The sequence below is a fragment of the Schistocerca gregaria genome, chromosome 8, assembly GCF_023897955.1.
Source record: "Schistocerca gregaria isolate iqSchGreg1 chromosome 8, iqSchGreg1.2, whole genome shotgun sequence".
NCBI classification, from domain to species: Eukaryota; Metazoa; Arthropoda; class Insecta; order Orthoptera; family Acrididae; genus Schistocerca; species Schistocerca gregaria.
The window spans coordinates 289,622,367-289,694,455 of record NC_064927.1 but is presented as its reverse complement, the minus strand read 5'-3'; the positions used below and the strand labels follow the sequence as shown (position 1 = coordinate 289,694,455).

Below are 72,089 nucleotides of genomic sequence, written 5' to 3'. Positions count from 1 at the left end.
TAGTTTTGGTCACTAACTGCCCCCCCCCCCCCCATTTCCCCCTCCTCCCACCCCACGCCACCCACTTCCCCGGAATTTTTGAGGAAGCAGCATACGCAGTCGTTTCGAAACTCCTGACGGGATCCATAAATAATTGAAAACTGAACATTTTCACCAACTTTTATCGGGTCTGCAAAACCTTATTTTACGATAAGTGGTGGAAAGAAAGTGTTACGACTTCCACTTTGTATACTATCCTCGATGTGAGCACCTTTCAACAAAAGAGGCGCTGGATGAGTGACTAAGACAAAGCGTGTGTGTGTATGGGGGGGGGGGGGGGGGAGGGGGAGGCTGCGTATTTCCGGTTGCTATGTGCACTCCGAATTTTTTTCTCATGTTTGCCCTTATTCCGTGTATAAAGTCATGGGTCTAGGAGAGTCAATGAGATAAAAAATAACAATGACGTTAGTAAATAAAAGATATGAAGAACTGAAATGTGTATACTGGTCGTTTTAAAATGTCTCTTCTAAACGCTCTGTTACAGATTGTCATATTCTGTTGAACAAGGCTTCTTAATTGTAATTCGCTTCTGCAAGTCCGGCAGCTATTGCTCATCTGTTCAGACACAATAACGACCCATAGCAACGTTCCTTACCAGCTTTCAGTACTGGTTTTTCAGAGCATGTTGTTGTATTCGTGTGACGCATCGAAACTGATTAGTGGAAGAAATGCATTTTTGAACACAAAACACGTCTGTCTTCCGCTGAATATAGGGAACTAACGGTGTTGCTGCTCGAAGAGTTCGTTGATTAAATGTTCTTGTTGCTGCGACTATATCTGCTTCGAGTATTTGCGTCATAACTTGGTGAGTAAAAGAGCTATTTTAAGATGACCAGAATTAAAATTTTAATTCGTCACCAACTCTAGTTGTCTTCAATCTACTTGCGTATTTTGTTATTATTCCTGATTGATTTCTTTAGCTTTACCCTCCTAATCCCAACAAGTTTAATACGGAGAAAAACACGTAGTAAAAGATCTTCAGAATCAATGTAGCAGTAGAACACAGATTTCTCTCAGTTGACTTAGTAACTGCCTTTTTACTTGAAGAGTGCTTACCTCATGGGTACATAAGTAGCACCCGTAAAAGTTTATTTTGTCGATTTCTCAAAAAAAATGTGCCTTTGAGACGATTTTACGTCATGAACCAGAGGGGTGGTTTTATCAAAAGCATTGGTGTAAAAATTCTTAGTCCTTCTTTGGTGTGGTAAACAATCTACCTGCGAAGTAAGGCTCGAGTCAGCTGACGATGTTTGAAGCCTTCCCCTTGTAAGTGCCAGTGCTTGACAGACCTTTTTTGTTGTAGAACTATATGCAAATAAGTAGTTGCCAGACTGCATTAAAGCAGTTGTATGTTAAATCAATCTAGTATGCAGGGCGACTTGGACGAGAAATTCTGCGTCATGCTCATAACATCATTCTACTGCGGTTGTTTAAGCATCTGTTAAAACAGTGGAAGTGGTGAGCAGTAACAGTTAACGTATGCCGTACACCCCAACGTCTGACCAGAAAGGCCCAAGTGCACGTCTTTCAACAGCGTAATACTAATCCCAATGGATTCTGCAGTCTGCGGTTGCATGACTGGTCGAGTAGGTGTTTGCTTAGTCCAACAGCATCGACTAGACACCGACCAGTGCAGTGCCGCGAGACAGCATCAAGAAGGCGCTGAGACACACGACTGTGGAAAGAGAGGGCGGCGCTATGCCTCTAGGAAGACACATTGCAGCGCCTCCATCAACGCTGATTAAACCAGCAGCCCATCGGTGGTCGACCCAGTTCGGTCGCAGACTTCAAGAGCATTTGAACTGAGTAATAGGAAGAAGTTTCTTGGTCTGCTTTCTGGGAGTAGTAATGTAGAGTACAGTACTTGTGTGTAGGAGGCACAGGAAGAAAAATGAGTTAAGTTTATTTCCTTTTTAGAAATAAAGTGTTGTATTAACCTTAAAGTTTAATGTACAGCTCATTTTGGATTCCTGCTACCAGCCGTCGCCGCATCTCTCCTTCCTTGTCTGTGCCGGTGCTAACTCCCACAGTAGCCGACACGACATCTGATGACGAGGATTCCAGAACCAGCGCTGCCTTCGCTCTTCGCCGCTGTGTCAGCCGATGTCTCTAACATTTCTCTTTCCTTTCAGAGGAGCTTCGCTACTTTTTGTGTTAGTTTAGGTGCGGCGCTCCTCTCATTGAAATGGCCTCTAACTCGCCTCCTACGCCACCTCCACTTATGCCTTCGGCTGCAGCTGGATTTGATCTAATACAGTTCATTCAACTTCAGAACCTACAAATGTGGCAGCTGATGACGGAATTTTGGGTTGAGGTTATCAGCCTGAGCGTTTGCAGGCTGGTGTTTATTTAATTTTTTAAGCTTTGGTTGCTAGATTGCCTTTATTATTAGTCTTATTTAAGGTTTATGATTTCTCTAATACTTTATATTTTCCTTTATTAGTTGATTTTGGTTCTTATTATTTTATGTTTTATGTATTTATAATTTTGGCTTTTTTAGTTAAGATACCAATATTTTTGGTCCATTAATTCGCAAGCCGCTGCTACATCAACTCCGCCACAATAGCCAGCCACGACGACAGTACCACCTCCATGTGTTCCACCGTTGAGCTTTCGATGAACAAATACTACACTCAGATCGACGCTTATTGTGCTATGCATCAAGTGTAAGGTATTGTGAAACTTTCTTATTTCTTGTCAACAGCCAGCACGGGAGTTAACCGCCTTGTCAGAAGTTACTCCTGACTAGTAGGCCTGAGTTGCTACTTTTTGAAGATTTAGCTTCTGCTCTCACTAAGTATTGTGAAAATCAACTATATGCTGCTGCAGCTCTTTACAGCTTCTTTCTACTGCGGAAATAGCCAGAACTGACATACCGTCAGAGTGTCACTGAACTTCAGGGTTTGATGCGACAGTGTCTTTTACATTGTAGTTGTGGACGGTACTATAGTGACGCAATGATTACAGTATTGGTATAGGTTAAAAATAGTCTTGGTTGCAATTTTAGTTTTTTTTTCCCAAGGACGCGTTTCGCCTCATTTAGGCATCTTCACGTTATCTACATAGAAAACAGAAACAAATACATCTATTTAAGAATCGCGATCGCTTTGTGCAGACTTGGATAACCTAAAAGCATGTATAAACAGATCAACTATTGAAAGAGCAAATACCTTATTTTGTTATTTCTTAGGAGAATCCTTTAGTCAGTGTAGCTAAAGGGCACCGTCGAATATATCAGGCCAACATCACCTTCGTTAAACTCAGAAAAAACTGTTGTTGTTGTTGTCTTCAGTCCTGAGACTGGTTTGATGCAGCTCTCCATGCTACTCTATCCTGTGCAAGCTGCTTCATCTCCCAGTACCTACTGCAACCTACATCCTTCTGAATCTGCTTAGTGTATTCATCTCTTGGTCTCCCTCTACGATTTTTACCCTCCACGCTGCCCTCCAATGCTAAATTTGTAATCCCTTGATGCCTCAAAACATGTCCTACCAACCGATCCCTTCTTCTAGTCAAGTTGTGCAACAAACTTCTCTTCTCCCCAATCCTATTCAGTACCTCCTCATTAGTTACATGATCTACCCATCTAATCTTCAGCATTCTTCTGTAGCACCACATTTCGAAAGCTTCTATTCTCTTCTTGTCCAAACTAGTTATTGTCCATGTTTCACTTCCATACATGGCTACACTCCAAACAAATACTTTCATAAACGACTTCCTGATACATAAATCTATATTCGATGTTAACAAATTTCTCTTCTTGAGAAACGCTTTCCTTGCCATTGCCAGTCTACATTTTATATCCTCTCTACTTCGACCATCATCAATTATTTTACTTCCTAAATAGCAAAACTCCTTTACTACTTTAAGTGTCTCATTTCCTAATCTAATTCCCACAGCATCACCCGATTTAATTTGACTACATTCCATTATCCTCGTTTTGATTTTGTTGATGTTCATCTTATATCCTCCTTTCAAGACACTGTCCATTCCGTTCAACTGCTCTTCCAAGTCCTTTGCCGTCTCTGACAGAATTACAATGCCATCGGCGAACCTCAAAGTTTTTATTTCTTCTCCATGAATTTTAATACCTACTCCAAATTTTTCTTTTGTTTCCTTTACTGCTTGTTCAATATACAGATTGAATAACATCGGGGAGAGGCTACAACCCTGTCTCACTCCTTTCCCAACCACTGCTTCCCTTTCATGCCCCTCGACTCTTATGACTGCCATCTGGTTTCTGTACAAATTGTAAATAGCCTTTCGCTCCCTGTATTTTACCCCCGCCACCTTCAGAATTTGAAAGAGAGTATTCCAGTCAACATTGTCAAAAGCTTTCTCTAAGTCTACAAATGCTGGAAACGTAGGTTTGCCTTTTCTTAATCTTTCTTCTAAGATAAGTCGTAAGGTCAGTATTGCCTCACGTGTTCCAACATTTCGACGGAATCCAAACTGATCTTCCCCGAGGTCCGCATCTACCAGTTTTTCCATTCGTCTGTAAAGAATTCGCGTTAGTATTTTGCAGCTGTGACTTATTAAACTGATAGTTCGGTAATTTCCATATCTGTCAGCACCTGCTTTCTTTGGGATTGGAATTATTATATTCTTCTTGAAGTCTGAGGGTATTTCACCTGTCTCATACATCTTGCTCACCAGGTGGTAGAGTTTTGTCATGACTGGCTCTCCTAAGGCCGTCAGTAGTTGTAATGGAACGTTGTCTACTCCGGGGGCCTTGTTTCGACTCAGGTCTTTCAGTGCTCTGTCAAACTCTTCACGCAGTATCTTACCTCCCATTTCGTCTTCATCTACATCCTCTTCCATTTCCATAATATTGTCCTCAAGTACATCGCCCTTGTATAAACCTTCTATATACTCCTTCCACCTTTCTGCCTTCCCTTCTTTGCTTAGAACTGGATTGCCATCTGAGCTCTTGATATTCATACACGTGGTTCTCTTCTCTCCAAAGGTCTCTTTAATTTTCCTGTAGGCTGTATCTATCTTACCCCTAGTGAGATAAGCTTCTACATGCTTACATTTGTCCTCTAGCCATCCCTGCTTAGCCATTTTGCACTTCCTGTCGATCTCATTTTTGAGATGTTTGTATTTCTTTTTGCCTGCTTCATTTACTGCATTTTTATATTTTCTCCTTTCATCAATTAAATTCAATATTTCTTCTGTTACCCAAGGATTTCTAGCAACCCTCGTCTTTTTACCTACTTTATCCTCTGCTGCCTTCACTACTTCATCCCTCAGAGCTATCCATTCTTCTTCAACTGTGTTTCTTTCCACCATTGCTGCCAATTGTTCCCTTATGCTCTCCTTGAAACTCTGTGCAAGAAAAAACTAGAAATATAAAATAGTAAAATCATTACCTTTTCTAGATGGACGCGAGAGGCACCAAGATCTGCATAACGCGTTCCCGTTTACAGGAGCGAGTAACAGACTAAGATGGGGGCTCAGGTAGTAAGCATAATGCACCACAGCGTCGTGTGCCAGTACTGGAGTCTAATACAGAATCACCTCAATAGGTGGCGCTGCGACGCAGCAGTGATAAGAATGAGAGATCGTAAACTGGATATACATACCCACTAAAACTGTATAAATGTAATGCACATAAAACAGTGATAAGATGGAATTACTAGGGCTAACACCTGTGCAGTAACTTATCCTAAAATTACGTACAATGTGCCAGACTGTAGGATTGGTAAACAAATTCTCAAATATTCTCATCCTAATTTGAAATTATTGAACAGCAGTGTATCTCAACGTGACAAAGAAGTAGGGCCTTGCGACGGATCAACGCACGCGAACAGGCCGCTGCGCCGTGGCCAGAGTAAACAAGTGCCAACGCATGTGTTTGCTGTGAAATCATCTCACCGCTGCTTTTCCATGCATAAAAGAAAACATTGCGCTTCGCAGAGAGCGACTTTTTTTGCTTTCGGTAAGCCAGGTCAGGCATAGTCTGTGTGCTTCCGACACATAAAGAATTCTATCCACGTTTGATCTCGTCAGCGCGGAGCACATTCTCTCCCAGTGAAGGCAGTTTCTTCCAAACCGGCTACCGGTACTAGTGATGACCCAATTTAGGATTTGCCTTCACCCCGCCCAAGTGCTTTTCAACGACACTCAAACAAACTGCTCGTGAAATTAGTCATTGTCGGACACTGGGTGCGACTTCAGTTAGTCTATGGCGCTTCCGTTACATTGCTTAATCGTGCTACTCGCCACAGTTTAGAAAAACTTGCACGCAGTTTACTGCGTATAGCGATCAGGACATCCCAGGACGTAGTTTGCCTGCAACATTCCAGTCTCACACCAAAACAGTGCGTTTGCGAGACAGAGAAAATATCTTTGAATAGATTCGTTTGATTTGTTTGGTCTTCGTTTTCAGGACGAATTACTTTCTGTTTGCGTTTTGAGCTGATTGCGGAGTTTCCTGATTTATTTTATGAATAACTAAGCACAGCAAGTACCAAGTGGCGCACTTGACAATGAAGGCTAATGCGCAACCTAAGTTGTTTCGGGCGCGTCCCGTCCCTCATGCACTTAACAGACAAAGTAGCAAGTGAACTTAACGAATAGAAACACAGTGGTGTTATTGCTCCTATCCAGGCTAGTCAATGAACTTCTCGCTTAGTAATCTTACATAGCTTTCAGGAAGACTTCGTCTTAGTGTTAACGTTAAATCCACTGTGAGTCCACAAACAGTAATCGATATTGCCGGCCGGTGTGGCCGAGCGGTTCTAGGCGCGTTAGTCTGGAATCACGCTACTCCTACGGTCGCAGATTCGAATCCTGCTTTGGGCATGGATGTGTGTGATGTCCTTAGGTTACTTAGGTTTAAGTAGTTCTAAGTTCTCGGGGACTGATGACATCAGATGTTAAGTCCCATAGTGCTCAGAGCCATTTGAACCAGTAATTGATGTTCCTCTGTTGCCTCGCCCTGAGAAATTAATGGACAGGCTTGGTGCAGGCTCCTATTAAAAAAAAAAATGACTTATGCTATGCGTATTCGTAAATTTCGTTCCATTGAGAATCTCACAAAGTGTTTCTGGTCAACACTCGTTTAAGGTAGTTCAAATTTTTGCTTTTTCCCTTTGGCAGCGCTTCCGCGCCTGCCATATTCCAAAGCTAATTAGAACAGCTTACTGCAAAATTTCCATTCAGTTCAAATTACTTCGGCTATATTGTGGTGTCCCGACGTACACAGGAGGAACATATCAGTAATTTTAATACGCCTTTTTAAGTATTTTTAGCTCCAGGTTTGAAGTGTCGCCTGGGAAATATGTGCCATTTTCCGTCTGGAATTCAGTACTTAAGCCATGTTTTCAATAGCCAAGGTGTTCATCCCCTTTAGTCACGTTTGCTGGCCATCCGGAACCTCCCCGCTCCGCGGAACTTGACGGAATTACAATCGGTTCTCGGGAAGTTGACATGTTGTATCCGGTTTACACCCAACGCAGCCCAGATAGCGGCCTCGTTTCGTCTTTTGCACTGGGAGAATGTGCCCTTTTTTTCTCCAAAAAGTGTCAGGAAGGATTTCAGATACTTCAAAATGCCTTGTTGATTTAAAGATGCCTCGTTCATTTCGATCCCGCTAAGACTTCGTAATGAATTCCTGCACGAAAACGGTGCGCCACGCTGAGGGGGTGGGAGGAAGAGATTAGTGTTTAACTTCCCACCAACAACGAGGCCATTAGAGACGGAGCGCAAGCTCGGGTGAAGGAAGGATGGGGAAGGAAATCGGCCGTGCCCTTTCAAAGGAACCATCCCGGCATTTGCCTGAAGCGATTTAGGGAAATCACGGAAAACCTAAATCAGGATGTCCGGAGACGGGATTGGACCGTCGTCCTCCCGAATGCGAGTCCAGTGTGTAGGGGTAGGAGGGGGAGGAGGAATGTACAGTCCTGAAGCATCGACTGCACACCGACCAGCGCAGAGCCGCGAAATGGCGTCAAAGAGGCGCTGACCGCGGGTCAGTGGAAAGAGCGGGCAGCGCCACATCTCCAGGAGGACAGAACTGAACGCCTCCTGTCAACGCTGATAAAACCAGCCGCCCGCTGCTGGTCGGCCTGTTTCGCTGACAGACATCGAGAACATCAGTACCAGGAAGACGTTACACTGCCTGCGGTCTGAGAGTTGTAATACAGAGTGGAGTACGTGCCCAGGAATTTATTTTTACAATTAAAGTATTGTATTAACCTTAAATTTTAATGTACACATCATTTTGGATTCTTGTTACTGGCCCTCGGAACCTCTCTCCTCCTTATTTGTGCTGACTCCCACACTAGCCGACACAACAGCGTTCTCTTGCAGGGATGATGAAGAATGGTATATGTAACAATTTCAGGTAAGGGACCCTTGTCCAAAGACGACCGAGTCTGAAGTTACAAGTGAATATCTCTGTGACACCTCCTCTACTAGAAGCTATTTGCTTTCTATATTTTGAGACATGGTAGTATGGACCAAACATGAAAAAAAAAGTCCAGTAAACATGGGTTCTATTGTGTACGCCTTCAGAGCTATGAGCACTAGTTCATCTTTAACACTGTGTAACATGGTTCTTATAATGAACAACTGTTCATAATTCTTAGGATATGCGCTTTAGAGCCCACGTTTACTGTTCCCAAAATACAGAAAGCAAAGAGCTTGCAGTAGAAGAGGTCTGATGTCAAATATCAGAACGATTTTCACTTACTACTTTAGACTCGTTAGTGTCCGGACCAGGGGTCCCCTTACCTCTGACATACATTTACCCTTCTTTATCATCCTTGAAAGTTTCTTCATTATCACGGAATCACCCTGTAGAACAGAATTTCACCTAGACATCTAAATATCATTCTAAACCATTTGTATCCACAGCTGGTGCTGTCACTGGATCAAGACAAGCATAGACGATGTACCGTGTTACCTAGCAACAATTTGCGATGATGGAGTGCTATGAAATACATACGCGTTCATCAGCAATCTACGCCGCTATGAGTTTCTCTGCTCTACTTTATATTGTGAACAAGCTCGTGACTTTCACACACCCGGCTGTTTCAAGAGGGCATACCTCAACGCCTTCTTGCCTGCAAAACGTTTCACCAGTATTCTTTACATGTGATGATTTAACAGACGGCAGGACGTGAATACAGAATAAAGTCAGTTTTCGTGATACTGCTTCCCAGCTGCGAGGCCGTCACGACCTGCCCTTTGTCAAACTCGTCAGCTTTCACCATTCTTCTCACGCGAACATGAATAAATCTTTAGTCTGTATCCCAGGCACCCGCTGCACGCGCTTTGAGGTGCTGGTGAGGCGATTTCACAGTAACAGCCTGTACAGGTAATTTATCTACCTTCAGAATTACAATTCGAAACACATGCACAGCCTGATGAGAATACAATCGTGAACAAGTTTGAGTACAAAAAAAGAAGAATAATAAATCTAAAAATTAGAAGTACGCAAGAACGGAGATGAAAACTGCAGTGAGACAAGAGTATGGCCTCCCTTCACTTCTCTTCAACTTGATTGTCAACTGGGAGAACATCAAGGCGGCTTCAGGAAGACGAGAGCCTGCGCTGAACGGATCCTCAACCATAAAACTGTACTGGCATACTCCAAGACCAGAAACCGCAAGATGGTCGTCACATCTGTTTATTTTTAGAAGGTTTTCAACTCCGTTGATACAGAAACGGTTACCAAAATACTCCACAAACTAGGACTAGACAATAAAACCCTAGGAATCATTCTAGAAACCTTGACCAACACCCAATCCAAGGTCAAATTTAGAGGTGATATCTCAGAAAGCGAGATAAAAACTGGAGGGAGGCAAGGGTATGGACTCTTCCCACTTCTCTTCAACTGTGTCCTCGAAAATATTGTGAGAGAATGGCGCAAGGAACTGACCAATTTGAGAGTTCAGAGTGGTGTCTACCTGGGCCGTAAAAACGGACTGATTGTAGATTGCCTGGCTTTTACAGGAGACATGGCACCGATTGCTGATTCTCTTGAAACGGCTACAATGCAGGTAAACTGCCTGGAGAAAAGCAGAGTTCTTCACCAACATCAAAGAAGGTAACAGAGAGATGTTACTAGACCATGGAAACATCAAAAGGACTGAGGAGTTTAAGTATCTCGGTTAATGGATGGAACCCAACATATCAGAAGTAACGTCATTACCCATGAGAGTCAACAATTTGGAACTAGCCTGTCGACTGACTGTGCACACCTATAACAAAAAAATGCCTGTCACGCAACCTGAAACTTAAGCACTATACATCAGTCATACGACCAGAAGCCCTGTATGCCATGGAATGTCCTTCCGTGAACCGGAGAGATGTGATGGAGAAATAGGAAGTCAGAGGGACGACAATTCTCCAGGAAGATCCCAGGCCCAGTAGAAGAAGCATGGAAATTCAGAATGTGGCATAACTCGGAGCTCTAAGAATATATCGAGATGCTCTCTGACTGTGCAAGAAAAAGAAGGGTAGCTTTCTAAAGCCATGATGCAAGATTGCCTCCAAACAGGTTGACCAACCGATTATTCACCGTCTGGCAAAACAAGAAGGTTCACACCACTTGGCTGACGGAAAATGAAAAGGACATTAAAGACTTGGAAATAGCTGATGTCGGGTACAGACAGCTTGTAAGACATACCCTGAAGGAAGTCCGAAGATTTCAGGAAAAGTCCCGAAGGGATGGCACCCCTTGGACAGAAGAAAGAAAGGAGTTACATCGGTAGAGGATGAGACAGTATTGGGCAAAGATCAAAGCCCAACAGTTGAACAAGGGTGGGCCAAAGTAGGCTCATTCGAAAGAAGAAGAAGAAATATGTCGCTACATTATGAATTATTTCCGTTATCTACAGTTGCAGGTTCGAATCCAGCCTCGGGCATGGATGTGTGTAATGTCCTTAGGTTAGTTAGGTTTAAGTAGTTCTAAGTTCTACGGCACTGATGACCTCAGATGTTAAGTCCCATAGTGCTCAGAGCCATTTGCGTTATTTCGACTACGTCAAGTGCCTAATGGGTGGTTTAGGGAGTCGTGATTTGAAACACAGCAGCTGATAGACACCTGTAGGCCGACTTAAATATATGCGCAGTTCGTCGCGCTGAATATGAAGTATATCATTCTTCAAAACAGTGTGAATGTACTTGGGGAGTAGGAAACAAGGTCAGCAGTTCATACATAACCTTTTTATTTTATGTAGGTGTCGTTATAACATTGACTTTTATGTCGTTTTATAACTCTTTGCTGTGATTACATGGCTTCCCATTAAACAAATCTGAAGCAAAATATACTGTTAAAGTGTTAGTCACACCACAGCGGAGAAAGAGCATACATAAACCATTACGTCATCCTCTTAGGCACAAAGTCGAATGAAAATTTCAATGTTAACAAAATGATTGGTCTGATCACAGCCTAAAGAAATGTTCCATGAAACGACAGTTGAGGTGTTCCCACAGGTGTATCAATACTGACAGTTGTCAACGTCTCCACATTTGAGCAGAATTGTACCATTACAATTCTAAATGTAATTTATTCTCCTTTAACATTTTGTCATTGTGAAATTGTAATGAATATCAAAACGCAGCGTGAAATTTTTTCGCTCTGCAGTGGAGTGTGCGATAATATGAAACTCTCTGGCAGATTAAAACTTTACCCGCGGAAGGCAAAGGTTCCGAATTAGAGTCTCTGTAGAAAATTGACGTTATTAGTTTATGTGCGTCAGTTGGACGATCTATCTTCAGAACAGGAACGTGGCTAGAAGAAGATCTCTTACTGGTGTTCAAGTTAGGCGAAGGGTGATTAACAGAAATCCGAGTGACTATTTTTACTTAGGCACTGTTTTTATAGTTTACGCTCTGTCAAAATACAAAAACGACGTATTCTACTTCTTATGAATTACGGTACATTTACCGTAAGTGTTACGTGGCCAAAACTGAAGAGCTATAATTTTTGCAGTCACTGACGTAACTTGGTTTGTGATGTATATATATATTTTAAGCATAGTTACATGGCATTCATGAACGCAGTAAGTACTTGTGCAATTTCCAAAATGTTACCGTCCCTCTCAAGCGAAGTATACATCGTAATGACGCTTCAGAACTGACTGAAACCCAGATGGACAGGGACATGAATCTAAACAGCTGTCCTAAGACGTGAAGGCCCTTTCCGGCTGAACTACGCACGCACTCTTCATGATTTGCCCCAGAAACTTAAATGTCTGTTATTCTTTCCAGTTTACTAGTTCCCAAATTATATGTTCGGAATAACTCCCTTGAGGTTTTCATTGGTAAGTGAACATCGATGGAGAGATACTAACGGGAGTGCAATCATGCGTTCCAAACTAGTAATCTTTCATCTGTCATCTCTCTCCGTTATGAGCAAGACTTGAGACTGCCAAACATAACAGGTTGTAGTTATTGCTCAAATTTTGCTATAGTTTCCTCAACTCTTAAAGCTTATAATTTTCTATTGTCCGTAAGTATTTAGGCTGTCGAAAGACTTTTAATATTTGATACTTAATTTTTACCTTAAAGATAACTTAAGATTTCTAAAGGAACGATACATTACAAAGTGAAATCATAGACCTATTAATAAAACAATGTAGTGTCATGAGATAAAATGTGCACGTTTAGAAAGCTGTGATTTCACAATGAAGTATCTTATCTGCATCTACCTGGTATCATACTAGAGGGGTTGAACTTTTCGTGCCTCTTTCGTTTAGTTTCCAAGTAGGCGGGACAGGTCAACTAGGTGAGTGAAGGACAAAGTTTCTGGCGCCAGTCAGAACAGAAGCGACTGAGGTGACAACACTTCGGCAACTAAAGCCTCCATTTTTGGCGCTAATTACATGATTTTGGAATATCGTTATGACTCCATACGCGGCGCCAATTGCGTAGCGATGGATTTAGTGAAGGCCATGTCTGACGCTGTCGCTGATGATTTATTAATAAAATAGCAATTGATTGCGGGATTTGCAGTTAATGTAATAAATGAAGGGATTGTGTGTACCAGCTGAAAGAATGTAGATACATCAATTTCATTTGTATGAAGGGTTCTGTTTAGTACAGTGACTCGTTAATTTCTTGCCCTTTAGAAAAAGCAGTTACGTTCCTATTAATATCTTCTTGTCACCGTTACTGGAATAACAAATCACTAATATACTCATTTATTAATGAAAATCTTTCAGACTTAATTTATTGTTAATTAAAAACCGTCTATGAAGGGAGTGCATCAGTGCGTGCTGTTTACTAGGTGGTACACAAAAAAATGGTTCAAATGGCTCTGAGCACTATGGGACTTAACATCTCAAGTCATCAGTCCCCTAGGACTTAGAACTACTTAAACCTAACTAACCTAAGGACATCACACACATCAATGCTCGAGGCAGGATTCGAAACTACGACCTTAGCAGACGCGCGGTTCCAGACTGTAGCGCCTAGAACCGCTCGCCACTCCGGCCGGCAGGTGGTACACAATAGAGAGTTGATGTGAGACCAGCAACTACGGACTACCGTCTTTAGGATTCTCGATGTGCCGCTGCAGCCAGAGCTGGATGATAGCAGAATGTTACCAGCTGTGATTCTCACAGGCAGTTGCCGCTTATATTCACAAGAAAAGTCTTGCACCACCACCTACAGGCACTCGAGTGCCTATAAGCGGAACTTCTCTCAAGAAGTCTAGCACTGAATTGTTCCATCGGCAGCGACCCCTCCCCTACGGAGTGGTCTCACGTTGTTGAATGTGCCGTCCCCCTCCATGCTGTAACCTCCCTTTTGCGTTTTCGTGTTATGCATCAATGGGAAGAGGAGTGGCTGGCAGTTTCTGACAATAAGCTGCGTCTGGTAAAGGCCACTACGCGACCATGGCGTACGTCCTATCAGTCATACAGGCGGGATGACGTTCTCCTCACTCGCCTCCGCATCGGGCACAGTCCCTTAACGCATGATTTTTTACTCGGGCGGGAGGACCCCCCAATCTGCAGTGCTTGTGGCGTCCAGATTACTGTCCGCCACATTTTACTTGACTGTCTTTTATTCTCTGACCAGAGGGCGGTGGTTTCTTTGCCACCCGATTTGCCCTCTATTTTGCATGACGACGCAGCGACTGTGCTTAAGGTCTTACGGTTTTGTGTCCTGTCCAATCTGTTGCCTCTGATTTTAGGGAGAGGGTTTTAATGTGCTGCTGGGTGACTGGCTCACCCAGGTTTTAGGTAAGAGGTCCGCCAGTCACGATTACCTCCTTGTTTCCCTTCGGTTTCTGTTCCCTTTTCCTTGTGTTTCCTTTCCTTTTTTAGTGTGTTTCTTCTCCTCTTGTTTTGCCTCTGTATGTGAGCATTTGGAACTGCGTCAGGCCTGTGTCTTTTAGCCGTTCTCCTTGTTTGGTGTCCGTCTTCGTCCCTTCACCGCATGTATTCCTGTTTCTATGCGTTTGGGCGCTGATGACCACGCTGTTTAGCGCCCGTAAACCTCAAACACACACACCTAGGGAGTGGTGAGTTTGGATCTTTATCCGGCCAATCATTTCGCAACTGTTCTGTAACGACCTCTTTCTCAAAGATATGGAGATTATTTTTGCTGGTCGAGCAATTTTTACTGGATGCCACATTGAATGCTGATACATATACATGACATGCTTTTTCAACAGTCACCATGTCTCTTCCTTTTCGAACGGCAACACACAAGTCTATAAAGCATTCGTCAAACGGCCAGGATCATTTCATTGCGGTTGGGTGCGATTTGGCATTTGGTGAACATACCATTAGAATATCACAGTGAATCTGTATACAATTTAGACGGTTTTGCCCACAAGAATCTTATCACCCCAAAATTGTATCAGCATGGACACACGACTTTTACTCTCTTGTTCCGCAATGGTCTTATGAATATGACGTCATGTGTAACTTACCTTTTGGAACTCCCCAACTAAATAGGCACAAAGACTCGCTGAAGTAACCTCTGAAACCGTTCCTTCGTTGCAGCAAATTATGCCCCTTCTTATAATTTCAAGCTCCATATGGAGGGGACATATCCATTTTTTAACTCTATCGTCGAGCAGCGGGTTTTTTTTCTGCAGATTAATAGCGTCCCTGTCTCTCTACTTATGATTACTATACATAAATGCAGCAGGGCGTAGTGAACCTCCTAAGGAGTGTTCCCAGGCCCCTGGCTCCATACCACAGATGGCTGCTCGTGTCTCGGGAATGCAGACTCGCATCCGACTGTATTTACAAGGTGTCGTACAAAATTCGATAACAGTATATAACTGGAAAGGAGAAGTTTCTAGCTTGCTAGATCGCTTCGTCCTCATCTTGAATTTATTTCTATACGGTCGACGTTACGACATCTCTGCAGGGATCTTCTTCAGGATCTTCCGGCGATCACGTTTAGTTTCAGTGACAACTGCCACGAATGCCTGCAGAGTTACATGCCTGATAAATAAGTTAAGGATGTTGGTACTGTGTTTACTGCTGTTTTTTTTTTCACAAAAAGCATCACAATGGAAGTAGAGAAGGACGGTTCCGTGCCGTTCTTGGACGCGCTTGTTCGCTGTAAACCCAATGGGTCTGTAGGTCATACCGTTTACCGCAAGCCCACCTACAAGAATCGGTATCTGCACGCCAATAGCTTCGATCACCCAGCACAGAAACAGTCAGTTCTGAGGACCTTCGTAGGTCCAGCTGAAACCGTCTCAGTCGCTAAAATGTTCCGAGAGAATTGAGCCACTTACTCAAAGTTTTTAAGGAAAACGGTTACAACAACAAACAGATCTCACAAGCAGCGTCATCCACGCCTAAAAGGGAGAAGACCTCTGAAGAAGACAGCAAGCACGTTGCATTCTTACCGTTTTGTGGTTCGACAACAGGGAAGATGAGTCGGCTCCTGAAGAGGCATATAATAAACACAATCTTCAGGCCTCCGGCAAAGATCCGCTAACTAATGAAATCTGTGAAAGACGATGTGGGCCTCAGAACGCCAGGAATTTACGAGATACTGTGTGGATGTGGGCAGTACTATGTCGGCCAGACTGTTTGCACTATTGAACAGCGCCCCATAGAACATGAAAGGTGTTACCGTCTGCACTACCCCGAGAAGTCAGCTGTAGCTGAACATGCTCTGGAAAACGGACACCGAATTGCATTCGATGAGACGTCTATTATTAAACGGACTAATGGCTTCTGGGATAGCGTGATAAACGAGGCCATAGCGAATAGAATTTCTGACAACACCTTCAATAGAGACGATGGACTGCAGCTGAGTACAAAGTGGGATCCAGTGTTGAGGGAGCTGAAGTGGGCCCGGCGGTCGCGCGGGCAAAACATTACCATATATGGTGCGGGACCGAGCACCAGTGGCGTCACGAACGATGTCACGAGCGACGGTGCGGCTATATAAGCATGGCAGGTTCCCTACGTCTACCCTCGGATGTGGTATGTCGTATTTGTGCCAACTTTTTAGTGCAGTGTTCAAGTGAATGTTCAGTGTTGTTCGTCTTTCCAAAGTGTTGCGAACAGAAATCATGCTGTCGCTGGGTGTGAATTTGATATCTCTTGCGAACAGTAACCAGACAGTCGCCGTGTTTTTTAATTGTCTGTCTATTATTTTACCTGTCTGCTTCGCATATGTTTTATTAGCATTATCAACCATTTGTTCTGTGTCTTAAGTTCCACGATTTTCCGCCATGTTACCATTTAAGTCTCCGATTTTATCGCCTGTTTTTATTAGTTATTATCTTCATCTTTTTAAAACAAATTCTGTGGGCTGAAGAGCGGCATACTAAGCTGCTGACAGTCCGTCCCCTTCAGGCGGAATCGAAACTTAATAAAGGAAAAAAAAAAAAAAAACACGACAGTCATCCACTTGACAATGGCAGAGGAGAGCTCTAACGAAAGCTCGTGGTCAGTAAACCACTTGACGCCGCTTGAAACCCGAGAATGTTTTATGTGGTGATACTACATTTTCTGTAATGTGTACTGCGCTTTCATTAATGGAGGAGATGTCGGCACACTGTAGAATTCTGATATTTTTCAGGCAGATCCTAGCGAGCTTTTTTTACATTTCTTTCTCGGAGAATAGTGTGTGTGTGTGTGTGTGTTTGATGACATTTTTCTGAGATAAGCTAGATTTCAAGGATTCTTTTATGAATGTTTACAGTAGATCTTCGAGATGAATAAATCTACTTCCTATATGTGTGTAAGATCCTTAATCTTTTGAGTTGTTGTAATGAAAGAGGACAAGCATCAGTACCCATTTTAAGAAAGACACACTGTTCTTCTACCATGCTAAGTATCTCAAACAACAACATTGCTAAAGCAAGATGCTTAAGTTCAAAAAATTATCAGCAGTTGGTGTATCAGCGTAAATTCAGTGTTTTAGTACTAATTTTAGACCTGTATACAGAAATGCATGTTCGCAAACAGGGAGATAAATCAAAGATATTATTTTTCTTATGTGGTCGATGCAACACTAAATTTAGAATTTATCAATTCTTTTCGTTTTTTGTAACAACATTCAAATATTTATTATCTTAATAAATTAGTCAATGTAACATCCATAACAAAAATAGAATATACATATCCAATACTGATTAATAAAGCGTAACGAAAAATGTCTACAAGAGAAGACGGTAAACAATTTTTAGATGATAGAGTATGGCAAACCAGAGGAAAACGTTTTCATTTAATTATAGGATTATTGATGTACAGCATTATACGATGTTGCGGTTATGGACTGCTAGATGAAGGCAGTGTCTGAAGTGCTGTCAATTCAGTTTGCGGTATCAACTGATACTTCTCACCATTAATCGACACTACATCCGAAAATATCCTGTCATTTGAGTTTAATTTATGTATGAAAGCGAAGTGAAACTGTATCACATACGTATTTTCATGGATGAATTTTAAGTAATATCTTCTTCGAAAAACACTTCTACATTTGTTGAAAGAGGAAAGAGTAAAAACTCCAGTCCAACGTTCGTTTTCTGAAGAAATGTCGATAAGTGCAAAGAGTGCTCTGTGAAAAATTAAATTAAATAATTTTCAAGTATGATAGATATGAGAGGGTACCTCCCCACGTGGGTATTATGCTGACTAGCACGAACTAATAAACAGTCAAATGGAGACTGATAACCATGAATCACTAGAATTTTTCTGTAACTGCTGTTGTTTTATTTTTCTAGGTCTTATCCACGTTCATTTTTCCAATCTGACAAGTGAGATGATGAACCTTTATTTAGTCATTTTCAAAATTTTTATCTATTTCACACTGCCCATTTCAGAGCCATTGGTATAATGTGCATATTCTTCGGTACTTTCACACGGCTGCCCTCTTTGTTGGTGAGACTCTTGATTTAGTCTTTAGTGTATCCAGTAAATTGTCGAGCTAAAATTTCTGTGACCTCAAACAGAAAGGGGACTAGCGTAAAAAGAATCAGAAGTAACAAAAAAAACAGTTTACTGCTTCATTACCCCTTCATTTTCAGTTATAAATTCATCGCTCAAGTTTAAATCTCGAACGATAAGTACTTCGCTAATGATGAGTAAGATATTAATTGACAACTGCAAAATCGTATGGTTTTAGACTTTTCTGCACGGCGCGAATCAATCATTGATTCGTTTCGACAAGGTACCATATGCTGGATGTTGAAGACAGAGGGAGCGAGTGCTTTACGGATATGAAAAACAGAGAAATAATTTTGTAAGGTTGTTGTTCCGGTACGCAAGGAACCTCTAGCAATCAGTTAAGCTTGTCATTCTAATACTGAGATCGCATGTTTGCTCTCTGTACGGTATGCTGCTTTTCTGACAGCTGTCGAAGTCCTCGAGTGACATCAGAACATAAGAGATGTCGAAGAAGTTCGCATTGCCGGGCTGCAGGTTTATTTAGAAGAAGGAAGTGTGTGGACGAATTCGCTGCGTTGCTGTGTCCACTTTGCTGTCACGGCGCCTTGTTTGGTTGCAGCAGGTGTTGCCGTCAGAATTGCCGCCTATGGAGCCTGGCGTACGCATCTCCCGGCTGGTCCTTGCCGAGCGGCCTGCTGATGACGTGGAAGCCGTGCTTGTCGGCGCGATAGGTGACGACGTAGACGGCGCCCGTCTTGGGCGACACCCTGGTGTACGAGCCGGACACGTCGGGCGACCCGTCCGCGGTCAGCTCCCCCTCCTCGGTCCGCTCCGAGCCGTCGCTGTTCTTGAAGCTGCGACATACAAAGAAATTACTGTTGTCACTTTTTAGCTCTGGAGGGCGCTATTCAGTGGCGGCTCATAGGTATACGGTTTGGCTGTTCACAAGTGTTTAAATTCAGAGTACGAAATTAATAGCATCCGCTGTATAACAGTTACGGTTATTGATACATATACACAACTTCAGCCGCTGTCAGTAACAATAATAATAATTATAATAAATTGAATAGCTTGCCTGGAAAAATGAAGAGTTGTTTTTGTGGAATTTTGTTGTTCTATACATAATTACGTACCGTTTATGACAAGAACGAAATAATGTTTAAGATACATGTAAAAGTTTTTTAAATTACCGCTACCAGTCACGAACTTCGTTAACTATTGTATTATTTATTTACTTTGCTGCGTTTTTAGAGGGAATGTCTCATCTTCAGGCTAAATGGCATCACAAAAACAATTCCACACAAGTTTATAGTGATGTTACATAGTCTTTTCATAAATGCTGTGGTTATCCTGTGGAAGAAGAGGAGACATAAGAGGCGACGTCACTTTGGAATGTGGACTGATGTTTGCTTGAAAACGTAGGATAACCACAGCATTTATTAAAAGGCTATGTAACATCAGTATAATCTTATCGTGAAATTGTTTTTGTAATGCCATTTAGCCTGAATATGAGGTATTCCCTCAAAACATGTAGCAAAATAAATAAATAATACAATAGTTAACAAAGTTCGTGACTGGTAGCGGTAATTTAAAAAAACCTTTACATATTCTTGAGACAGTCACAATCGAAAAATAGTCAAAATCACTTCAAATGTTTAAGTTTTTGCTGTTCTCCGTTTCGCTTTTTTGTGTAAGTGGGAGTTTTCGTGCATTTTTTTTTTTTGGACAAGTGTTCAACATCCATAATTCATGTATTAGTTAAGAAATTAACATCTGGGTTGAAAATCAGACATTGTTACAATGCCCCTACACAGCAGCTTACGCTTATTACACACTTCTTTGTTAAATGTTCGATTGTAGTCATGCATATTTGATTTCGTCACTTTCTCGGATGACGAATATGGCTGTGAAGCCCTAGTTTCTTTATGGCTAACTTTTCATGGTAATTTTTCTTTTTCTGTTAGCGCTTAATACAGGTTCAACAGGGTAAATGTTGACACTCCCCAGGAAAGCCCTGTTCCTGCACAGTAGACAACCAACTCCAAACACAAATTGAATAATCATGAAAACCAGTTAGCAGTTTAGTAGTAATATCTACCAACAAGGCCACTCGACGAGGATACAAATGAGGCGCTGAGAGTCATAGGGCCGAAAAGCGCACCGTCTTCGATCCCCCATATTTGAGTGAATATCAAACCAGTGAGTCACCTTTTCGTGAATGTTCAGACATACAGTACAGACATAGGTTACATCCTTGTCCTGCACCCTTTTTAATACCAACATTTCGTTCTTGGTCGTCCACTCTTATTATTCCCTCTTGGTTGTTGTACATATTGTATATGAACCATCTCTCCTTATATCTTACCCCAACTTTTTCAGAATTTCGAACATCTTGTACCATTTTACACTGTCGAAGGCTTTTTCCAGGTCGACAAATCCTATGAACGTTTTTTACTTTTCTTTAGTCTTGCTTCCATTACTAACCGCAACGTCAGAATTGCTCCTCTCGTGGCTTTACCTATCCTAAAGCTGAACTGATCGTCATTTAGCACATCCTCAATTTTATTTTCAATTCCTCTGTATATTATTCTTGTAAGCAACCTGAATGGGTGAATTGTTAATCTGACTGTGCTATAATTCTCGCACATGGCGGCCCTTGCCGTCTTCGGAATTGTGTGGATAATGCTTTTCCGAAAGTCAGATGGTGTGTCGGCAGATTCATACATTCTACACACCAACGTGAATAGACGTTATGTTGCCACATCCCCCAATGATTTCAGAAATTCTGATGGAACGTTATCTATCCATTCTGCCTTATTTGACCTTAAGTCCTCCAATGTTCTTTTAAATTCTGATTCTAATACTGGATCCCTATCTCTTCTAAATCGACTCTTGTTCCTTCTTCTAACACATCAGACAAATCTTCCCCCTCAAAGGCTTTCAATGTATTCCTTCCACCTACCCACCCCCTCCTCTGCATTTAAGAGTGGAATTCCCGTAGCACACTTAATGTTACCACCCTTCCTTTTAATGTCACCGAAGGTTGTTTTGACTTTCCTTTATGTTGCGTCAGTCCTTCCGACAGTCATATCTTTTTCGTTGTCTTCACATATTTCATGCAGTCATTTCGTCTTTACTTCCATTCACTTCCTATTTATTTCAGTCTTCAGCGACTTGTATTTCCGTATTCCTGAGTTTCCCAGAATATTTTTGTGTTTCCTCCTTTCATCAATCAACTGAAGTATGTCTTCTGTTACCCATGGTTTCTTCACAGTTACCTTCTTTATCCCTATGGTTGCCTTCCTAACTTCTGTGATTGGTCTTTTCAGAGACGTCCATTCCTCTTCAACTATACTGTCTACTGAGTTATTCCTTATGGCTTTATTTATATCCTCAGAGAACTTCAAGCGTATTTCGTCATTCCTTAGTTCTTCCGTATCCCACTTATTTGCATATTGATTCTTCCTGACTATTGTTTTAAGCTTAAGTCTACTCTTCATCATTACTGTATTGTGATCTGAGGCTATATCTGCTCCTGGGTACGCCTTACAATCCAATATCTGATTTCGGAATCTCTGTCTGACCATGATGTAGTCTAACTGAAATCTTCCGGTATCTCCGGGCCTTTTCCAAGTATACCTCCTCCTCTTGTGATTCTTGAACAGGGTATTCGCTATTACTAGCTGAAATTTGTTACAGAACTCCGTTTCCCCTCTCTCATTCTTTGTTCCAAGTCTATATTCTCCTGCAACCTTTCCCTCAACTCCTTCCCCTACAACTGCATTCCAGTCCTCCACGACTATTAGATTTTCATCCCCCTTTACATACTGCATTACCCTTTCAATATCCTCATACACATCCTCTACCTCTTCATCTTCAGCTTGCGACGTCGGCATGTATACCTGAACAATCGTTGTCGGTGCTGGTTTGCTGTCAATTCTAATAAGAACAACCCTGTCACTGGACTGTTCATAGTAACAAACTCTCTGTTCTACCTTCCTATTCATAAAGTATCCTAATCCTGTTATACCATTTTCTGCTGTTGTTGATATTACCCTGCCGTTGACAGCGATATCTCGATTTCGCCTGTTTCCATCACTGTCGGCGGGGTATGTCTACTGAGCTAGAGGGCAGTTACAGCACCTTCTCGCGCACGCGTTGTGGGTCTTCTGCGGCCTATATAGGGGCCGCCGCTTGCGCTGGGAAGTCAGTTTCGGCGAGATCGTGCACCAGCATTCTCACCTGAAGACAGCGGGCAGTTGGAGCGCGGAAATATTGTGTCATGAAGACGTTATGATCCGGCTGCATACCCGAGAAGAATATTATCAATTATTACGCCGGGAAAGCCTTCGTAGTCACAGGTTTCATATAGATTACTTGATGGTAAGACAGTGATTTAGCAACCAGATTTTAAATTGTAAGACATTTCCATGGGCAGATGTGGACTCTGATCACAATCTATTGGTTGTGAACTGTAGACTAAAACTGAAGAAACTGCAAAAAGGTGGGAATTTAAGGAGTTGGGACATGGATAAACTGAAAGAACCAGAGGTTGTACAGAGTTTCAGGAAGAGCATAACGGAACAATTGACAGGAATGGGGGAAAGAAATACAGTAGAAGAAGAATGGGTAGCATTGAGGGATGAAATAGTGAAGGCAGCAGAGGTTCAAGTAGGTAAAAAAGACAAGGGCTAGTACAACTCCTTGGGTTACAGAAGAGATACTGAATTTAATTGATGAAAGGATAAAATATAAAAATGCAGTAAATGAAGCAGGCAAAAAGGAATACAAACTTCTCAAAAACAAGATCGACATGAAGTGCAAAATGGCTAAGCAGGGATGGCTAGAAGACAAATGTAAGGATGTAGAGGGTTATCTCACTCGGGGTAAGATAGATACTTCCTACAGGAAAATTAAAGACACCTTTGGAGAACAGATAACCACTTGTATGAATATCAAGAGCTCAGATGGAAACCCAGTTCTAAGCAAAGAAGGGAAAGCAGAAAGGTGGAGGGAGTATATAGAGGACCTACATAAGGACAATGTACTTGAGGACAATATTATGGAAATGGAAGAGGATGTCGATGAACGTGAAATGGGAGATACGATACTGCGTGAAGAGTTTGACAAAGCACTGAAAGACATGAGACGAAACAAGGCCCCAGGAGTAGACAACATTCCATTAGAACTACTTACGGCCTTGGGAGAGCCAGTCCTGACAAGACTCTACCATCTGGTGAGCAAGATGTATGAGACAGGCGAAATACCCTCAGACTTCAAGAAGAATATAATAATTCCAATCCCAAAGAAAGCAGGTGTTGACAGATGTGAAAATTACCAAACTATCAGTTTAATAAGTCACAACTGCAAAATATTAATGCGAGTTCTTTACAGACGAATGGAAAAACTAGTAGAAGCCGACCTCGGGGAAGATCAGTTTGGATTCCGTAGAAATGTTGGAACACGTGAGGCAATACTGACCCTACGACTTATCTTAGACGCTAGATTAAGGAAGGGCAAACCTACGTTTCTAGCATTTGTAGACTTAGAGAAAGCTTTTGACAATGTTGACTGGAATACTCTCTTTCAAATTCTGAAGGTGGCAGGGGTAAAATACAGGGAGCGAAAGGCTAATTACAATTTGTACAGAAACCAGATGGCAGTTATAAGAGTCGAGGGTCACGAAAGGGAAGCAGTGGTTTGGAAGGGTGTGAGACAGGCTTGTAGCCTATCCTCGATGTTATTCAATCTGTATATTGAGCAAGCAGTGAAGGAAACATAAGAAAAATTCCGAGTAGGTATTAAAATCCATGGTGAAGAAATAAAAACTTTGAGGTTCGCCAGTGACATTGTAATTCTGTCAGAGACAGCAAAGGACTTGGAAGAGCAGTTGAACGGAATGGACAGTGTCATGAAAGGAGGATATAAGATGACCATCAACAAAAGCAAAACGAGTATAATGGAATGTAGTCGAATTAAGTCGGGTGATGCTGAGGGAATTAGATTAGGAAGTGAGACACTTAAAGTAGTAAAGGAGTTTTTCTATTTGGGGAGCAAAATAACTGATGATGGTCGAAGTAGAGAGGATATAGAATGTAGACTGGCAATAGCAAGAAAAGCGTTTCTAAAGAAGAGTAATTTGTTAACATCAAGTATTGATTTAAGTGTCAGGAAGTCGTTTATGAAAGTATTTGTATGGAGCACAGCCCTGTATAGAAGTGCAACATGAACGATAACTAGTTTGGACAAGAAGAGAACAGAAGCTTTCGAAATGTGGTGCTACAGAAGAATGCTGAAGATTGGATGGGTAGATCATATAACTAATGAGGAAGTATTGAATAGGATTGGGGAGAAGAGATGTTTGTGGCACAACTTAACTAGAAGAAGGGATCGATTGTTAGGATGTATTCTGAGGCATCAAGGGATCACCAATTTAGTATTGGAGGGCAGTGTGGAGGGTAAAAATCGTAGAGGGAGACCAAGACATGAATACACTAAGCAGATCCAGAAGGATGTAGGTTGCAGTAGGTACTGGGAGATGAAGAAGCTTGCACAGGATAGAGTAGCATGGAGAGCTGCATCAAACCATTCTCAGGACTGAAGACCACAACAACAACAATAAAAGTACTGGAACATTTTGGGAACAGTATTTTAATGCATTAATTGTGGTGTCTCAGTTTTGGCATTTCTCCATGTGAAATTTACTTGGGTGGACTTATCTGCTATTTTCCCTGCAATCATATAGATTTATAAAAATTGATGTATATATGTGTATGTGTATTTCCCACATCTCTTCCTAAAACATGGGGTCTACATCAACCAAGTTTAGGGCGTCTTCTTAAGGTATCTGGGAAGAAACTGTGGGTGTAGGAAGCATAGGGATGGGGATGGGGATGGGGCAAACTAATGTTGCTAACACCTGACATTTAGGCTGCACCTCATGACAGGTATGTTGTGTGGGCAGTATTGGAATAAAGTTTACAGGTAACCTTATGAAAGGCAACAGCTTAGCAGAGGGTGGAAAATTATATAGATAGAGAGAAGAGAGAGGAGGTAATGAACAAAGAAACAGTGGAGGAGGACATCGGCAACTAGGAGGAGATGGATGGAGACAGGAGGAGGAGGTCAGACAGAGAGGAGGGAAGATTAGATGGACAGATAAAAGTGGGGGGATGAGATGGACAGATAGAGGGGGAGAGAGAAGAAGAAGGACACGAAGGGAACTGACAGAAAGAGGGGTAAAGGAAGATGGCCACGAAGAGGGAGAGGATAAAATGGTGAGAGGGGAGAGGAGGAGCTCGACAGAGAGAGAGAGAGGCAGGAGGAGATGGAAAAAGAGGTGGGATGAGAAGGACTGAGGCAGGGGAGACGAGGAGAAGGCAGAGAAGACAGAGGAGGAGATGAACAGAGAGGGAGTGGGTGCGAGATTCTCCCAAGACAGAGTTATGGCAGGTGGACTGAGAGAGCGGGAGGAGGCGAAAGAGGGAGGGGGTGAAGGATGAGATGGAAACAGATAGGAGTGAGAAGAGGTGGACAGAGAGAGGGGGGCAGGAAGAGGTAATAGATGGGCAAAAAGAGGAAAGTGGAGGAGAAGATGCACGAAAACTTCAATGAGGCGCCAAACAATCTGAAGTGGGCATGCATATTCAAATACAGAGATACCTTATGTTAACAGGCAGATTCAGCGCTGCGGTCGGCAACGACAATATAAGAGAACATGTGTCTGGTGCAGTTGTTAGATCGCTTACTGCTGCAGCAATGGCAGGTTATCAAAATTTAGCCGCTTGGAGTGGCCACGTAGTTTGAAGCGTCAAGTCACGGATGCGTGGTCCGTATCGGCGGAGATTCGTGTCCTCCCTCGGGAATGGATATGTATGTTGTTCTTAGCATAAGTTAGTTTAAATAGTGTGTACGTACACGGACCGATGACCTCAGCAATTTGGTCTCTTAGGAAGTCACACACATTTGAACATTTATCAAGATTTAAGTGAATTTGAACGTGGTGTTACAGTCGGCTCACGAGCGATGGGAGTGCGTACCTTACCAGGTTACCTTAATAGCTATCATCACTTGCTCAGTCGAAGAGATATTTTTCACATTAGCGAAGATGAACCAATGGTCATAGCTCCTCAGGTATGCAATTTAGAGCCCACGTTTATTGGACATTTTTTTTCTCGTTTTTGTCCACACTACAAGCACTGAAAGTTACCAGTCCTAACATCGTCACGGAATCACCCCGTGTATGCGTACATTTACAGACGCCCGCGCCTGTAACTTTGACGCTCTGTAGTCTCGTTGGATGTCGTTTCCGGACATGGTTTCCTATTCAAAATACGATGTACTTACTCCCCTCCTTGAAGTCTGTAACGGGAATTTCCGGCCACCCTGTGTATACGAGGGTTGGAACTTACGTAGTGGCAACTATTTATTCAAAACCGATACAGAAGAGTTACATGTTTGCACCTGTTACTGTCCTTCAAATTAGTCACCAGCATTGTGTAGAACCCGTTGCCAGCGATGTGGGAGGCGTAGTATTCTGTTAGCAGAGCCTGTTCTGTGGATGCTGCGAATGGAGCGGTCTACAGCTTGTTGAATCTCTGGAACAGTTCTGAAGAGAAACCCACGAAGTAGATCCTTCATCTTCAGAATAAAATCAAAGTCACAACGACGTAAGTCCGGGGAGTAAGGTGAATGGTACAGTACTTCCCTGCGCATCGACCGAACAGAGCAACCAAAACTTGCGCTGTATGCGCCCGCGCATTGTCGTGCAAAATGATGGGTGGGTTGCATAGAAAGTCTCGCCGCTTCTTTCGCAAAACTGGTCACAGGTGATGCTCCAAAAACGAACAGTAATACTGTGCGTTGAAGGTGGCATTCGCTTCAGAACTGTTCCAGAGATTCGACAAGCAGTAGACCGCTCCATTCGCACCATCAACAGAACTGGCTCTGCTAACGGTATACTACGACTTCCACGTCGCTGGCATTGGGTTCTACACAACGCTGCTGACTACTCTGAAGGAGAGAAACAGGAGCAAACATGTAACTCTTTTGTATCAGTTGTGAATGAATAGTTGCCACTAGTTAAGTTCCAAACCTCACATACAAAAATAGAAGCACTCTAAAGGCATAGTTGGGCTTCGATTTACACACAGCATGTATGTAAGTTAAGTATTTAGAGATGCAATTCTTTGTGGACAGGAAGAAAGGCCACCAGAATGTGTCAGTGTTGTCCATATTTAGAATTGTTACAAGGCCTGCTAGGATATGTAAGGAGTATGGAGAGCGCCAGACGCTGAGTGATCACTATGTTGGATGTGAAGATGCCATCTATTGGAGCTAGACAGCGTTACTAGCATCTGTCAGAGTTTGACAGGGATCAAATAGTGGGTCTCTGTATGGTAGGTGGTCGAATCGCACATTATGCGGATTTGTGAGGCATTCTGATGTGACAGTGGTGCCATGTGTATGGAAATGTGAGGTCAGTGGATACCTGTTTCATCGTCCCAGTCGCTCACGTCTTACTACCTCGTGGGATAATCGCCAAATTGTACGTCAACGCCTCGACACCTATGCCTGTCATCCCACAATAAGTAATGGACTCCCTGACATATTATGTGTCATGCCACACCGCTGGTCGGAGACTAGCAGCAGCTGGTCAAGGTAATTACAGTCACATCTGCTGTCGTTAGTACCGTAACAGCGCCGGCTGCCCTTTTAGAAGATACCGTAGCTAGAAATTATGGTCTGCTACTGAGTGGAGTAGCACGTTTTACAGCGATTAACCATAGTTCTATACAATCCCAGATATGCATCGTCAGTAAGTAGCTGTCGACCTAGCGAGAGGTCCCATATTTTCAGTATTTTGAAGAGGCACAGTAGTGATATTCCTTGCGTCAAGTCGTAGGCATCCATCGGGTATAGCCTCAGGTGATGGCAGGTTGTTACTGAAGTAAGTCTGAAGGCAAAATGGTCTGTCACGGTCCACCTGCGTTAAGAAGTGTTACCTCTCGGGCGACTGTATCATGATGTTTTTTTTTCCAACAGTATAATTCTCGTGTACACACGGTATGTGTCTCTGTGAACTATATAGGTGATGTTGCGATAGTCCCATGGCCAGCAAGATCCCCAGTTCTGTCACTGTTAGATTGGATTGGATTGTTTGTGGGAAGAGACCAAACAGCGAGGTCATCGGTCTCATCGGAGTAGGGAAGGAAGTCGGCCGTGCCCTTTCAGAAGAACCATCCCAGCATTTGCCTTGAGCGATTTAGGGAAATCACGGAAAATCTAAATCAGGATGGCCGGACGCGGGATCACCGTTAGAATGTGTGAGGGACCAAGTCCACTCTGTCCCAGTACCACATTCAGAGTATCAAGGACTAATTACAAAAACTGTCGGACAGCTTGATTCAGAAGGCGATATATCTACTTTATGACACCCTCCTCAACTGGGTCACTGCATATATCCACCAGAGAGATTGAAATGTCATAGTGATAAGTCGGTTCATAAAGTTGTTGTTGTTGTTGTGGTCTTCAGTCCTGAGACTGGTTTGATGCAGCTCTCCATGCTACTCTATCCTGTGCAAGCTTCTTCATCTCCCAGTACATACTGCAACCTACATCCATCGGAATCTGCTTAGTGTAGTCATCTCTTGGTCTCCCTCTATGATTTTTACCCTCCACGCTGCCCTCCAATATTAAATTGGTGATCCCTTGATGCCTCAGAACACGTCCTACCAACCGATTCCTTCTTCTGGTCAAGTTGTGCCACAAACTTCTCTTCTCCCCAATCCGATTCAATACTTCCTCATTAGTTATGTGATCTACCCATCTAATCTTCGGCATTCTCCTGTACCACAACATTTCGAAAGCTTCTATTCTCTTCTTGTCCAAACTATTTATCGTCCATGATTCACTTCCATACATGGCTACACTCCATACAAATACTTTCAGAAATGACTTCTTGACACTTAAATCTATACTCGATGTTAACAAACTTCTCTTCCTCACAAAGGTTTTTCCTTGCCATTGCCAGTCTACATTTTATATCCTCTCTACTTCGACCATCATCAGTTATTTTGCTCCCCAAATAGAAAAACTCCTTTACTACTTTAAGTGTCTCACTTCCTAATCTAATTCCCTCAGCATCACCCGACTTAATTCGACTACATTCCATTATACTCGTTTTGCTTTTGTTGATGTTCATCTTATACCCTCCTTTCAAGACATTGTCGATTCCGATCAACTGCTCTTCCAAGTCCTTTGCTGCCTCTGACAGAATTACAGTGGCATCGGCAAACCTTAATGTTTTTATTTCTTCTCGACGTATTTTAATGCCTACTCCGAACTTTTCTTTTGCTTCCTTTACTGCCTGCTCAATATACAGATTGCACAGCATCGGGGATAGGCTACAACCCTGTCTCACTCCCTTCCCAACCACTTCTTCCCCTTCATGTCCCTCGACTCATAACTGCCTTCTGGTTTCTGTACAAATTGTAAATAGCCTTTCGCTCCCTGTATTTTACCACTGCCACCTTCAGAATTTGAAAGAGAGTATTCCAATCAACATTGTCAAAAGCTTTCTCTAAGTCTACAAATGCTAGAAACGTAGGGTTGCCCTTCTTTAATCTAGCTTCTAAGATAAGTCGTAGGGTCAGTATTGCCTCACGTGTTCCAACATTTCTACGGTATTCAAACTGATCTTCCCCGAGGTCGGCTTCTACTAGTTTTTCCATTTGTCTGTAAAGAACTCGCGTTAGTATTTTGCAGCTGTGACTTATTAAAGTGATAGTTCGGTAATTTTCACATCTGTCAACACCTGCTTTCTTTGGGATTGGAATTATTATATTCTTCTTGAAGTCTGAGGGTATTTCGCCTGTCTCATACATCTTGCTCACCAGATGGTAGAGTCTTGTCAGGACTGGCTCTCCCTAGGCCGTCAGTAGTTCCAATGGAATGTTGTCTACTCCAGGAGCCTTGTTTCGACTCAGGTCTTTCAGTGCTCTGTCAAACTCTTCACGCAGTATCGTATCTCCCATTTCATGTTCATCGACATCCTCTTCCGTTTCCATAATATTGTTCTCAAGTACATCGCCCTTGTATAGACCTTCTATATACTCCTTCCACCTTTCTGCTTTCCCTTCTTTGGTTAGAACTGGGTTTCCATCTGAGCTCTTAATATTCATACAAGTGGTCCTCTTTTCTCCAAAGGTGTCTTTAATTTTCCTGTAGGCAGTATCTATCTTACCCCTAGTGAGATAACCCTCTACATCCTTACATTTGTCCTCTAGCCATCCCTGCTTAGCCTTTTTGCACTTCCTGTCGATGTCATTGTTGGGACGTTTGTATTCCTCTTTGCCTGCTCCCTTACTGCACTTTTATATTTTCTCCTTTCATCAATTAAATTCAATATTTATTCTGTTACCCAAGGATTTCTACTAGCCCTCGTCTTTTTACCTACTTGATCCTCTGCTGCCTTCACTACTTCATCCCTCAAAGCTACCCATTCTTCTTCGATTGTATTTCTTTCCCCCATTCCTGTCAATTGCTCCCGTATGCTCTCCTTGAAACTCCGTACAACCTCTGGTTCTTTTAGTTTATCCAGGTCCCATCTCCTTAAATTCCCACCTTTTTGCAGTTTCTTCAGTTTTAATCTACAGTTCATAACCAATAGATTGTGGTCAGAGTCCACACCTGCCCCTGTAAATGTCTTACAATTTAAAACCTGGTTCCTAAATCTCTGTCTTACCATTATATAATCTATTTGAAACCTGTCATTATCTCCCGGCTTCTTCCATGTATACAGCCATCTTTTATGATTCTTGAACCAGTTGTTAGCTATGATTAACTTGTGCTCTGTGCAAAATTCTACCAGGCGGCTTCCTCTTTCATTTCTTTGCCCCAGCCCATATTCACCTACTACGTTTCCCTCTCTCCCTTTTCCTACTACCGAATTCCAGTCACCTATGACTATTAAATTTTCGTCACCCTTCACTATCTGAATAATCTCTTGTATTTGATCATACATTTCTTCAATTTCTTCGTCATCTGCAGAGCTAGTTGGCATATAAACTTGTATTACTGTAGTAGGTGTGGGCTTCGTGTCTATCTTGGTCACAATAATGCGTTCACTATGTTGTTTGTAGTAGCTTACCCGCATTCCTATTTTCCTACTCATTATTAAACCTACTCCTGCATTACCCCTATTTGAATTTGTGTTTATAACCCTGTGGTCACCTGATCAGAAGTCTTGTTCCTCCTGCCACCGAACTTCACTAACTTTAACCTATCCATTTCCCTTTTTAAATTTTCTAACCTACCTGCCCGATTAAGGGATCTGACATTCCACGCTCCGACCCGTAGAACGCCAGTTTTCTTTCTCCATGTAACGACATCCTCTTGAGTAGTCCCCGCCCGGAGATCCGAATGGGGGACTATTTTACCTCCGGAATATGTTACCCAAGAGGACGCCATCATCTGTTGAACGCGTTTTCTTTCTCCTGATAACAACGTACTCCTGAGTAGTCCCTGCCGGAAATCCAAATGGGGGACTATTTTACCTCTGGAATGTCATCATTTAACCATACAGTGCATGCTCTTGGGAAAAATTACGGCTGTAGTTTCCCCTTGCTTTCAGCCGTTCGCAGTACCAGCACAGCAAGGCTGTTACAAGGCCAGATCAGTCAATCATCTAGACTGTTGCCCCTGCAACTACTGACAAGGCTGCTGCCCCTCTTCAGGAACCACACGTTTGTCTGGCCTCTCAACAGATACCCCTCCGTTGTGGTTGCACCTACGGTACGGCTATCTGTATCGCTGAGGCACGCAAGCCTCCCCACCAATGGCAAGATCCATGGTTCATGGGGGGGGGGGGGGGGTTCATACAGTTAAGTTCATTAAAAAAAGCCATTGACTTTGTGATCACTGGTAGAATATCAGTTACTCTCTGAGCCCACGAGCTTTCGTTTCCTTGCTGTATGTGTGTGTGTGTGTGTGTGTGTGTGTGTGTGTGTGTGTGTGTGTGTGTGTGTGCGTGTGCGCGCGCGTGCGGGTGCGTGTATATTCGTGTGTTTGTGCCTTTGTAAAGAGAGACAGCCGTGCAGAATGAGGAACTGTCGAACGGTTCCTTGAGCAAACGGACGTCTCGCCGTTTCGTTACGTAACGTGGTGTGGATGTGGGTCGCAGGTAACACTGAAAGCAGATGCTCTGGCCGTGAGGTGAATCGTAGCGGAGCAGCACTGAAACTGCGCCTTAACGGCGTCGAGTGGCGTGACGGGAAGGTGAGAGGAGCGCAAGTGTTGCGAAACGGAATATAGAGAAGGCTACGGAACCACTGCCATCCAGAAAGCTGGTTCTGAACGACGAGCCATTCAGAAGCGTCAGCTTTGCTGTAGAATAAACTCTGAAATGAGCCTTACATCTACATCTACATGACTACTCTGCAATTCACATTTAAGTGCTTGGCAGAGGGTTCATCGAACCACAATCATACTATCTCTCTACTATTCCACTCCCGAACAGCGAGAGGGAAAAACGAACACCTAAATCTTTCTGTTCGAGCTCTGATTTCTCTTATTTTATTTTGATGATCATTCCTACCTATGTAGGTTGGGCTCAACAAAATATTTTCGCATTCGGAAGAGAAAGTTGGTGACTGAAATTTCGTAAAAAGGTCTCGCCGCGACGAAAAACGTCTATGCTGTAATGACTTCCATCCCAACTCGTGTATCATATCTGCCACACTCTCTCCCCTATAACGCGATAATACAAAACGAGCTGCACTTTTTTGCACCCTTTCGATGTCCTCCGTCAATCCCACCTGGTAAGGATCCCACACCGCGCAACAATATTCTAACAGAGGACGAACGAGTGTAGTGTAAGCTGTCTCTTTAGTGGACTTATTGCATCTTCTAAGTTTCCTGCCAATGAAACGCAACCTTTGGCTCGCCTTCCCGACAATATTATCTATGTGGTCCTTCAAACTGAAGTTGTTCGTAATTTTAACACCCAGGTACTTAGTTGAATTGACAGCCTTGAGAATTGTACTATTTATCGAGTAATCGAATTCCAACGGATTTCTTTTGGAACTCATGTGGATCATCTCACGCTTTTCGTTATTTAGCGTCAACTGCCACCTGACGCACCATACAGCAATCTTTTCTAAATCGCTTTGCAGCTGATACTGGTCTTTGGATGACCTTACTAGACGGTAAATTACAGCATCATCTGCGAACAGTCTAAGAGAACTGCTCAGATTGTCACCCAGGTCATTTATATAGATCAGGAACAGTAGAGGTCCCAGGACGCTTCCCTGGGGAACACCTGATATCCCTTCAGTTTTACTCAATGATTTGCCGTCAATTACTACGAACTGCGACCTTCCTGACAGGAAATCACGAATCCAGTCGCACAACTGAGACGATACCCCATAGCTCCGCAGCTTGATTAGAAGTCGCTTGTGAGGAACGGTGTCAAAAGCTTTCCGGAAATCTAGAAATACGGAATCAACTTGAGATCCCCTGTCGATAGCGGCCATTACTTCATGCGAATAAAGAGCTAGCTGCGTTGCACAAGAGCGATGTTTTCTGAAGCCATGCTGATTACGTGTCAATAGATCGTTCCCTTCGAGGTGATTCATAATGTCTGAATACAGTATATGCTCCAAAAGCCTACTGCAAACCGACGTCAATGATATAGGTCTGTGGACCTGAAGACTTGCCCGTATCAAGCGATTTGAGTTGCTTCGCAACCCCTAAGGTATCTACTTCTAAGAAACTCATGCTAGTAGATGTTCGTGTTTCAAATTCTGGAATATTCCATTCGTCTTCCCTGGTGAAGGAATTTCGGAAAACTGCGTTCAATAACTCCGCTTTAGCGGCACAGTCGTCGATAACAGTACCATCGGCACTGCGCAGCGAAGGTATTGACTGCGTCTTGCCGCTTGTGTACTTTACATACGACCAGAGTTTCTTCGGATTTTCTACCAAATTTCGAGACAATGTTTCGTTGTGGAACCTATTAAAGGCATCTCGCATCGAAGTACGTGCCAAATTTCGCGCGTCTGTAAATTTTAGCCCATCTTCGGGATTTCGCGTTCTTCTGAACTTCGCATGCTTTTTCCGTTGCCTCTGCAACAGCGTTCGGACCTTTTTTGTGTACCACGGGGGATCCGTTCCATCTCTTACCAATTTATGAGGTATGAATCTCTCAATTGCTGTTGCTACTTTATCTTTGAATTTGAGCCACATCTCGTCTACATTTGCATAGTCAGTTCGGAATGAATGGATATTGTCTCTTAGGAAGGCTTCTAGTGACACTTTATCCGCTTTTTTAAATAAAATTGTTTTGCGTTTGTTTCTGATGGATTTGGAAGAAATGGTTTTGAGCCACCTACAATGACCTTGTGATCACTAATCCCTGTATCAGTCATGATGCTCTCTATCAGCTCTGGATTGTTTGTGGCCAAGAGGTCAAGTGTGTTTTCGCAACCATTTACAATTCGCGTGGCTTCGTGGACTAACTGCTCGAAATAATTTTCGGAGAATGCATTTAGGACAATCCCGGAAGACGTTTTCTGCCTACCACCGGTTTTGAACAAGTATTTTTGCCAACATACCGAGGGTAGGTTGAAGTCCCCATCAACTATAACCGTATGAGTGGGGTATTTATTTGTTACGAGACTCAAACTTTCTCTGAACGGTTCCGCAGCTGTATCATCGGAGTCTGGGGGTCGGTAGAAGGAGCCAATTATTAACTTAATTCGGCTGTTAAGTATAACCTCCACCCACACCAATTCGCACAGAGTATCTCTTTCGACTTCACTACAAGATAAACCACTACTGACAGACACAAACACTCCACCACCAATTCTGCCTAATCTATCTTTCCTGAACACCGTCTGAGACTTCGTAAAAATTTCTGCAGAACTTATTTCAGGCCTTAGCCAGCTTTCTGTACCTATAACGATATCAGCTTCTGTGCTTTCTATTAGCGCTTGAAGCTCAGGGACTTTTCCAGCGCAACTACAACAATTTACAACTATAATTCCGACTTTTCCTTGATCCAAGCACGTCCTGTAATTGCCCAGCACTCTTTGACATTGCAGCCCATCCCGCACTTTCCCGAGGCCTTCTAACCTAAAAAACCGCCCAGTCCACGCCACACAGCCTCCGCTACCCGTGTAGCCGCCAGCTGAGTGTAGTGAACTCCTGACCTATTCAGCGGAATCCGAAACCCCACCACCCTATGGCGCAAGTCAAGGAATCTGCAGCCAATACGGTCGCAAAACCGTCTGAGCCTCTGCTTCAGACCCTCCACCCGGCTCTGCACCAAAGGTCCGCAGTCGGTTCTGTCAACGATGCTGCAGATGGTCAGCTCTGCCTTCATCTCGTAAGCAAGACCGGCAGCCTTCACCAAATCAGATAGCCGCTGGAATCCAGAGAGAATTTCCTCAGATCCAAAGCGACACACGTCATTAGTGCCAACATGTGCCACCACCTGCAGCTGGCTGCACCCTGTGCTCTTCATGGAATCCGGAAGGACCCTTTTCACATCAGGAATGACTCCTCCCGGAATGCACACGGAGTGCACACTGGATTTCTTCCGCTCCTTAGCCGCCGTATCCCTAAGGGGCCCCATTACGCGCCTAACATTGGAGCTCCCAACTACCAGTAAGCCCACCCTCTGCGATTGCCCGGACCTTGAAGGCTGAGAATGATCCTCTGAAACAGGACAGGCAGCTGCATCTGGCTCAACCAGAGACAGTGCCTGAAACCGGTTTGTCAGACGCACCGGGGAGGCTTTCTGATCAGCCTCCGGGGACGCCTTTCGCTGCCTGCCACGCCTTGGAACGACCTCCCAATCAACCACAGGCGAGGGCTCAGCCCCACTGCGGGCAGCAACCGGGGCAAGTAAGTGTCAGTGACTGGTACAGGAATAAAAATACACAGCAACGTGAGAATTTATCCCAGCATGACCAGGAATGCCAAGACATCACATATGTTTTCGGAGAGCAATTTAAGCTACGCAGACAAGTTTCATAGGAAACTGGTTCTCAGCTGTACTAAAATTTATGATGCTCTCTTATGAAACTGGGCTGTTGTTTTCGGCGTTGAGTTCGCATCAAAAGTATAACACTTAGGTCAGTGGTAGAGGTCATCAGAAAGAAGTAACTGTGTCCATGTCAAGTAGCGACTCAACCATTAATTGACTATTAACGTATGGGAACGAGTGGTGGAATGTGGGAATGAGTGGCATATTGGCGAAGAAGAGGCATCGTAATTACGTATGCACCAAAAAATCGGAAAGGACAACATTTCGCAAAATAACATGGAATAGAGTTTTATGCAAAGGTCTCAGCGTAATCAGAGACAGCTCACTGGAGAACAGGTCGATGCAGCCACATGTAATTAGTCTGGTAAAGGAGAGATAGCTAGAGGAGACGGCAAATACTGTAAAATTGTAATATTTTTTATTGGGATATTGTTTGTGGTTGATATGCAGGGTTTGACGAGAGTGAAAGAAATGGATAATAACGTAGACAAGAAAAAATTTAGAGGTTTGAGAATAAAAAGTTTCACTCTCATTTCGATCTCTTTCCCACCTCTACTTGTAACGGGTGGTCACATACGCTGGAGCGATCACCTTATTGAACTGTGATGTTTTACCGGGCAAGTGAAAATTTGCCACTTACAACCGCAATGACCATTTTAAAATATCTTTAGCGTCTGAAATAATGTATAAGTACCTCCAGCGCCAGGGGCTAAGGCCGTTGAAGTCGTTCTCCTGTTGGATGATGGTAGCGTCCTTGGCGTTAATTTGCGGTGGCGCTCCCAAGACGCTACACCACATAGCAGCTATCAGCATCAACTGGAAACAATAATAATAATTTGCTTGGATCATATGATTTAAAAACAAGCATTTCTAAATAATTGGATCATGATAGGTTTGATAATAGTAATAATAATAATAATAATAATAATAATAATAATAATATCAGTCCATACATATTATGAAAAATGTGTGTGTGTGTGTGTGTGTGTGTGTGTGTGTGTGTGTGTGTGTGTGTCATGTTCCACATCTCCAAGTTGTGAAGTGTCGTGGACATCCAGCCATTTAGCCACTATGGCAGTTTCACTGTCCTTCTACCTCATTCTGTAGATGTTCACGACTGTATCACGTGTACATTCGACCAGATTCGTCGTTTTCGAGATACTAATTCACGGCTTTGCGTGATAATAATCTGCCCTATGTCAATGTCACTTATCTCATTGGATATCCCGTTTGCAGCCCTGATTATCGCCAGAGAGATCCCTCGTCCGTGTCTACTCCCTTTATATAATTTCGTTACCTCGTCATGTGCCCGCAACCCCAACAAAAGGCACCCAACGTCGCGGTAGCCACTGGTCATAATGATTTGGCTTATTAGTGCATCCACACCACTATATATTCAGATATTTATAAATCATTAGAGTGCCTCATCATCAACCATCGTAATCGAACTACTGATGGGCGAGAGGGGCCATAGGTAAATAGCTATTAATAATAACAATACCAGTAATGCTAATAACCAGAAGAACAATAATAATAACAATAATACCAATAAGTCTTTCGAGATGAGACAGGCTACACATTTCATTCAAGCGATTACCTCACTTTTTTGGATTTGGCAAATGAAATGTGTTACATGTACCCTACGTCATCCTCTCCCTGCCGAACGTTACACTGCATGATGAAGAATCAAGCAATATGACAAAACAAGAGGTAGCTATTTTAAATGATTCAAAATCGATTAACGAACAGTTCCAAGCTGGAAAACAAACTGTTTTGCACTTTATGTGAATCTCTGTGTCATAGCCGTTTTCCCCCGGGAGCCGGTGACGGGCAAATAAAAATTACTGAATTTTCGTGGGAGTCTGCTGTGTGTACGTTCTGTACTCATAGTTTCTAGGTACTGAAAACTCGAGCAAAACTAGCAAAACCCCAGAGGAAGATGACGATGTTTGGTTTGTGGGGCGCTCAACTGCGCGGTTATCAGCGCCCTTACAATTCCCAACCTTTGCTCAGTCCAATCTCACAACTTTCATGAATGATGATGAAATGATGAGAACAACACAAACAGCCAGCCATCTAGAGGCAGGTGAAAATCCCTGACCCCGCCGGGAATCGAACTCGGAACCCCGTGTACGTGGAGCGAGAACGCGACCGCGAGACCACGAGCTACGCCAGAGGAAGAGGCTCCACTGGAGATGTCCTGATGATGTTTACGGCCTAGCCGAATTTATTCCAAAAAACAGTCACGATATTTTCCTACTCATTTACTGAACTTAGTGTCTTGGGGGCGGAGGTTGGAGGGTGGGGGGGTGGGGGTGGGAGGAGAAGTAACGGGCCACAGGGAGAGATTATATGCAAAATTCACAAGGACGTATACAAAATTACCTTCAGAATGAAATTTTCACTCTACAGCGGAGTGTGCGCTGATATGAGCCGGCCGTGCGTTTCTAGGCGCTGCAGTGTGGAGCCGCGAGGCCGCTGCGGTCGCAGGTTCGAATCATGCCTCGGGCATGGATGTGTGTGATGTCCTTAGGTTAGTTAGGTTTAACTAGTTCTAAGTTCTAGGGGACTAATGACCTCAGATGTTGAATCCCATAGTGCTCCGAGCCATTTTTTGTGCTGATATGAAACTTCCTGCCAGATTAAAACTAAGTGCCGGACCGAGACTTGAACTCGGGATCTTTGCCTTTCGCGGGCAAGTGCTCTACCAACTGAGCTATCCAAGCACCCATGGAAGCCCAACGGAATATCCCATAAAACATTTTAACCATCGACCTGGGGGAACATCATTCGTCCTGCCACGCGACATGTTTCCAAAGAACTGCGGCTCAGTTTCCATGATCCCATGTCCACTTAAATCGTAAAGAACCGAGTCGTTGGGTCAACATGCGAACATGTTTGGTACGTCTCCTGCGGAACTCCATGGTTAACAATGGGCACTAAACGGTCTGCTTCGAAACGACAACAGGCCCAGATCAATGCACCGCTTAGCTCAGTCTCTACTGCCCGAGGTAATGTTGCGCTAGCCGTAGCTGACCGCCAGTCATCGTCTCATCCTGGAGTGTCAGCACCGCATAGCCACCATACCTCGACGACGCGCCACCGCGTCACTTCGCGTGAGCCAGACGTCGACTCTTGACCACTCTGCGCAACCTGGACGCTGTGCATCGACATCAGACTACGCCACACGATGACAGCACTCACCTACAGCTGCTGTAAGCCTGTTAGGACAGTAATGAGTTTACATGCACGCCGTCTGTCTTACTGCAGCCACCTTGCCCCATCGACGGTCTCCTGTAGCTCTCACCATCTCGTGGAACCCACAACACGGAGGTCAGAGAATCTATCGCCATTCCAACAACCCGAAGAATGGCTCTTCCATCTCCTGGAAGTGACCGATGCACTACCGATCACTAAAGCTCACATTTAAAAGGCTGTTTATTAATTTGCCTAATAGAAATAAAAATAATTGTCCATGTATTATAATAAATTACTACCTCCCAGACGACGCAGGATATTAGAAAACATCTTACATATTGACGTACGGAGATTTTATGCGACACTCTAAAATAAGCGATGAGTGCAAATTCGTACCAAGGCCAGGATTAGCATCTCAGCCTTGGTACAAATTTTTATTCGTCGCTTCAGTCTGGATGTATAGGGTGAACATTATTAAAATCGACAAACTGCATGGACGGATTCCTGACTGAAAATGGAGGAAGAAAGGTCTCATGTACGTGACCCGGAACGCTTCGTTTTCACGATATATAGCTCCGACGAATGACAGTTCCTCTGACCGCATGCCGTGTGTTCGTTGTACGTATGTTATCGGTGATAGGGATAGTACTGGTTGTCACGTAGGAGACACATTATCGTATTTTGCATTATACCACTTTAGCTTACCACTTGCTTGGAGCTTGTACTAGGGTCCCTCAGTATCCTGTAGAACCTGGTCCTCCAGATATTTGCCTGCCCCGTCTGCTGCCTTCCTGCACATTCATTTGTCTGAAGGGATCCACGATCACACAAACGCTCAAAAAAAGCTTTAAATGTTGTGTGATGTATTTGGTGTCAATGAGGGTACTTATTTTGTATAACAGTCCTGTTTCCTGACCGTTTCTATCTGCCTAGCCGCACACAAACACGATCTCGGCTTGCTCCCGACATGAATACCGGACCATTCTGCTGCTTACAATGCTCTGCATCAATCACAGAGCCTGCAACACACAAGGCACACACGGCACGTGCACAGAAGGACCGCCATTCGACAGTCTCATCTACCGTGGCAACGATACATTTCCGGACAAATGGTCAGAGGACCCATTTTCCTCCACAGTCACGAATCCGTCCCTGCAGTTTGAGACTTCAAAAGATCTCTGCAACCATACAGTTTCATTTCTCTAAGTAAGATTCAGGTTATTGTATATTTTTTCGGAGTTACTCCATTGTTCCACAGTTTTTGTTCTTTTTAGTTTACTTACGCTATCCACCACAGAAGACTACACATACGTCGTGTTACTTCCCTCCTCGCAACATAACATAAACAACATCAGAAAGTGCTACGAGTGTTGTATTGTTAAGGTCCGATCGGTCACGAATTTAAAGCCACAGTGAAAAGCCGATGAAGTTTTGCGCAGACGTGTTGTGCAGCCTTTCTAGTATGCCTCGCTATCGCGTCCCATCGCATTTTTCAGTTCTAAGCACACAGTGAGCAGGTACAGATGTTTAGGACGATAGAGTATCTCCCAAAGTATGAAGTGCGTACTGTCGTTCAGGTTTCTGCATGCTGAGGGGTACCGCCTGGTTTCTTGCAGCTCACATAACGTAATTATCATGTGTGGTAGCAAAGTGCGGCAGTGCTGCAGCAACTTAGAAGAAGGATTTACAAACGTTCATTATGCAGACGGTCAGGGAAGGAAGCAACTTATGATATTGTTCAGCTAGTGGATGAGGCGATTCGAGAAAATTGTCTACAGGAATTATATCAGGCAAGGATTCAGTATTCTTTTGGTCACGCAACTAAATTATTTTTTTTAAAGGATCATTACTATTGTTACTACTTCGTAAAACTGTAATACCGATTACGTAAGTTACAAAGAATAATATTTTTTCACAGATACTGGCATTAATGCGTGCTACGATGTGATGGAGACCACAACTTGTGACCGGAATGCATGGGCATGACGTTTCTCACGTAGTCCAGCCACTACACACATACTTTGCACTACGTACCTTGCAGCTGTGAAAGTAGAATTGATATGACGTATTCTTAAATATCTTATGAAACTACCTCATCCGACAATTCCGCGCAAAGTCTTTCAGTTTCTGCCAGTTCAGAACAAAGGTTTCCAGGAATCAAGTGATTTACAGACAGTATGTATAGCGCAGGGTGGGGATGAAGAAAGAGTCACTAGGGAGAGGAGTGGTGCAGAGGATGCATGTTTTAAAACAAATGACTATCCTCGGTGTGGATAATTAGCTTCCTTTCCTCAGAAGGAGTTGTAGGTGTTACCCGCAATTGACTGCGATTGCTTCATAATTCTGTGTAAAGGATATTAGGAATAAGCAATAGTAGTTTTGTCATTGACTCATTAGTTCGTGCCTTAATAAAAAAACCTGTAAAAACTAAATTACAATAATCTATACACATTTAAAAAATTAAAGTGTCCAAAGAAAGTTATTTTTCTTTCCTGAGTTTATTTGGGAACTATTGTTGGTGACGGTGGGGTAGGGGGTAATTTTTGCCGTTGGGCAAAAAATCTCCCAGGTAATGACATTAATCACTAAATCTGGGTTGTTTACGGACGTAAGGTAATGAGTAAAGGTGATGCTTGTCAACGGTGTTTCAGAGACTATGGACGAATGTGTCGACGGTGAGTCGGTTCAAGCGGATCGTTCTTGAACATCTTGTACCATGGCGCAGACAAGGATCCAAGGGACTTGCTTCCTAAAGCTTTGACTTCAACGAAGAACTTCAAGATGGGTTTTCGGAATTTTATGAAGAGCGAATTTGTTAGGTGAAAAATGTTTAAATCTCAATGGTAATTAGGTAGAGAAGCAATACAGAGATACAGAGTGAAATTTTTTCTATTAAAGGTGATTTAACAAGTACGGAATTTCATTTGTAGCTTAATAGAGATAATTTTGCAGTCTGTTACGAAAAATAGTTAGAATATAGTTTTAAAAACGTCTCAAGTTTTCTGGGGAGTCTGTAATGCAGTTCAAGTACATGATTACGCAGGAAATCGTCACTGAACAATAAACAGTAGTAGTCGGCTCTTGAGTTAATTGTGATTTCATGGACTGAATGCACCTGAGCCGGAGACGGAAGTAGCAGCCAGAGAGAGGCTGGTTATAGCTTGTCGTTATAGCCTCGTGAGACCTTCGCCTGCAGCAAGGTTACATCTGCAAGCAGCCGACGATTACCTGGTGTTAACGACCTCTCAACAAGGCACGAGAGCTGACAGTGCGTGTTTCGCGAGTTAACACAAGCAGTCTCTGATGTCATAAACGAGTTAGTCACCATTTTCTTCTTACGTTGGTGACAAATAACGTACTGGTATTTCCGAAAATTTTCTCACTTCTATTTACCGGAAAAACATGTTAGTCACAAAAAAACATACAGTAGTCACCCCCCTTAAAAGTAGGACGCTGGTTGTTTTGGAGTGCTTCAGAAGTGTCAGAACTCATACCAGGGTGTCATGAAACGTAGCTCACAGCAGTGAAGTGGTGTGTCTACCACTCGCATAAACTAAATGTAAGATCATAATGAGCTGATAATGCGCAGGGACCATAGAGAAGTCGCATAAATTTTCAATGACAATCGGTGAGTGAACATTGCAAAGTGGCATGGAAAGGACGTTTGAAGTTTGGTATGTCAGGAAAGAGTATTGTTCTTAACACATATGAACGTCTTCAGTGGGCCTACAGTCACAGAAATTGGATGTTTAGCTGCTTGGGATCGACTAGTTTGGTGCAACGGAACGCGATTTTTCCCCGTTTTATATCATGCAAGCCGTCGAGTGTAACGACGGCTGAATGGTTTTAATCCATAATATGCGAAAGGTGTAGCTCTGGCCGCGGTAGGTGGTTCCGTGATGTTTTTAGTAAGATTTTCATACGATGACTTGAGTTCATATGAGGGCTACTCAGGAAGTAAGATCCGGCATTTGCAAAATGGAAACGACCACGAAAATAAAAAATGTTTTATTTGCAACAGTTTGCTACACCTTCATAGTCGCCGCTCCGGCTTAAACATTCATCGTAGCGTTATACTAACATTCCAATACACCCCTCACGGAAGGCTGTCGCTTGTGCTTTCCGTCACTGCTCTATGCTGGTCTGCAGTTCATTGTCTGTGCCAGAAAGTTGTCTTCGTAGCCAGCGGTTCACGTGAGCAGAGATGAACGTCAGAGGGGGCCGAGTCTGGGCTACAAGGTGAGTGATAAAATACTTGCCATCTAAAATGCTGCAGGAGCGTCCTCATTACCCCTGCAGTGTGAGGCCGAGAATCGTACTCCAACAAATATAACTGTGAATTCGATTTTTAATCAAGTGTTATTTAAAGTTGTTTCTTTAAATAAAGGGTATCATTGAATAATGCTTCCTATATTTGCAAATATTACTGCTACAGATAGTACTACGTAATAAGTGTCATGAAGTAAAATATCAAGGGATGAATTTGCTAATACGAAATCTGTTATAAGTAAGGGAATACACAACACGTTACTTACGTGCGGTTGCATCAAATCAGGTGAAACCTCGCATGGGCACGCATACCTAGCGAGAGGCACAGTTGTAGACACATTTACGAGCTCACTGTGCGTTCAGAACTGAAAAAAGCGACGTGATGCAATTAACAGGCGTACTAGAAACACTGCCCAACACATACGTGCAAAGCTTCATCTGATGTTCAGTGTCGTTTCCATTTAGTGACCTATCGGACCTTACTTACCGAATAGTACACGAGAACAAAATAAATGCCCAGTCTTTGGAAGCGGTAACATCCATAAAGTATCTGGGTGTGACTATTCGAAATGATCTCAAATGGAATGATCAGACAAAACAAGTAACGGGCAAGCGAACTCTTAGATTGAGGTTTAATGGTAGAATCCTGAAGCGATGCAGTCCGTCAACAAAGGAAATTGCTTACAATAAGTTAGTTCGTCCAGTCTTAAGGTATTGTTCGTCTGTATGGGACACTTACCAGTTGGGTCAGATTCAAGAAAGTGAGAAGGTCCAAAGAAGAGCTGCAAGGTTCGTGACTGGTACATTTAGCCATCGCGAGAGCGTTAGAAATAGCACTGAAAGTTTTAAGTGGGACACACTTGCAGACAGACGATGCGCTAAACGGAAGGGGCTGCTCGCTAAATGCCGAAATGCAATCTTCGATGGGATCTAGAGCATATATTATCACCACCAGCTTTCAAATAGCTCAGTGATCACCATTCAAAAATAAGGGAAATTAGAGTCCGTAGTGAGGCGCTCAGACAGTCATTTTTCCCTCGCACGATCCGCGAGTGAAACAGTGGAGGAAGGGGGGGGGCGGGGGGGGGGATATGACTTTGGCGCGAATTGTGCCCTCCGCCACACACCGCCTGGTGGCTAGTGGAGTATGTATGTAGATGTAGATAGCTCTCGTACATTCAGATTACTGCTATGATGAACGAAGATGCTTTTTTCAACATACTCGGTGCTCTTTCTTCTACACTCCTGGAAATGGAAAAAAGAACACATTGACACCGGTGTGTCAGACCCACCATACTTGCTCCGGACACTGCGAGAGGGCTGTACAAGCAATGATCACACGCACGGCACAGCGGACACACCAGGAACCGCGGTGTTGGCCGTCGAATGGCGCTAGCTGCGCAGCATTTGTGCACCGCCGCCGTCAGTGTCAGCCAGTTTGCCATGGCATACGGAGCTCCATCGCAGTCTTTAACACTGGTAGCATGCCGCGACAGCGTGGACGTGAACCGTATGTGCAGTTGACGGACTTTGAGCGAGGGCGTATAGTGGGCATGCGGGAGGCCGGGTGGATGTACCGCCGAATTGCTCAACACGTGGGGCGTGAGGTCTCCACAGTACATCGATGTTGTCGCCAGTGGTCGGCGGAAGGTGCACGTGCCCGTCGACCTGGGACCGGACCGCAGCGACCCACGGATGCACGCCAAGACCGTAGGATCCTACGCAGTGCTTTAGGGGACCGCACCGCCACTTCCCAGCAAATTAGGGACACTGTTGCTCCTGGGGTATCGGCGAGGACTATTCGCAACCGTCTCCATGAAGCTGGGCTACGGTCCCGCACACCGTTAGGCCGTCTTCCGCTCACGCCCCAACATCGTGCAGCCCGCCTCCAGTGGTGTCGCGACAGGCGTGAATGGAGGGACGAATGGAGACGTGTCGTCTTCAGCGATGAGAGTCGCTTCTGCCTTGGTGCGAATGATGGTCGTATGCGTGTTTGGCGCCGTGTAGGTGAGCGCCACAATCAGGACTGCATACGACCGAGGCACACAGGGCCAACACCCGGCATCATGGTGTGGGGAGCGATCTCCTACACTGGCCGTACACCTCTGGTGATCGTCGAGGGGACACTGAATAGTGCACGGTACATCCAAACCGTCATCGAACCCATCGTTCTACCATTCCTAGACCGGCCCGGCAAGGGAACTTGCTGTTCCAACAGGACAATGCACGTCCGCATGTATCCCGTGCCACCCAACGTGCTCTAGAAGGTGTAAGTCAACTACCCTGGCCAGCAAGATCTCCGGATCTGTCCCCCATTGAGCATGTTGGGGACTGGATGAAGCGTCGTCTCACGCGGTCTGCACGTCCAGCACGAACGCTGGTCCAAGTGAGGCGCCAGGTGGAAATGGCATGGCAAGCTGTTCCACAGGACTACATCCAGCATCTCTACGATCGTCTCCATGGGAGAATAGCAGCCTGCATTGCTGCGAAAGGTGGATATACACTGTACTAGTGCCGACATTGTGCGTGCTCTGTTGCCTGTGTCTATGTGCCTGCGGTTTTGTCAGTGTGATCATGTGATGTATCTGACCCCAGGAATGTGTCAATAAAGTTTCCCCTTCCTGGGACAATGAATTCACGGTGTTCTTATTTCAATTTCCAGGAGTGTACATCGTCAGGTTGAGGAAGATGTGAACACATCCGTCCTCGAAGACGACAGAGCTACACATATGCTTTCCTTGTTTGGCGAACGCTCAGAGACCCTGACCCATCTCAATGGCATTCTAAATTGCCCTATCTTAAATCCGTAGAAAATATATGGACTACATTCAACAGTGGCTGAATCGTAGCCAACAATGACCCAAACATTTTCTAGCGCTACGAGATCTTATCACCAATGAGTGGCTTTAGCTGTATATGGCATACTTAGAGACGCCTCTTGAATCCCTCTAGGCCATTAGCGTGGCTGGTGGCGATGTCACTGGGTATTAGGGTGAGGCATCCTGAAGACGACAAATGTTTTTGTTCTGTGTTTATACACTGGTGTGCGAAACTGCAAAACGAAAGTAACATGCGCACGATGTGACACTTTCAAACAACGTAGCTCGATAAAACGTGGACCATGTGTAGAAGGAACTAATGACGCGTAGTACAGAAGGTAGCAGAGAGAAATATCCTAATAGACGAACAGAAATGACACTTTTATTCAAAGACAATAGTTGAACTGATTTCACCGCCATTTGTGATGGTCCCCTGGCCGTTAAAGAGGCGAGAAACGGTTTTCAATGGTGTGTAGGATCAAGTGCATGCTCTGCAACGAGCCCCCATGCTGCCCACAAAGTTGGTGAGAAGTTCTCGTGATGGGGTGTTCAGTTCCTCCATCAGCGCGATTGAGAACCACTGGCAAGTCGATATGCTGTAATACGTCTTACCAGCTCAACCCTACACGTGCTCGATGTGGACCGGGCAGCCTAGTCTATTCGCCAATAGATTAAAGACAGACCCAAAATTTCCTTGGTCCAGCAAGGATTTGATCCCGCGACCTCTCGATTTCCAGGTAATCGCTCTACCGTTAGACCATCCGAGGCGACATAAAAAAGTAATGGTCCCTGCCCGCGTGGCACGATTTCATGTGTGTCACTGATCACAATGTGCTGGTCGTCGGATAAGGAGACTCTCCCCAAGCAGTCACCGTGCCGTTATGGAGCGTGGGATTGCGTGCCCTGCAGTTCTATTAAATGTGATTGCAATTACCTGTTCCACGGTGTAGCGATCGTCTGCTGCTGTTGTTGACCATGGTGGGCCGTTTCTTCTCCTTCGAGCAGCAGTACCTGTTACTCCGAACACTCGCCATACACGTGAAACGATGTTGTGACTAGCACCAAGCTCCTGGTCTATACTCGTCAAACTTCCTCCTACTTCCAGTTTCCCGATGACTGTTGCCTGTGTAAAGTCATCCAAATGATACCTCTGAAGCAAGTCATAATGAAGAACACTACCTTAGTGCACCATAAATTCTCGATGATTGAGACATATTCTTCTAACGTTCCTTCAACTTCCCCATTTGGCTGTATAGTAACGCTAGTCTAACGCCACGTCTCGTCCAACTTCCTGTGAACGACTGGGAAACCTTCTTTTGATCTATTTTCCCCCGGCCTGTATCTCCATCCGACATCTTTCTGTTCCCAACATCGCCTCTCTAATGCCCCCCCCCCCCTCTCTCTCTCTCTCTCTGTATTTCTCTCTCTCTCTCTTTCTCTCTCTTTCTCTCTCTCTTTCTCTCTCTTTCTCTCTCTCTTTCTCTATGTCTCTCTGTTTTTGTCACAGGGACTATCATTGCAAGTTTCTGTACAGGAGAGTGAGAGCTTTGTATTACATTAATTTCACGGCAGCTTCGTATGAGAGCTCTTCACCGGAAATAACACAAAAGTCACCCAAAATATTATGCATTTCAAAAATGTACAGATGTGTGTGAACTGCTAAGGGACCAAACTGCTGAGGTCAGGGAGTGTTAAACCATCGTGTGACAATCGTCATTTAGGACTTCCACAGTTAACCTGATGATTATAGGTGAATGGTGGGACCTTCGAAAGAGCGCAACTCTTTGTCCGAGCTAGTACACTGTCTCAAATGGCAACAATGTCGACGAGACACGAAATTGGGACTGATTTCCATCTCCGGCTTTGGACAGAGTTATGAGAGTAGGCAAGGTGAGTGTTATGAAACATTTTGTTGCCACGGTCTACGCCACAGTAGCGAATGGATTGCAGTTTCAGGTGGCCAGCTGCCTCTGTCGTGAAACTGATTGTGGGCCGAAGCGACGTTCAATGTGTATTTAGCAGTCCTTGCGAGTGAGCGCGTGAGTGCAGGACAGGCCGCTCCTGTTGGAAAATGTAACAACTGTTGCAGCCGGCATTGGCGAGTGGTGAATCAGTCGTCTTGGCCGCGGTATTAATGTGTCGAACAGAAAGCGAATGGGAAATACGGCAGAAAACGATACAGTTGCTACAGGCTACGCGCAGAAATGCAGTGAACGCCAAGCACGCGGAATACGACTTGGATAATCTTAGCCACTTACGAGTTTGAACTTTAGGATGTAGGGGAAAAAGAAAACATTAGGACATCAGGCGCGGCATTCACTTGTTTTGATATTAACGTGTTGTAATACGGGGCAGTAGGCTGTATGAATTTTCCAAAGGAAGTTATTTTAAGATTATGGCTGTAGAAGATATTACTCCGCTACTGCTTTACGGCTGCTGTTAAGTATAATTAATTTATATTTCAACCCGTTCGAGAAACAGCACAAGTGAAGGCACCGTGTTGCGTGTGTTATTGGTCACAACTGTTACTTCTATTTCTGTTAAGTGGGACAGAACTCTTCAAGGGCATCGTTACTTATACCATGTTATGTTTGACAGTTGCTTTATGCCGAAGTTACAATAGCCGAATGACAACCATAATGCAGGAGATGATGTCCTTTAAACAATTCTGTTGTTGAAAAACCTTCCCCCGATGTGTTTTACTTATTGCAAGTGGGAACAAAGTTCATGTAAAATGATTTCAAGGTATTGTTATTATGCTTGCACTGCATTTATGTTCTCGACTTTATTTAGTGAGGCTATAATTTTTTATTCCTTCGTGGTATAGTTAAGAGTCCAGCTACGTGGTACGTGATTAAAGGATTTTGCTCGAAGACCGTTTGTAATAGTCACACACAAACGGCTGATATCGTTTCGCAAGCGTTATTTTTCCGTTTACTGACGTCAGTTCAGTCTAATGTCGCGATGGTCTGTGCAAAGATTTCATGACTAATAATTTTCTCCTATTTTAACCAAGTGCTATCTGTAACATTCGATTCAAGTCTTGTCTCAACATATTTGTATTATCTATTAAGAAATATTGCATCTTAACAGGTATGTAAAGAAGTGAAGAGTGTCTTGTCTAGTTAAGTTGCGGTGTAGGAATACTCTTTCTGTATCTAGTGGGTGCCCAGGTTTACTGTCCAGCTAGGGACACTGGAAAACAATTAGCTGAATGAACAATACGGTAGACCAAAGAGAGGTAACATGGGTTAAGCCAGAATTTTTGATGACTGAAATTAACGTTTAATCTGAGCTGCGTGAAATAGCAGTCTTGTCCTACAAAGGTACGGATTAGAAAGCCAGAGATGTTAGTGTTTAATGTTTGTGGATATCGAATACAATGGAGATAGATATCTTCAATAATAACCTCTTGGATAGTCTTGGAAACAATTTATTTAACGACCGGTTTTGTTGCCTAGAAGCCATATCAACCGGTTAGATATAATGACTCATGACATTAAAGTTACAACATGGGCCAGACCGGAGATAGAGAATACGATTGAAAAACTTTATGACCTATGACCTTTAGTTACGGAAATCTACCATCAATTGTCTCAGCTATATACGTAAACCATGGCTGTAGGAGGGCCTCAATGAAATTCCTCCAGCTGTCTTGAATTTTAAAAACTGATGCTTTTCGCTTAGACAGTGTTTCTGGTTCTAGTTTTGGACTGATATGTAATTTTAATGTGTCATTAGGTTCCTTCATTACTATTGTATGTCGGGCCCAGTGGTCTAACAGTAGAATGAGTACCTAGGAGTCGAGAAGTCGTTGGGTCAAATTCTTTTTCGAGCACGGAAATTCTAAGTCTTTCCTTTAATCTGTCCTTTAGAACAGTGATCGGCAAACTACGGCCCGAATCAAGTCTCAGGTGCGCCCCGCGGTTCTCAGCCGTGTTTTATAATAACAGCGGAATGTAAATGCGTCAACGTTAATAGCTTCCTGAGAGTGTATTTTTCTTGCTCAGTATATAAAAAAAATCTTTATTTACAGAGACAGTAATATTTTAAGAACTAACTAATTTTAAACGACATTACAAAACTCGGCCGTAAGATCAGTTGCTATGTTATATATGTAAAACAGAAGTGGAATGGATTCTTGAATGCGCATTATAAAGACGGTCAATTTCAAATGTGGTTAATGCTTGTAGCAAGTAATATGAAATAAAATTAAGGCTGTTGTAATAAAATGCAACAAAAAAAGAAAAATTATGTTCAAAATTTTTGGTAAACATTTGTGATTGTGTCTCACACTACAGTTACTGTTATTAACATAGCATGCTAGTTTATGTTGGTTACCAATTATTAATAAGCTCGGTAGGAGAAGGTATGGTAAAGTGACCAGGATGGGACAAGCGGTCACTGCATATTTTCTTCACTGAAGAGTGTTACTGTCTGCCGAGAAGTGGTCAGACTATATAGTTCTAAGATACATCGCCACTGTCGTCGGTGTGACCGACAGAGAAAGCTTGTGTTATTTTTTTCTAAAACCTTTTTAGTTTTTGGGTCATCTGACGTAAGATAATGATTTATATTATTCTTGTTATCTCACTTGTATGGAGAATAATAATTATTTGCAAATGTAGCTTATTGTTAATTATTTCAATGCGATAATGGCTTCTGTGTGTCCCTAGTGCTGACATGTTGTCCAATCAAGAGAAGTGGCCAAACTACTCGCCGGGAAAAGTGGCCAATGTGTTCGCCTCAATAAGAAATAGTTAGTTCCGAGAAATCATCATAATACAACAGATAAAACTGACTTATAAATCCTGTTATGAACAAAGCTATCATCTGCTGTTCTATCCCTTTCTGACGCTTTTGAATTAATTAAGATACATTATTTAAAACAGTCTCTGTTCTGTTATTTTGGCCTAATACAATCCTCAGATTGAAAACGGTCTGCTATAAGCGCTTGGTACTCTTTCATATAGTAAGACTCCTAGAAAACGTGCCAGAAGATCAGGGTACCAGACATAGGATCCTGTAGTGATGGCACTATCGGCGGTAGCCTCTCAGGTCCTCCGTAACCCTTCAGAGGGAATTTAATTCCAATATGTTTTTTCTCTCTCACTTAAAAATATTTGGTGTGATTCTTTATAATATTTAAATTTGAAAATTGGGTTTCTCTTCGAGTGATTAAGCGACCACATAACCCCTTCTGCCCCCCCCTCCACCATCCGCCTTCCCCTCTCCTCCCCCCCGCCCAGTTCTTATGCGGGTCGCGGAGTATCCCTAAAATGTCAATTTTGGCTCTTAAGCAAAAAAGTTTTACGACCACTGGTTTCTAACGAAACGAGGTTTGGATACCAATTTACACTATAGAGCCCATTTCTCCAGATGGAAAACGGGTCAGCTAAGAGCACTCAAGTGGGGTCCAATCGACATGATAAAATTTTTTAGCTGTTACCCTAAATTACTTACCTAAAAATACTGGGGTCTTTCTTACGGAAACGTAGAGGATTTGTTTCGTTAAGCTGCTCTACTAATCGCGATAAGGGGTTAACTGGACCGATGATATGACATTGGGCTTACATTTGTGGGGACGATAGTTCACATCCCCTCGCTTACATGCGTATTTAGATTTTCCATGTCTTCTTTAACATAAACCAAGCTAATGTGGTTCTTCTCGGAAGGACGCGATAGATTTTGCTGGATTTACCGACGAGGGACACTTAAATTCTAATCCTCCATCCTTTCAGTGTCACCAGACGCCAGAGTCTAACATACACATCTGTACTCCACAAAGAAAAGTATGTTGTGCGGCGGAAGGTGGACTGTTCGTCAGAACCATTTCTTCTTTGTCCTGCTGTGTTAATACCTACCATCAACTGCGTGGACAATGTAGTCAGTGACTGAACATGCATTGTCACCATTCCCATTTGCCTGCTTGCTCCTAACGAGCGTTCTCTTGGATGCTATACAGTACTATTGCAACAGTGCTGCAAAAAACCTTCTGTAGGCATTGTTTTACTCAATAGGCGTTAACTGCTAAGTACGGTAGTATTTATGGATGAAATAAGTCAGAATTTTTTTTAAAATTTCTTTCCATTCGCAAGTAGCTCATGGAGATATTTTCAAACCTCTGAACTCATTTCATTCCCCTTCGTATTCGTATCACGCAAGTTGCAGGTAGAACGCGGACAAGAAGAACGTCCTTGACCGACTTATTTGGTGCCTTGCATCACCAGTCCATCCGTAACAACCTAGCGTTACTCTCCATGAGCAAGGCTAATAACACAGATTACTGAAGTGCGTAATTGGAAGAAAGGTCTCTCTCAGACATGGAACTATAATCTGAAACATAATAATGTGACCTGCCCCATATGTAATCACTGGCAAATAAAATGCAAATCTCTGCAAGGGTACAAATGTTATAAAACTGATTAAATTTTCGTTATTTAAACAGTAACGTTAGTGAAAATTGCAACAGCAGTAAGTGGCACCTAATGAAGGCCGGAATTGCCCTTCTAATGTATGACTTCCCTACTAATACATGACATCTGCATCTAAATATATATTTTATAGGCGACCATAGCGTGTGTGACGGAGGGTATATCTCATTTTACGTTCATGATAATTTACAAGATACATGTAGGAGGCAGCAATATGCTCATTGACTCTTCTGGAACCATGCACTCTGCAATTTTAACAGTGAACTTCATCACGATGTGCAACCCTTTTATCGAAGCATCTGCCATTGGAGATAGATTAGCATCTCCGTGACGCTATCGAGCTTACTCGTGACGGAAGGCATTGCTCTTCTTCGTCGTATCTGGATGTACTCTACCTGTAAGGATTTCAGGTTGACAAATGATGCTCAAGTTTTGGCTGAACTAGAGTTTTGGAAGCTGGAGTACTGCGTATCCTGAAAATTCAGTCTGACTTTTGACGTTTCTAGCATTAGGTTTTAGTGGCCGTTTCAAATTAAATCACTTATCCATACTCCCAGTTATTCAATGGATGTTTCCTGCATTTCGATAGATTCTTGAATCCTTGCGATTTCAGCAGATATAGTTGCATCATCCGCAGAGAGCCTCATGGAACTCTCGATGTTATCCTCTTCGTCATATACAGCGCTGCGGTCGGCGACGGCTATATAAGACAAGTGCCCGGCGCAGTTGTAAGATCGGTTACTGCTGCTACAATGGCAGGTTATCACGATTTAAGTGACTTTGAACGTGGTGTTATAGTCGACGCACAAGCGAAGGAACACAGTACATTTGCAAGGTAGCGATGAAGTGGGGTATTTTCCTGTATGGCCATTTCTAGAGTGTGCACTCGTGAATATCAGGAATACTGTGAAACATCAAGTCTTCGTAATCGCTGCGGCTGCAGAAAGCCCCAGTAAGAACGGGAACAACGACGAATGAAGAGAATCGTGCAACCTGACGGAAGTGCAACCCTTCCGCAAATTTCTGCAGATTTGAGCAGCCACCAACAAGTGTCAGCATCCCAATCATTCAACGAAACATATTCGATATGTGCTTTCGGAGCCGAAGGCCCAATCGTGTACTCTTGATGACTGTACGACACAAAAAGCTATACGCGTCGCCTGTTCCCGTCAACACCGACAATGGACCCTTGGTGGCTGGAAAAAAACATGTATCCTGATCCGACGAGTCTCGTTTCAAATTTTATCGAGCGGGTGGACTAGTACGGTTTGGAGACAGCCTCATGAATTCAAGAACCCTGCATGTCAGCAGGAGACTGTTCAAGCTGTTGGAGGCTTTGTAATGGTGTGGAGCGTGTGCAGTTGGAGTGATATGGGTCCCCTGACACGTCTAGATACGACTCTGACGGGTGACACGTGCCTAAGCATCCTGTCAGATCACCTGCATCCATTCACGTCCATTGTGCATTCCGACAGACTTGGGCAATTCCATCAGGACAATTCGATACCCCACACGTCCAGAATTGCTACAGAGTAGCTCCAGGAACACTCTCCCGACTTTAAACACTTTCGCTGGCCACCAAACTCGCCAGACATGTACATTATTGAGCTCATCTGGGATTGCTTGTAACGTGCTGTTCAGAAGACATCTCCCACCCCTCGTACTCTTACGGATTTATGGAGAGCCCTGCAGGATTCATGATGTTAGTTCCCTCCAAAATTACTTCAGACATTAGTGTTGTTCATTTCACTTTGTGTTGCGGCATTTCTGCGTGCTCGCGAAGCCCTATACGATATTAGGCAGGTGTACCAAGTTCTTTGGCTCTTCAGTGTATATCTGTATATACACACACACATTTATGTCTATAGTTTTTTTTAAAAAAAAGATATACGCCGAGCCTGTTCGCTTGGAACTCCTTCATCCATGCTTTCATGTAATGGTCACCTAATAGGTGTTACAACATTCTATAACGGACTGATGTTTGTTGTTTGTGCCTGTAGGTGTACATTTGTTCGACGACCATTCTCGAGATGGATATTACCTGTACATTTTCAAATCATCTGGTGTCTTTAGTTCCTCTAGCAACCCGTAGTACCCTATTGCCAGAAGTAGGGAAAGTGCTTTCGCGTACTCTATGCAGAATCCTGAAGATATTCCATCAGGTATAAAAAAGCGCGATTAAGCCTTTGATTTTCACATTGGCTTAATATTAAAGACGTCATCGGTCAGGTGATGCCACTGCGAACCTTAGCACTTTGCGCTTGTTATGTTATCGATCGAGAATGTAGGGTGCCTGACTGCGGAAACCAACATGCTGTGTATCAAATCGCAGATTAATTACAGACATCTACGGAATGGACTGTAGGAAACATATTCTTTTCGGGAAGAATGCTTCTAGTAGTAGCGTAGCCTCCAAGAGTCATGATAGGTGTTAGAGTCTCATTCCAATCCGTGACTGCTCTATCATGGTCAGTAGCTCACAAAATGCGTTCGGAGATGCATGTAGGCATGCATATCCCACCGTGTCATCTCACATGTGTCGAGTATAAATGATTTAAGGTAATGTGGGAATCTACACAATCACTTTTGTGTCTGCAGCATGATCCTCAAACCACAGTGACGCCATTGGAGGCCGGCTTGCTGATCGCTTGTGTGGCGCTATAGGCGAACAAAAGAATGCACGTGATTGGACAGTATTTTCCCGTATCTTTCGCCGGCGAAACATGGCCGTCCCATGGTGGTGTTCCTGTGCCAATCCTAGTGCCCTACAGCGTATGGAGATCATAAATGATCATTTGCGATGGGCTTCGGGACCCTTAGTCAGAAGGTGATTTTGATATAGATGCTCAATGGATGCAGTCGTTCAGCGTACAGTTGCTCAGTTATTTGCTTTTAACCTGTGACACAAGTGGTGCCAGTAGACAGTGGTTACCATCATCAGTTTGAAATATCAAGGTACTCGGTTCACTAAACACTGCTTGTAACAGCTCAAAGTGTATCCCGCACCTACGGCCTGGACGCGAACAAATGCGCAGATACCTAAAGTCTTTCACAAACACGACGGCCACCGCCAGTACCAGTAGGAACAACCCAACTCGCCATTCGTTCTGGTGACACGAGCGCTCTTCCTCGTAGCGGTGTCTGCTTCAGATTGCTCATGTCTACGGCAGTCTGTAGTTCAGCTTGACGCGATTCTTTCCAAGAAACACTACATCCAAGCAATGACACGGACAAGGTGCACCGTTAGGTTTGGGTTGGGTTGTTTGTGGAGGGGACCAGACAGCGAGGTCATCGGTCTCATCGGATTGGGTAAGGACGGGGAAGGAAGTCGGCCGTGCCCTTTCAAAGGAACCATCCCGCCATTTGCCTGGAGCGAGTTAGGGAAATCAAGGAAAACCTAAATCAGGATGGCCGGACGCGGGAGCACCGTTAGGTGATTTTGGTGTCAGGGAAATGGAAGCCGACGTCTCGTCGTAGAAGACCCAGCGCTGACTGAGTTAAGCCTTCACGTCACTGCAGTAATGCTGATACAATGTATATTAAATGATGAAAAGTACGCAGACACCCCTATGTAATGTGGAATTAACCACTATATGCCACAAGGGGTGGATCCACCATTATACAACGAGGTGCAAGTTATCGTATTCTCAGTAAAGAAGTAGTAACACAGAATGATTCAATCAGGAGAGCTCAGTGACTAGTGGACTAGTCATTGGAATTCAGTTGAGTAACAAATCCATCAGGGACATTTCAGTCCTTCTAAAGCGGCCCAAGTCGACTGTTAGTTATGTGAAGGCGAAACAAGCAGTAATAATCACAGCTCAATCAGGACCAAGCTGGCGTCATGTTCTGATGGACAAGGACCGCATTCTATGGAGTGGCTGTAAAGAATGGCATAAAATCAACAACAGGGATCATTCGTGAGAAAGCACTACCAGAAGTTCCTCTAGCAGTAGTGAGTCCAGAAGAATGCTGCCTGATGGTCGAGCAGCTCTTCACAACGCTCACATTTCTGTAGCCAATATTGAGGGACGCTTGAGGTGGTATAAAGAATGACGCTACTGGACACTGGATGACTGGATCACTATATCCTGAGGCAATCCGATTGAAGAGTCTGGGTTTGGTGAATGCCTGGAGAATGTTGCTTGCAATCATGTGTAGCGCCAACATCACTTATCTTCTCTGGTTTCGGCTCTTGAGTAACAGACATTCAGATACATCACTGATAGTATTCCTCAGCAGAGTTCAGGTCAAGGGTGGACACACCGCGTATTAATGCCCACAAATATGTATTTGGGTACTTTCATTAAAACTATTAAGGTACTGTGCTTCATGCAATGAGAGTACCACAACGTTACCACGAAAAAGATCCCCATTCCGGAACAAACCTCCTCTGTAATTGACGATTAATTCCAAGAAAAGCCTTTTTCAGGATGCTACAGTTTTCAGTGTACAAAAATTCTGGAAGCCAGCTAACAAACACCAATAAAATCAATGAATACACCTGAATTTTTTGCCAGTATAGATATCAGACAGAATCTACTTCCACCGTCGCAATATTATGTGCGTACGAGACTCGTATCCGGCAGAACACACGACACGTCAATATGTCAACCAACTTCATATTTGTAATAGTGTCGATGTACACCTTTGTCAATGCTGCTGGTACATTGTCATATGTTATTTCATAATGATATATTAGTCGATCTGAATATGCTGTAATACATTCCGCTGCGAACATTCAATGTTTATACATCTGTAAAGTTTCTTATTTTCTTGTTGGCGGTCCTAAGTTGCCCCATAGGTTATTCGATTTTGGCGGATACCAGCATTGTCCGAGCACAATACTTCGACAACGGAACTCGTTACAGATACACTTCCAAAATGGAAGCAGATTCTTTGTGATATCTATAATGGAGAAAATTTCACGTTTTTCTCATAGATCTAAAGAGAGGAAAAATTCAGAAACGAAAAAGAAAGTTCGTGAAGATATCTGTATGTACAACATTTCAAGTCAGAAGGATAGATTGTATAGTTTTCATTAAAAACCCAAAAATGTAATTTCCAATAAGGATCTTTAAAATAGGGAGAGATATAGCTTTGGGGCATCAGGTTTTTATGGAAAGCAAGCGAATAACTTATTATTGATTTAAACCATCAGGTGAAGAAACTCTTATATTGTAAGAGTAATGATAATGACAGTAAAAATTGCAAAAATGTGTTGTAATCCAAATAAAATCAATGAGACAGAATAATAAGGGTGATTTTTTTTAAAAAATGTAATAACGGCAAGACAAGCAATGGTCGTTTAAAAGGAATCCTATTAACAATATGCTTGTACAGTGAGATTATTATGATTCAATTTTACGCTCACCTCGTAACGTATTCGGAAGTATGTGATCATTTATGGCTTGATGAAAGTGACAGAACACTGACAGAGTACGTGACCAAAAATGATTAGGTTCACATCGCTCTCGAAGAAAGGAAAACTAGACAGCACAGATATAACGCTTTCCTGCACGGAGACAATAATATTCTGCCACCGATTTTTATAGTTGTTTGTAGTAAATTTGGATACTGGTTCAGACGTAGGACAGAAAAACAATTGAGGAATGGGGGGGGGGGGGGGGGCACTCAATTATGAGTTTCACTGTGGAGCTGTGTCAGACGGCTTGTTGCACAACCAGCCATTTACCGAGGCGATGAAAAGATGGCACGGAGGGAACCTTGACATACCACAGCGGGTAAAGCTGGAGATCCGGGTCCTGCGCCCGAAGCGGATGTTCTTCTTGTCCTCTCTGCAGTGGAATTTATTATCCTAACCCAAGTACCGTTATTTCGCAAGCAAGCGGAGGCGGGCCATATTTTTTCCATTGCCTTAGTGCAGATATGGAAGTCGAAAAAAAAAAACAACAGTAAAATAATCTAAAAAAGAAACTAGTAAAAAAGTGAAGGTTTTCTTGTCGAGAAGAGGTGCGGTAAATTTTTTGTCGACGATTAGATTTGTCTCAGAAGTTAATGCATTGAGAAGCGACCTTGACCAAGGACGCGGAGGCGACCGAGAGACTGCTAGACACCGGCCCCTCCGGGCGTTAGACGGTGAGATCAGTACCTAACGTTGGACACCAACAGAGTATCAACCTAAACTTCGATACCGTTTGTGCTATGAGCTGTCGTCCAGGAGCTCGTGCGTAAAGGGAAAGTAACAAGGGACACTTGACCTGTGGAGCACGCAAAAGTGTAAAAGACGCCATCTGTCGTGAAGAGCTCTGAGGAAGTCGTAGAGCGTTAGTGTGTCGTACCAACGGTCACTGGTTCGAGCCCTGGTCATAACATATTCTGTACTGTGGCATATATGAAACGGTTATATGGGACGTGTTCCTGACATGTAAAAGGACAGTTCGGACTTCTTAGCCATGTTCTATTTTCAGTCTGCTTGCGCTTCGTATATTTGAGAGCAGTAAACCTACACACTTATAGTTTCACAGACTAAACAATCGGAACAGAAGAATAAAGAAACAATTGCAACACACGCACGGCAGTGTTAATAATGTTAATAAGACTACAAATAGAAGATTTCTGCAGCCCCGATAGACCTTTTACATTTCAGGAACATGCAGTCCCATCGTTTCAGAAGTACTACCGTACAGAAAATGGCATGATCAGCGTTCGGACCGTGATCCTTGGTAAAAAACTAGAGCTCTACCGGCTGCTCCGGGGCAGCTCTTCAAGGCAGAGGCTCTCAGGTATGCATTCTCTGTGCTCCACAGGTCAAGTGTTACTTGCTACGTACCGTTTACGCACGTTCTTCTGGAGGTCAGCATATAGCATTAACTGTATCGGGGGTAAGGTTGATACTTTGCCGATTATACCACGTTTGGTACCTATCTGACATCTGGATGTTTGGGTGTAAGAAGGATATTCTTCAAATACATTTTGCATTGTAAGTGCTGGAACAGCCTTTATATGAATGTGCTTTAGTAATATGCGATAGTTTGCAAATTAAAATCTAAGGTTAGTTCACTATCGAAACATATTTACCATGTGCTAGATAGCACAAGAAAATGAAATGGGAATTATAGATCGTGCTGCAGTACTTTTCATCAGTCAATAGATTACCTTTGTGCAGAATGCGAGCATCCTAACACATATTTCTATTAACGAGTTAACACTAACAAAAATACTAGTCACATTTTCTGGAAGGGTGGAATTAAGATTCCCACACAGCGTCCCAGATTTTGATTGTCCGTCGGTTCGCGCTACTGCTGGAATAATGCCTATAAGAAAGACACTGCCCACTGTAGTATGAGCCATCCTACTGCAGTGTCGATTTGTTCTCTCTCTCTAACAACGCCGTCATCGGCGAAACGTTAGCCCCTAAGTTACCTGCTTCTTACATACTAGTTTTTCTTACTCATACGGCGTGTCATGTCATGTCAGATTAGTATGTCAGTGAAACTTCCTGGAAGATTGAAACTGTGTGCCGGACCGAGAATCGAACTCGGGACATTCTAGTATGTTAACGAGTTAACACTAACAAAAATACTAGTCACATTTTCTGGAAGGGTGGAATTAAGATTCCCACACAGCGTCCCAGATTTTGATTGTCCGTCGGTTCGCGCTACTGCGGGAATAATGCCTATAAGAAAGACACTGCCCACTGTAGTATGAGCCATCCTACTGCAGTGTCGATTTGTTCTCTCTCTCTAACAACGCCGTCATCGGCGAAACGTTAGCCCCTAAGTTACCTGCTTCTTACATACTAGTTTTTCTTACTCATACGGCGTGTCATGTCATGTCAGATTAGTATGTCAGTGAAACTTCCTGGAAGATTGAAACTGTGTGCCGGACCGAGAATCGAACTCGGGACATTCTAGTATGTCAGTGATTTCGTCAATGTACGGTCGTTGTGAAGAGAGTGTACAGTTCCTCTAGCTTCCCTTCGTGGTATTTGACAGGCTATTCAAGTAGAAGTTAGCCCTACTGGAATGGGATTGGCCTTTTTTGGAAGGAACCTGCATGGGCGAAAGCAGCAAATCTCGGCGAAAGTGAGTATATCTCTTTCGACGTTTTTCCAATCGTTATTAACAGTTATTAAAACAAGTGGACTCCTGCTATAGATGGCCAAGAAGCGGTGAAACAGAACTGCACAGTATTCACATTACAATCTCTCCTGCACGACTTTGTGTTGTAACTTAAACTTTCATCAAAAGCATATTAAAAGAGTAGCACGTCGATGGGCCTAATTTAAATGCTGCTGGAGGCATACAAATCAATAATAACGGAAATGGTTAAATATCTGATAAACAAATCCTTTTTATTCACTGTAGTTGTGATGAAATTTGGTGGTTTCGTCTCTAGTGAGTCATTATCAGGTTCAAATGGCTCTGAGCACTATGGGACATAACATCTGAGGTCATCAGTCCCGTAGAATTTAGAACTAGTTAAACCTAAGGACATCACACACATCCATGCCCGAGGCAGGAGTCGAACCTGCGACCGTAGCGCTCGCGGGGATCCAGACTGTTGCGCTTAGAACCGCTCGGCCACACTGGCCGGCTCACTATCAGGACTCCGTAAATTGTTACTGGAGTAATTGGTCATGTCGCAATCTAGCGTCCATCGTGTTCACTTCAACTAACTCTAGTCGTTCCAAGTGACTACTTGACATGTTATTTTCGCACAAGATACTATTCTCATCATGTCAAGAGTCGAATTAGGTTGACAGTCGTAAATTCATCAAATACAATGGAAAAGTTTTTCAATAAAACAATATAATACTAAATAAATCACGTGTTCCAGTTTGACGTAGGAAATTTGGTTAAATAACTGTCTCTCACCGGTTGCAATAATCTGATCACATTCAGGTGTCATAAAATTGCTTACAACAAGCTGCAGCATAACGTTCTTACCGTAGCGCCAAAGTAAATAAAAACAGCTTTACAGCTTTAGTAATAACGCAAAGATGTAGAATGGTTATCCTTTTATTCAGCGCCAAAGTAAAAAGTTGTGAGGCATGCTGTTGTCAATAATTTTGTTATGTCAGATGACTGAAGCGAGTAGTTAATATAGAAATGTGACTTTTTTGTCAGATGCTTAGAAGATTTTTGGGAAAAAAATATAACGAAACAAATATCTATTCTTAATCTTCAGTTTTCATTTACATTTGTAGTGGAATCCATAGTAGCCGGCCTCGGTGCCGAGCGGTTCTAGGCGCTTCAGTCCGAAACCGCGTGACTGCTACGGTCGCAGGTTCGAATCCTGCATTGGGCATGGATGAGTGTGATGTCTTTAGGATGGTTTAGGTAGTTCACGTTCTAGGGGATTGATGACCTCAGATGTTAAGTCCCATAGTGCTCAGAGCCATTTGAGCCATTTGAATCCATAGTAGATGGCTTACAATACCAGGAGATTGTGTCTCGGTGTTCAAAAGTATTAAATCAGCCACGTAACGGATATAGAAGCAAGTCCGCAAGTGATGATAAGGAGAGTGGGGCGGTTCTTTCATGAATATGAAGTGCGAGGGGGGGGGGGGGGCGGAGGGGAGGGGGAAGAGCGGGGGAGTTAGAATGGGGCAGTGATAGTTGTCTATCATTGTTGGTGGGAGGGAAGGCAAGGGTTAAAGAGGTGATAATAGGTGGTGAGAATAGTGGTGAGCCGGAGCGTGGCGTGGGCGTTGACTTACCGTGGCCGGGTTCATGTCGGCGGCGTAGCTGGCGTCGTGGAGCTTGGCGCACTGGCGAGCCAGGCCGGCGGCGGCGAGCTATATATGTAGAGACGGGCAGGCAGGCAGAGTACGTGGTGGCGCCGCCAGCGGCTGCCCCCGCCCCGCTCCCGGGCGTCAGGCGTCGGCCGTCGCGTCATCGCCGTCGCTCTCGCAACACTCTAAAGAGGCGAGCGCGCGCGTACAGGAACTGGCCGTTTGTTAGGCGCAGCCTTTGTTACGGAGCTGCAGCGCGTGAAATAAGACGCGTCCGCCTCAGCTGACGGTGCGGCCATTCCACAGCTGGCCCCAGGCAAACGTTTAGAAAAAAAGCAGGCCTCCTCAGGATCATTGGTGGGGAACTCTAAGCGAGTTTATGAGCTTCCAATTGGTTATTGAATCGTCACTTTCCGAAAACTCACTTTTTGTCTGTTTTTGCTTTCAAATATAAACTGAAGCGCCAAAGAAAGTGGTATAGGGAGGCGTATTCAATTACAGATATATGTAAACATGCAAAACATGGCATTATGGTGCGCAGCCCCTATATAAGACAACAAGCGTCTACGCGATATATGACCTATCGGACACAAGAACGATAATAAACCTGTTGCAGGTTGCTGACGCTGAACGAGAGCTCTACACCGGCACCCAGCGCCAGCTTCCGAGCAACACAACCGCACAACGTCAAAGGTATCGACTACTAACATAGCCTACCCTTGCACGACCTATCGCAGGCAGCAAGACATCCGCTACTGCATTTACTATCCGACCTAACAATCGCAGAGGTTTTTCTCCCTTGGCTCTTCTTGCCTTGGTACTTTTTTTCCTCTGCTCTTCAAACCGCTACCCTTCGCTCGACTTCAACCCAATCTATACTCCAGATGAGCGCGTATTAATGGTTGACCTTAACCAGGCGTACGAAAACGTCGCGTTACCCACATCCTGCGACACCTCACTTTAGTGAAAACTAACATATTGAGTTGGACATCATGCCAGTGTGGGCGTGGAGGGGTTCCACCTCTTTTAAAAAGAAAAAAAGGGCGCAGTTGTTAGATCGGGTACTGCTGTTACAATAGCAGGTCTTATGACGTTTTGGCATTCCTACTGACAACCATATATAGGCCACAGAAACCCTACAATGTGTGCGTCAGAAACCACGACGGCTTAACCTCGGTAGAGTTACAGGCTCCCCAGGCAGAGTGCACATACACTGAAGGGGAAAAAACTGGTACAGACATGTGTATTCAAATACAGAGACATGTAAACAGGCAGAATACGGCGCTGCGGCCTGCAACGCCTATACAGGACAAGTGCCTGGCTCAGTTGTTAGGTCGGTTGCTGCTGCTACAATAGCAGGTTATCGAGATTTAAGTGAGTTCGAACGTGGTGTTATAGTCGGTGCACGAAAGACTGGAAACGGTATCTCCGGGGTAGCGATGAAGTGGGCATTTTCCCGATTGATCATTTCACAAGGTGTACCGTGAATATCAGGAAACTGGTAAAAGATCTAATCTGCGACATCGCTGCGGCCGGAAAAAGAACCTGTGAGAATGGGACCAACGACGACTGAAGAGAATTCTTCAGCGTGACAGAAGTGCAGCCCTTCCGCAGATTGCTGCAGATTCCAGTGCTGGGCGACTGGGGCGTCAACAAGTGTCAGCGTGCCAACCATTCAACGAAACATCATCGATATGATCTTTCGGAGCCGAAGGCCCACTCCTGTACCTTTGATGAATGCACGACACAAAGCTTTACGCCTCCCCTGGGCCCGCCAACACCGACACTGGACTGTTGATGAGCGAAAACATGTCGCATGGTCGAAAGAGTCTCCTTTCAAATAGTATCGAATGGGTGTGTACTGTAAATGTTAACTAAAGACTAAGAACAAATACTTGTATTGTTATATTGAAAATATTGTTTTATTGAAAACTTCTTCCATTTTATTTCAAGAATTTATGACTGTCAACCTAATTCGACTGTAGACATCTCAGAATAGTATCTTGTACGAAAGTAACATGTCAAGTAGTCACTTACAACGACTAGAGTTAGTTGAAGTGACCTCGTAGCACGCTAGATTACATCATCACTTATTATATTACTCTCGTAACCTGACACAGGGTCCTTTTAATGACCGAGCGGTTCTAGGCGCTTCGGTCTGGAACCGCACGACAGCTACGGCCGCAGGTTCGAATCCTGCCTCGGGCGTGGATGTGTGTGATGTCCTTACGTTAGTTAGGTTTAAGTAGTTCTAAGTTCTAGGGCACTGATGACCTCAGATGTTATGTCCCATAGTGCTCAGAGCCATTTGAATCTGATAATGAGTCACTAGAAACGAAACCACCAAATTCCATCAGAACAATCGTGAATAAAAGAGATTTGTTAATCAGATATTTACCCATTTACGTCATTGTTGTTGATTTGTATGCCTCCAGTAGCAGTTAAATTAGGCTCATCGAGGTGCTAGTCATTTTATATGGTCTTGATGAAAGTTTAAGTTACAACATGAAGTCGTACAAGTGAGATGGTAATATGAATACTAAGCAGTTCTATTTCACCATTTCTTGGCCATTTATAGCAAGAGCCCACTTGTTTTAATAATGGTTACTAACGATGAAAGAAACGATGAAAAAGATATATTCACTTTCGTTGAGATTTGCTGCTTCCATCCATGGAGACATGGGTATGGAGACAATCTCATGAACTCAAGGATCACCCATGTCAGCAGGAGACTGTTCAAGTTGGTGGATGCTCTGTAGTGCTGTGGAACCTGTGCATTTGGAGTGATATGGGATTCCTGATACGTCTTGATACGAATCTGACGGGTGATGTGTACGTAAGCATCATATCTGATCGTGACTTCGTAGGCTTTCCCGGCGTAATAAGCCTTGCAAGTCTCTTCGGGTTTCCTGCCGGATCCTAAAATCAAGTTGATTTTAGGATCTGGCAGCAAACCCGAAGAGACTTGCAAGATCCTGTCTGATCAGCTGCATCCATTCATATCTATTGTGCGTTCCGACGGCCTTCGGCTATATCAGAAGCACAATGCGACACCCCACACGTCCAGAATTTCCACAAAGTGGCTCCAGGAACACTCTTCTGAGTTTAAATATTTCCGCTGGACACCAGACTCCCCAGAATGGAACATTATTGAGCCAATTAGGGATGGCTTGCAAGGTGCTGTTCAAAAGAGATCTCCATTCCCTCGTTGTCCTTCGGATTTGTGGACAGTGCTTCAGGGTTTACGGTGTCAGTTCCCTCCTGCACTACTTCCGACATTAGTTGAGTCCATGCCACGTCCTGTTGCGGCGCTTCTAAAAAAATGGCTTTTAGCACTATGCGACTTAATTTCTGAGGTCATCAGTCCCCTGGAACTTAGAACTACTTAAACCTAACTAACCTAAGGACGTCAACACATCCTTGCCCGAGGCAGGTTTCGAACCTGCGACCGCAGTGGTTGCACGGTTACAGACTGTAGCGCCTAGAACCGCTCAGCCACTCCAGCCGGTCGCGGAGCTTCTGCTTGCTCTCGGGCACCTTACACGATTTTAAACAGGAGTATCAGTCTTTGGCTTTTCAGTGTATATATATTGTAAAAAGAATTCTGCCTGGGCGGAATACAATTTTCTTCGTTGCCACATACATTTCGGTGTAATTTTACGATGAGTGGTGGGCTAATTTTAATTTTGTGTTGAAACACAGGAAATAAATTCGCAAATATGATATCACAACACCCAAGCGGCTCACCAGAGACCGCGTCACCAAACGAGTTTTTCTTTTGGTTTCCTGAAACCGAACAAGGCAGCAGTACAGAAATTGGTCGTGTGACGGCAACAAGGATCGAACCCAACCCGAAGGCTGAAGAAACTCGTGCGCTGTCTTGTATGCTTTGAGAACAACTGGCTCTAATTGTATTTGGCGGCGACTAGACCTTGCGCGAGCGACAGGCTGACAGTCTGATAGACTAATTTCAGCCGGCCGTTGTGGCCGAGCGGTTGTAGGCGATTCAGTTCGGAACCGCGCAGCTGCTTCGGTCGCAGGTTCGAATCCTGCCTCGGGCATCGATGTGTGTGATGTCCTTAGGTTAGTTAGGTTTATGTAGTTGACGTTCTAGGGGACTGATGACCTCAGCTGTTAAGCTCCTTAGTGCTCAGATCCATTTGAACCATTTTTGACTAATTTAAATGGTAATTAACTTGTAAACGGTGCAAAACATCGTACCTTTTGTTAACAATTATTTCTCAGCACAACCTACCCTGCGACACACTTACTAACTTTTCAGACTGTTTCTGACCATCCTCCATAACCAGCCTGAAAAGCTTGTGGCTTAAAATTCCTATTACAGGCTTCTAGGACTTGTACTGAAGACTGCGCAGATGAAGATTAGATAATGTACCTATGTTCTGAAACTTTTCGTCTGGTAAAATCAGTCTGAGAATCTAATCTCTTTCAAATCTCTCACTTCACATTATGTACACTGTGGAGACGGCGCACTCTGATATTGTGCTGTTGGAGCACGTGGCAGTACTCGTCCTCGCGTTCTCTTCTACATGACAAAGGAAGTATCCTTCAAACTGATCAGTGTAGCACGTCTGTAGAACACCACAACCAATTCGAAACTACCAATTTCTCGCAACTGCTGTAGTTGGACGAAGGTGTTACGTGATGTCATAATTAAAAAATGCACTGACGACCACTCCCCTTCTCAGTTTGTGAGCGTATTGTGAATTTGGAGTTTTGGAAGTCTTCAAACTTATTTTATATCCAAATTTTACGATTTCCGAACCGGAGTTCCTTATGTTACGCTTAATAGCTATAGTTACTAACCTGCAAATGATGTAAATTCTAAAGTAAAACTGCTCAGTGCAGTGTTTCCTGTCACCAGTAAAATATATCTGCCATTTGTTGCATTGTAAAATGTTAATTACATCCGGAGATATTGTAACCTAAAGTTGACGCTTGAGTACCACTCCTCCGCTGTTCGATCGTGTGTATCGGAGAGCACCGAATTACGTAGGGATCCAAAGGCAACAGTGATGGACCTTAGGTACAGAAGAGACTGGAAGAGCACATTACGTCCACATGATAACACCTTTTTATTGGTATTATTCACTGACGCACATGTACATTGCCATGAGGGGTGAGGTACATGTACACAGGTGGTTTCCGTTTTCAATTACGGAGTGGAATAGAGTGTGTCCCGACATGTCAGGCCAATAGATTTTCAATGTGGTGGCCATCATTTGCTGCACACAATTGCAATCTCTGGCGTAATGAAAGTCGTACACGCCGCAGTACATCTGGTGTAATGTCGCCGCAAGCTGCCCCAATACGTTGTTTCATATCCTCTGGGGTTGTAGACACATCACGGTACACATTTTCCTTTAACGTACCCCACAGAAAGAAGTCTACAGGTGTAAGATCAGAAGAACGGGCTGGTCAATTTATGCGTCCTCCACGTCCTATGAAACGCCCGTCGAACGTGTACCTCACCCCTCATGGTAATGTACATGTGCCTCAGTGAAAAAGATCAATAAAAAGGTTTTAGCATCTGGACATAATGTGCTCTTCCAGTCTCTTCTGTACCTAAGGTCCATCACCGTTTCCTTGGGATCCCTACGTAATTCGGTGCTCCCGATACACACGATCGAACAGCGGAGGAGTGGTATTCAAGCGTCAATTTTAGGTTTCAATATCTCCGGATGTAATTAACATTTTACAATGCAACAAACGGCAGTGATTACGTATTTGTTTATATGTTCAGATGTGCTAACGAAACCGACGGGGTTCCATTTTAAAAAAACGTAGGTTTTTTTTAAAGCTTTGTATTAACGAATTACACCAGCCCCTCTCCTCACGTTCGGTCTGTGGAATCGATTCGTCAGTATTTGATGTGGTTTAAGAAATATATCCAGCGGTAATGTTAGGTGACTCACCCTATATATATATATATATATATATATATATATATATATATATATATATATATATATATATATATACTACTGGCCATTAAAATTGCTACACCAAGAAATAAATAAACGGTTATTCATTAGACTAATATATTATACTAGAACTGACATGTCATTACATTTTACGCAATTTCGCTGCATAGATCCTGAGAAATCAGTACCCAGAACAACCACCTCTAGCCGTAATAACGGCCTTGATACGCCTGGGCATTGAGTCAAACAGACCTTGGATGGCGTGTACATGTACAGCTGCCCATGCAGCTTCAACACGATACCACAGTTCATCAAGAGTAGTGACTGGCGTATTGTGATGAGCCAGTTGCTTGGCCACCATTGACCAGACGTTTTCAATTGGTGAGAAATCTGGAGAATGAGGCAGCAGTCGAACATTTTCTGTATCGAGAAAGGCCCGTACAGGACCTGCAACATGCGGTCGTGCATTATCCCTCTGAAATGTAGGGTTTCGGAGGGATCGAATGAAAGGGTAGAGCCACGGGTCGTAACACATTTCAAATGTAACGTCTACTGTTCAAAGTGACACCAATGCGAACAAGAGGAGACCGAGACGCGTAACCAGTGGCACTCCATACCATCACGCCGGGGGATACTTCAGTATGGCGATGACGAATACACGCTTCCAATGTGCGTTCACAGCGATGTCGCCAAACACGGGTGCGACCATCATAATGCTGTAAACAGAACCTGGATTCATCCTAAAAAATTACATTTTGCCATTCGTGCACCTAGGTTCGTCGTTGAGTACACCATCGCAGGCGCTCCTGTCTGTTATGCAGCGTCAAGGGTAACCGCAGCCTTGGTCTCCGAGCTGATAGTCAATGCTGCTCTAAACGTCGTCGAACTGTTCGTGCAGATGTTTGTTGTCTTGTAAACGTCCCCATCTGTTGACTCAGGGATCGTGACGTGGCTGCACGATCCGTTACAGCCATGCGAATAAGATGCCTGTCATCTCGACTGTTAGTGATACGAGGCCGTTGGGATCCCTCAAGGCGTTCCGTATTACCCTTCTGAACCCACCGATTCCATTTTCTGGTAACAGTCATTGGATCTCGACTAACGCGAGGAGCAATGTCGCAATACGAGAAACCGCAATCGCGATAGGCTACAATCCGACATTTATCAAAGTCGGAAACGTGATGGTACGCATTTCTCCCCCTTACATAAGGCATCACAACAACGTTTCACTAGGCAACGGTGGTCAACGGCTGTTTGTGTATGAGAAATCGATTGGACATTTTCCTCATGTCAGAACGTTGTAGGTGTCGCTACCGGCACCAACCTTGTGTGAATGCTCTGAAAAGCTAATCATTTGCATATCACAGCATCTTCTTCCTGTCGGTTAAATATTGCTCCTGTAGCACGTCATCTTCGTGGTGTAGCAATTTTAATGGCGAGTAGTATATACAGGGTGGTCCATTGATCGTCACCGATCCAAATATCTCACAAAATAAGAGTCAAACGAAGAAGCTACAAAGAACGAAACTTGTCTAGCTTGAAGGGGAAAACCAGATGGCGCTATGGTTGGTCCGCTAGATTGCGCTGCCATAGGTCAAACGGATATCAAGTGCGTTTTTTTTAAAAATAGGAACCCAACTTTTTACTACATATTCGTGTAGTACGTAAAGAACTATGAATGTTTTAGTTGGATCACTTTTTCGCTTTGTGATAGATGAGGCTGTAATAGTCACAAACATATGGCTCGCAATTTTAGACGAACAGTTAGTAACTGGTAGGTTTTTCAAATTAAAATGCAGAATGTAGATACGTTTGAAACATTTTATTTCAGTTGTTCCAATGTGATACATGTACCTTGTGAACTTATCATTTCTGAGAACGTATGCTGTTACAGCGTGATTACCTGTAAATACATTAATGCAATCAATGCTCAAACTGATTTCCGTCAACCTCAATGCATTTGGCAATACGTGTAACGACATTCCTGTCATCAGCGAGTAGTTCGCCTACAGTAATGTTCGCACATGCACTGACAATGCGCTGACACATGTGTCAGACGTTGCCGGGGGATCACGATAGCAAATATCCTTCAACTTTCCTTAGAGAAAGAAATCCGGGGACGTCAGATCCGGTGAATGTGCGGGCCATCGTATGGTGCTTTGACGACCAATCCACCTGTCATGAAATATACTATTCAGTATCGCTTCAACCGCACGTGAGCTATGTGCCGGACATTTATCATGTTGGAAGTACATCGCCGTTCTGTCAAGCAGTGAAACATCTTGTAGCAACATCGGTAGAACATTACGTAGGAAATTAGCATACATTGCACCATTTAGATTGCCAGCGCTGAAATGGGGGCCAATTATCCTTCCTCTCATAATGGTTCACCATACATTAACCCGCCAAGGTCGCTGATGCTCGACTTGTCGCAGCCATCGTGGATTTACCGTTGCCCAATAGTGCACATTATGTTACCGCTGTTGGTGAATGACGCTTCGTCGCTAAATAGAACGCGTGCAAAAATTCTGTAATATCTCTTGTGCCTAGTGGGTGAACTGGACACGGCGTTCAAAGTCGTCTCCATGCAATTCCTGGTGCACAGTAATATGGTACGGGTGCAGTCGATGTTGATGTAACATTCTCAATACCGTCGTTTTTGAGATTCCCAATTCTCGCGCAATTTCTCTGCTACTGATGTACGGATAAGCCGCGACAGCAGCTAAAACATCTACTTGGACATCTGCATTTGTTGCAGGTCGTAGAAGACGTTTCACATGTGGCTGAACATTTCCTGTTTTCTTAAATAACGTAACTATCCGCGAACTTGGATGATGTCGTCCAGGATACCGAGCAGCATACATAGCACACGCCCGTTGGGCATTTTGATCACATTAGCCATAGATCAACAAGATATACACCTTTTCGCAATTGGTAAACTGTCCATTTTAACACGGGTAATGCATCACGAAGCAAATACCGTCCGCACTGATGGAATGTTACGTGATACCACGTACTTATGCGTTTGTGACTACTACAGCGCCATCTATCACATTGCGAAAAATGTGGTCCAACTAAAACACTGATATTTCTTTACGTACTACACGAATATGTAATAAAAAATGGGGGGTCCCATTTAAAAAAAAAGCGCAGTTGCTATCCGTTTGACCCATGGCAGCGCCATCTGACGTGCCAACCATAGCGCCATCTGGTTTCCCTCTTCAAGCTAGATGAGTTTCGTTCTTTCTACTTTTTTCGTTTGACGCTTATTTCGTGAGATATAGCGGGGTGGTAAGGTACGGATCAG

General features: G+C 43.6%; 1 protein-coding gene across 1 annotated transcript; it reads right to left on the bottom strand.

Moving 5' to 3' along the window:
- Positions 1-18,464: 18,464 nt before the first annotated feature.
- On the bottom strand, positions 18,465-62,916 carry LOC126284425 (endocuticle structural glycoprotein SgAbd-5-like). The gene is made up of 3 exons (XM_049983343.1): positions 62,823-62,916; positions 37,112-37,233; positions 18,465-19,222 (listed from the first exon to the last, which is right to left on the bottom strand). The coding sequence occupies exons 1-3, from the start codon at positions 62,835-62,837 to the stop codon at positions 19,000-19,002; spliced, it is 360 nt and encodes a 119-aa protein (XP_049839300.1). The 5' UTR covers positions 62,838-62,916; the 3' UTR covers positions 18,465-18,999.
- Positions 62,917-72,089: the final 9,173 nt, after the last annotated feature.

Excerpts from the sequence above, each read along its gene's own strand:
- LOC126284425 (XM_049983343.1), bottom strand. Across the intron at positions 19,223-37,111 it reads CTTAGCCCCTGGCGCTGGAG|CTTCAAGAACAGCGACGGCT; the intron begins GTACTTATACAT and ends TGTATGTCGCAG.